Source organism: Lemur catta, chromosome 19 (genome assembly GCF_020740605.2).
Source record: "Lemur catta isolate mLemCat1 chromosome 19, mLemCat1.pri, whole genome shotgun sequence".
In the NCBI taxonomy this organism is placed as follows: domain Eukaryota; kingdom Metazoa; phylum Chordata; class Mammalia; order Primates; family Lemuridae; genus Lemur; species Lemur catta.
Window position 1 is genome coordinate 4,076,739 of NC_059146.1, and position 71,732 is coordinate 4,148,470.

The 71,732-nt window shown below is 41.1% G+C and overlaps 2 protein-coding genes across 6 annotated transcripts; one reads left to right on the forward strand and one right to left on the reverse strand.

Annotated features, from left to right (window-relative positions):
- Window positions 1-16,877: 16,877 nt before the first annotated feature.
- On the forward strand, window positions 16,878-37,979 carry OCIAD1 (OCIA domain containing 1). 4 transcript variants are annotated; one of them, XM_045532983.1, is made up of 10 exons: window positions 16,885-17,072; window positions 18,005-18,095; window positions 18,439-18,501; window positions 18,934-19,014; window positions 25,818-25,871; window positions 27,357-27,404; window positions 28,357-28,492; window positions 30,149-30,324; window positions 34,859-35,011; window positions 37,471-37,979. In XM_045532983.1, exons 3-10 carry the CDS (start codon window positions 18,444-18,446, stop codon window positions 37,506-37,508), a joined length of 744 nt encoding a protein of 247 aa, XP_045388939.1. In that variant the 5' UTR covers window positions 16,885-17,072; window positions 18,005-18,095; window positions 18,439-18,443; the 3' UTR covers window positions 37,509-37,979. The 4 variants fall into 4 exon arrangements, with proteins under 4 accessions (XP_045388941.1, XP_045388939.1, XP_045388938.1 ...); XM_045532982.1 differs by lacking the exon at window positions 18,005-18,095; XM_045532984.1 differs by lacking the exons at window positions 16,885-17,072; window positions 18,005-18,095 and adding an exon at window positions 17,110-17,248.
- A 2,206-nt stretch (window positions 37,980-40,185) lies between these two features.
- On the reverse strand, window positions 40,186-54,436 carry OCIAD2 (OCIA domain containing 2). 2 transcript variants are annotated; one of them, XM_045532988.1, is made up of 7 exons: window positions 54,278-54,436; window positions 51,637-51,764; window positions 47,057-47,153; window positions 45,475-45,528; window positions 43,131-43,178; window positions 42,038-42,155; window positions 40,186-40,367 (listed from the first exon to the last, which is right to left on the reverse strand). In XM_045532988.1, the coding sequence occupies exons 2-7, from the start codon at window positions 51,700-51,702 to the stop codon at window positions 40,286-40,288; spliced, it is 465 nt and encodes a 154-aa protein (XP_045388944.1). In that variant the 5' UTR covers window positions 51,703-51,764; window positions 54,278-54,436; the 3' UTR covers window positions 40,186-40,285. The 2 variants fall into 2 exon arrangements, with proteins under 2 accessions (XP_045388944.1, XP_045388942.1); XM_045532986.1 differs by lacking the exon at window positions 54,278-54,436 and adding an exon at window positions 54,094-54,197.
- Between the last annotated feature and the right edge of the window lie 17,296 nt (window positions 54,437-71,732).

Here is a 71,732-nt window from a genome sequence, read left to right on the forward strand (position 1 = left end):
TAATGCTATGGGCCGTATTAAGCACACGGAGGAATGTTTCTGTTATATAAAAGCAAAATGCTTTTGTAACACATAGTGCAAACCAATCAGATATAAATTCTTTATGATGGGATAGTTCATAATGGCTAAACATCTTATAGAAGAAATCTTCTGATGCCATGGTTAAGTTCTAGAAATACCAACTTCTAAACTGGATCAAATGGTTGATTTCTTACTCCATGGGTACATGATTAATGTACATGAGATAATCTTCCATTAATATTACATTTATTTTATCTTACTTCAATTTCTTACCTATTTTAGATCATTTGGGAACTATATATTTTAATACTATTAATTGGGATACCTTTGTTGATAAGATCTTAACTTTATCCAAATTATTTTACTTCTGGTATGTTAGTATTCTGCAATTTGTTTTTCCCTTTATTATTATAAGGAGACTTCCGTTCCAAATTGATCCTTTGTGTGAAAGTGTGAATTTAAAGAAGAAATAAATCAAGGGTTGAATACAGATTTTATAAGTGAACTGCCCTTAGGGAATTTTTAGAATATTATTCAACTTAGATATTTCTAGTCACCAATAGCTTTTCAGAAGTATAATAAAAGGCACCTATATTCAGTTTAACCCCCTTTGTCTACCTGTAACTAAAAATATCTTTGAATTCAGCATCCAAGAGCATAGGCAGTGTTTACTTTTCAGATTAGATTTTTTTTGGTTTCCTGACAAAGAATCAGATTAGAGCTTTAAGTTAAATTATTTAATTAAACTATTTAAAGGAATGAACTAATACTATAGTGAAATCGCTTTGAAACTGTCTTAAAAATCTTGTTAGGTTTTAACATGTAAAATGTTGATCTAGTAAGTATGAATTTGTAACTGGAAAGAGATATGATCCCTTTAAAAGAAAGCAGAAAGCAGTTTTAAATCTGTTTCCACTTTATGAGTTAAAGGAAAGTCAGTGGAAAAATGCAGATGCTCTACTTAAATTTATGGCCACTACCTATTAATTCGCTATCTTATTTTGGATAGGAATTCATGAATTATCCAAACAAATGAGAAATCTCCTAATTGGGGGGAAATCGGTTACATGATCATACCACTGGCAAAGAAGTAGACCACATGACTGCTCTCCTTTGGGGGCTTCTGTCTGTCGATAGAGAAGCAAAAAAACAAAGGACAAAGGAAACTCTCTTTAATTAATCCTACCAACTAAGCAAAATAAATAGATCACTTGTTTCAGCAACAGAAGCAAACTGTTGACAATTGAGAAAAGCCACCTGCAGATGTTTTTGAACACAAGCTGTCCCAGAGCCCCAAAATCCTATTGTCTAAGGCAGGGGTCAGCAAACTCTCTCTGTAAAGGGCCAGATAGTAAATATTTTTGGCATTGCAGGCCATATGGTCTCTGTTGCTACTACTCAACTCTGCTGCTACAGCCCAAAAATGGCCAAAGACAATATATAAACGAATATGTAGGGGTTTATGTTCCAATAAAACTTTATTTATGGACATTGAAATTGAATTTAATTTCATTTTCACATGTCAGGAAATATTGTTATTCTTTTGATGTTTTTTCAAACATGAAAAAAATGTGAAAACCATTCTTAGTTTGCCAGCCATAAAACAACAACAACAACAACAAAAAAAAAACAGATGGTGGGCTCGATTTGGCCCGTGAGCCATAGTGTGCTGCCCTCTAATCTAACAGAGATCTAATTCATTAGAAAACAACAATTGTTTTAGTTGAGCACCTAGTATGTGTCCGGCACTATGCTAGGCCTGGCACTATGATGGCTAACAAGATTGACATGGTCCCTGTTCTTGTGGAACTTACGGTAAAATAATCACACAAATATTTAATTAGAAACTATAATAAGTGGCTATGAAGGAAAAGTACAAGGTGTCTACACTACGAATTCTAATCTAGACCAGGTGGTCAGGACAGGTTTTCCATGGAAGGATTCTTTGACAAGAACTGAAAAATGAGAATTAGTTGACATGGTGACTCGGGGGGGGGGAAGGAGGAGAACATGTCAGGCATAAGGAACAGCATGTGCAGCACCACGATGGCATCAAAACAGGCTTGTGTACCTGGAAAATGCAAAGCAAAGGCGAGAGAGGCAAGCAAGCAGTGAAGCTGGAGAAATAGGTAAAAGCAAAAGCATGCAGCACCTGACAGGTCTTTATTCACCGCAACAGAATGCCGCTGAAGGCTTAAAATCAAGGCTGTGACATGGTCAGATCTGCATTTTTTTAAAGATCACTAGCTACAGTACGGAGAATGGATTAGCGAGGGACCAGAGTAGTGACTGCAATAGTCAAAGGCCTTTAGACTCTGGACCCTCAAGGCCACATGTGGCCCTCAGGATCCCCAAGTGCAGCCTCTTTATTAATCCTTTATTAAAAGGATTTGTTCTGTAAAATTTGGATTCAGTCAAAAGGCCACACTCAGGGATCCAGAAGGTCACATGCGACCCCAAGGCTGCAGGTTCCCCACCCCTGCTAGACTCTAGGCCCTAGAGCCAATGCTCCTATTTTACCTATGCCAGGTACTGCTCTTGATGCTTTACACGGACCAACTCATAGAACTTCCAGAAGCCCGTAGGTAGGCACTGTTACCCACCCCTTTACAGAGGAGGACACTTAACCACAGGCGGCCTCTCCATGTTTTCCCTCAGGACAGCCCTGGTTGCCTCCACTTTGCAGAATCACAGGAAGTAATTGCAGGAGAAGGATAAGAGTGTAGGAGAAAGAGGGGCGGAAAGAAATGAACTGATAAACCCACCATAAGTGTGAGAATATCTTATGTCAAAAATGCATTTAATACACCTAACCTTCAAACATTATAGCTCAGCCTAGCCTACCTTAAAACATGCTCAGAACACTAACAGCCTACAGTCGGGCAAAATCATCTAAAACAAAACCTGCCTTATAATAAAGTGTTGAATATCTCATGTAGTTTATTGAATACTTTACTGAAAATGAAGAACAGAATGGTTGTGTGGGTACTCTTAAGATACTGAATGCATAGCTCTTTCACATCATCATAAAGTCAAAAAATCGTGAGTGGAATCATGGCAAGTTGGAGACCATCTGTAGTCATTGCTGCAAAAATACACCCAATGACATGCTTGAAGCTCTGATTCAGGGTGGGGAGGGAGGTGGGGGCAAGGGCAATATACGTAACCTAAACATTTGTACCCCCATAATAAGCTGAAAAAAAAAAAAGATGGCAAAACTGTGTCAACAGTTTAGACGCATACTTTGACTACTTGTACTGCTTCTTGTTTGAGATATAATAAACTACACTTTTTATTTTAAAAATATATATATATACCCAATGCAACATTGGGGACATACTGACCCTTAAACAGTGCCATCTGTTTATCTAAAATTCAAATTTAACTGGGTGCCCTGTAGTTTATCGGACAACCCTAAGGAAACAAACACATTCCTTCCCACAAATCCTAGATGCCAGCTGGAGACACCTGGCCCCTTGAGATTTAGAAAATCAGCCTGAATACGTACCTTATACAAGTCTAAAAGCCCTCCAGAGGATTTTCGTGAATTACCAGGGCAGGAATGTGGGACGGGGGATTCTGTCCGCACCTTTGCCTCTCTCTCCCTTGGGACTCGCTTCTGAGACTCTTCCATGATGAAGAAAACCAACCAATCAAGGTACAGAAACACTGTGAGTGTGGGAGATTACACGGGAGGCCAAGGCATTGAAGGGAGCTGTTCCATTAGTCACAGCCTTGCAAACAACTTACAGTAGGATTCTTTTATGTACTTTCTTTTTTTGGAGATCTTGCTGCCACCTACCACCAATGGTTTCTCACGGCCCTTTGCCATGACCCCTGGGTCATGCTCACTCTGTTGACACACCCTTTTCCCTCCTCTGTCATCTTCTCCATATTCCCTCAGTAACCAAGAATTTCTCTCCTCCTAGAGAGCAGATTCCCAAACTAAGCAGTTTTGACTTCCTCTCTCAAGTTTTGTCAATCAGCTGATATCCAGGACCTCAGGCTCTCAATCACTTATTGAGGCCTTCTTCCAAACAAAAACAGTTCGAAATTCTCCCTAATAAGAATTCTGATGCCAGCAGTTAAAACAATAATTTTTCTTATTAAATTGTTGCAATGGTATTGTTTTGGGGGACGCAGGAAAAAGGATATCTCTGTCAGCTGCATCCAGTGGGGCCGATTTTTAGTAGTGATGTCATCATTCTCTTGGGGGAAGTTCAATTGCTGTTTTGCCCTGTGAATAAATACATTAAAAGTTCAGGAAAAAGAAAAAAAAAGTTGGGCTTTTGGGGATGAGAACTTTGGCTCAGAACATAGTTCATTATCTTTTACAAGATTTATCTTCTAAATTTAGCTTTACTGGCCAGACATTTTCCAGGTAGCTCCTACATACTGCAAAAGCCACGTGAAAGTACACAGAGAGAGTAATCTTTCCAGCCAATTACCATAATAATATACAACAAATATTTATGAACAAATATTTCCATGAGGTCATCTATAGTAAAGCGAAAAAGAGAATTTGGTCAGTCATTCAAATACTCTTAAAACAGCTTTGCCATGATTATCTCAAAATTATTTGTAATAGATTCATCTGTTGGATAGTGCTTGTTTTTTTTGTTGTTGTTGCTGTTGTTCGTTTGAACGATCCAAATACAAGCCTTAATGTTTTGCTTCCTTTCTGCAAGTGTAAATCTGGCCTGAATTTTAGTGTATTGATAACTAACATTGGGATAACATGTATGTATAATACTGATATATTAATTATGTAAATGATAAGCAGATTAGTAATATAGTAGCCACACTGGTAATATGATAATAGAGAAGCAGAGGCTCAAGTTCAAGTAGTAAAACAACATACAATTGACTTGTCATTGTTTTCCAGATGTTTGCCATACCAGAAATTGTTTGTCTGCTAAAATAATAAAGTACCAACATAGTAAATATTTTTACAAACCAACTGAAAATATAAAATCCTCTTCTAGTAAACTATCCCTTTAAGATAGAAAAAAGATCCACAATAACTGAACAATATTCTAACTTATCCTTCAAAGAGACACCTTGCCTTTAGAGAATTATGCTCTTTTACTCAATCAGTGAAGCAATGTAAATCTTTATCTGCGAGGGTTTTTTTCCTCTCAGGAAAATCCTCAGCTTTTGCCTGCCCCAATCCTTTAGCAGGCCACATCTTCCATAGACAAGTTTTACAAACCATATGTAGATATCTGATGGCTGTTGTGAAATCCCACTCAACATAATTTAGTATTTTGGTTCTATTTATAGAAGTTCTGCTATGTGAACATTTTTAGCTTGTACGATGTCAGCCTGGTAATTTTCATGCAAGTAGGAAAACAATTTGTTCTAGCCTCCAAAATGGTACTGACATCAAAAGTGTCCTTCATGCTGGAGAACTTGTGACTGCAAAACTGCCACACAATTGGTAAAAATGGTGGCACTAGCACGTAAGTGGCAGAGCTGGTGGGAGAGCAGTGACTCTCCATGGCAAGTGCAGTGGAGGCGGAAGTCACTACTGAGTGACTGTGAGGGAGAAAGTATCTGGGCTTCAAGTTCATCTCGCTCTCCTGACATGAAGTTCCTGCCAACGTCAGAGAACCTGGCTGGTAGTTGTGGTTATTTATTTTTTTAATGGCAATGACACTGCAGACCCCAACCTATTTTTCTAGCACCGTCTCCCACTATTCTCTGATGTTTTAACCAAATTGACTTACACTGTATTTCCAGATTCCTTCACTGCCCTTGCCTGCATCGTAGAGAAAGGTCTCAGAAGAGTGGTGTCCAAGAAGGTTAACAGAATTGCAGAGAGCAAGAGAGTAATATTTTATTGCGGTGCATTGAGAGCAGCTAGGGAGACAGAGCAGTCTGGCTGCAGCCCCTACAAATGGCCCTAAGAAACCGACAGATGAATCTGAGGAGGGTGAGACTAAGACAGGTAACAGAGTCCCCTCAGCTTATTCAGTATCCATGAATGGACAGGCTGAGAGTGAGAATAAACTGTCACCAATATCCAGGGACTACATTAAAGTGTCCTTAAGGAATTTGGAAATGAGAGATGTCTAAAAGTCATCTTGGAGTTCATCCTAAAGCCAACACATAATGCATCAGAGAGAAGTCCAAAGTCATCATGAAGAGACAGAATAGCTCCCAACCAGTCCAGCATTCCAGTTGGCATAATGTTGGAATGGAGTGAGTTAAAATGCTGGGTTGCTGAAAATGGAGTGAGTCAAGTTGAAAATGTGAGGTGACAAAGTGAAGACAGTAAAAATAGACATTTTTTAATGGACTCTTTCAACGATAGGAAGTAGAAAAATGTGGCATTAGTGGAAGGGAGATGAGGACACTAGAGAGAATTTATATCCTGCTGTATGCTGATGGGAATGATCAAGAAGAGAAAAAAAATTGTGGACGCAGGCGATATCGCTGGATTGAAATAGTTGATCTGAAAAGACAAGATGTAACGCACACGTGGAGATGCTGGCTGTAGATGGGAGCACTGATGGTTTTGCAAGGTAGCAGAGGGAAGGCCAAGGCCTAGTACAGGTGCTAGCAGGATGATAGATTTAATGAAGAAAAAATGAGGTGGTTTCTTCCAATTGCTTCTATTTTCTCAAATCTAAAGGGTGGTCATTATCTAGAAGTAAGAAATGGGGTAGGGATGTTTGAGGTTTGAAGAAAGAAGAGAAGGTGTGAAATAATTATCTAGGAAAGTGGGAAAGACCAGGGAAGTGTAGCAAGATTGTTAAACAGGGTGAGAACTGATTTGAAATGCATAGTTAAAACATTTTTGAAATAAGACTGGTCAACGTAGTTGCATATTTTTCTCCAGCAATGTTCAACTGCTCAGTGCTGACGTAAAGTGGATAGAGAATTATATTTAAGACAGGATTGGGTTTCTCTAATAAGGTGGGGTGTGAGAGGAATTGTCACTGAGAGTGTCTGTAAGGAGAAAGGACAGTAATGTAAGTGGACAGATGGACAGTGAAGAAGTGGTAGGTCACTGGGTTGGATTGCTCCAAAGGGATTGGTTGAGGGTGCTGATGAGGGTAGAACTAGAAAGAGATGATTGGTCATTAAGAAGATAGAATTCTAGAAATCAACATTTTTGAAGGTGATATAGTTATGTGCTAATAATAAGTTCTCATATATCAAGATACATGACCATGGTGGTGGTTTGCTGAGATGGAGTGGAAGAAAATAATATTGGAAGTGAGAAGATTAAGGAACTGATAGGTTAGGGTATTTATAAGGATAATTTTTGTGGACGCTAAAGTCACCAAACACAGGCATATAGAAAGCAGACTAGATGCTAAAATCTTTGTTGCATTAGGAAGAGTTAGCAAGAGGCTGGTAGATAGCCCAAGAAAAAAGGGTAATGGTCTGATGACGTGTGCTTCAAGGAAGCGGAGGGGTTTTGTTTGTTTATTTGCTTTATTTTGTTTTTAGGAAGGAAGAACAATAAAAATATCTAAAAGCAGCAACGAGAAACAAGGACATCATCTCCCGATGTAGAAACAAGGACATCACCTCGGGGTCCCGTGTAAGTGGTGTAGAAGAAAACACAAGCCACCGCTTGAGACAGCCGAGGAGAATGCAGTGTCTTCAAAGACTAGCCAAGCTTCGGTTAAAGAGACAGGAACCGGGAATTCCAAAGCGCACAGTGGAAAGGTTTGGTCGTGGAGGACGGGGAAATTGAGGCAGATCCACGGACATACTGAACTATACGAATGATGATGAATGACCCAGGGGGCCTGGACTTTTGTGTGCCCTGAAGTACATAAGGCCTTTGGCATAATGGGATTAAATTCTGGTGGCCACTTAAGGGAAGGTGGCTATCCATCTTTACAGCCTCTGTTTTGTATCTGATTTCTTAGTACTTAGCAAGAGAGAGCCAGGCAGCACTGCACTCATTGGCAAGTGGCAGGCTTGCCAGCTGTGGCCTTCCCGTCCCTCCTGCTGAAGATGGTAGGAGAGCAGGGAGAGGACTGATTTGATCAAGGCCAACAGAGTTCTCACGGCCTTTTTTAAATCTTTCTGAGCCTTTCTACAGATAATTCCATTTAGCCATCAAGAACACATTCCTCTGGAAAATTCCTTCCTTCAGTGTCCGAAGGCATTTGGTGTTAGCTCCCATGCACATCAACCGATGGCTCGAGGTGACTTTGGCCTTTCCTAGATTACACCAGTGAAAACTGAAGTGATGTACTGGCTCTGTTCCTAAGGACTTAAATCAAGTCGCTAAGAAAAAAAAAGTCTTGTAATCGATGTTTGTTAAACTCCTTAAATTCCACAATAAAAGATAGCATGTATGAAAATAATAACTGTTTGTAGCATGCTATTTTCCTTCTGGCAGTTGCAATCTTAATTCCCAGCATTACTATCAAACACATATTACATTCACCATTAATCTGGATATCGTTTAAAAATACAAAGCAGCTCAGTGCAAATGAAATTAGCAACAGTTTTGAAAAACAAAACGAAACAAAAACGAGAGAAAACTTACAGGCTGCTAAGTGTTTATCCAACAATGAACTGTGCTGGATAAACAGTAGGAGGACTCTAGTTCAAAGAATTAAAACTCATGTCCCAACAAGCTAAAAGCTATTAAAAGAGCCCGAGTATAACAGCCTTTTATCCCACCCCAACGCTCTTAACATAAATTCATGACACAGAATGACGTCTGAAACAATGGGTGTTCTATTTTAACATTTCAAGACCAAGCTGGTGATGCTTATTAATGTTTGGAATGCCCAGATGGTCACACCCACAAATGGATTAAACATGCTTGAGTCTTGTTGGGACGCAACATACAGTTAATGCAGGTGGTCAAAGCAGACAGTCAATTTTAAAATATACTGTTGTTAAATTGATTTTGAATGAGTCTCAACGAAAGCTAAGTTCAAAGTATAGTGGAGAGGTAGATGAAAAATAAGATTTGATTAGGACTTGAACTAGAGAGAGTCCATAAAAGTTTAAAATAGATGACTCTGGCAGGCTCAATCTTTGCCATTTTGACAATTCCACCTGTGGATATCGTACAGTCATTATTCCCCTGGAGAAAAGCCTCCTTTCTAGACTTTTTTCCTCCTCAAGTCCTTTCCCAAAGCTGCTGCCAAAATCAACTTCCTCTGTTGCCATTCTGACAATGTCTCTCCGTTCCTAACATTGCCTTTAATGGCCTCTGCTGGTTTTTGTGCGCAAGGCGGACTTCTTGCTCTGCCTTTAGGACAAACATGCTATTCCTGCCCAGATTTATTTAAGGCTCCTGCCTATTTTTACAAACCCACGTGTCATTTCCCTTTCTCTGCAGGCTGATTATCTTTCAGCTTCTTGACTTCTTTATGTTCATTAATGTTTAGATTGTAAACATTTTATTCAGTTTTGGTCAATAAGAGTTCCTCATTTTACCTCTAGCCACCTCCGCCCCCCCCAATTCTTCCCCCAACACAAATACATACACGATAAAAATCTCCGGAGCTATCTGCCTTATTCAGATGTCTCCTGGAATTTGATTATTTTTGAAGAACTACACGAGAAATCATCTACATCGTAAATTTTTGTCTAATTAAAAACTAGACAGCATCAAAAACAAAATACTTTTAAAGGGTAAAAATAATATTGTGGAATTTCCCTAAGGAGTGAAAAGATTTTTCAGAATGAGTCACAGGAAAAAATATCTAATATTATTATCACAGGCAACTTCTAGGAAAAGGTTCTCCAGATTCTCTGAAACAGCACCAATGCTATGTTCTTTTTCCTTTTTCATCTTTTTTTCTAAACCTAGAAGACTTGTATTCCTGTCCCAGCTTGGTTATTTGGAAATTCTGTGATTTTTGTTATTGAATCTCTTTGAACATCAGCTTTGGTTTGTAAAGTGGAAATAACAATATCTATATAAGCTTTTCTGACAAATCAATGGTATTTGTAAAGCAAAATGTGCTATTCAAATACAAGATATTATTATTAATATCACTTCCTTCACATGTTCCCTTTTGACTGAGAACTTTGCCTGGATTTTCCCTTTCCCATGCATTCTTACCTATCGTTATACACCTAAATAAATGGGAAATTGTGCTAAATCTCTCAGAGATACTGAATATTATTGCCAATAATTTCTGCCATCATTATTGTATTTTATAGGAAACCAGACATACTAATTTCATTTTTTTCTGATTATAGTTTTAAAAATATAGAAAGTCTAAAAAAGGAAGTGAAATCTATGAGTAACTTCACCACCTAAAAAAATAACTGTTAAAATTTTGGCGTATTTTTAAAATATTTTTTTAATGCAGATGTATAACCTTCATGAACTGTTTGCTATGTGCCAGGTGCTTTACATGAATTATTCAATTTATTATTCAAAACAACCTTGTGAGGTAGGTACTATTAATATCTTCTACCTTTCACAGAAGAAAAAATCAGTTCAGAGGGATTGACTTACTGAAGGTCGTGTAAGTTATGTGATCAAGTTAGGAGGCCCAAGTCCCTACTGTTAAGCGCTCTGTCATTCTGTCTGCAGTACTAGTGTCACACTGTGCCACTTGGGTCCCCCTTTTTTCATTTGCCATAAGATAGTGACGATTTTACTATGTTATTACATATTCACTTAAAACATGATTTTTAATAACCTTTGTATGAATGAGTCACGATTTCTTTAATTACTCCCCTCTTGGGAGATACTGAATTCAGAGATGTCCAAGGTCTGAGGCAAAGGGTACCCCAAAGTTTAGAAATCAGAGATAAAGAAGAACCAGCAAAGGAGACTGACAAAGAGTGATCAGTAAGATAGAAAGAGAAAAAAAGAGGAAAAGTGGGATATTTTGGAACCAAGTGAAGAAAATGTTTAAAGGAGTGATCGACTGTGCCTGATGCTTTTGAATAGGTCAAATAACAGAAGGACTGAGAATTAAAAGATTGATTTAGCAACACAGAGGTCATGGAGACTTACATGGAGACTTTTGCTGTGGAAGGGTGAGAGTCAAAGTGCGCTTGGAGTGGGCCCGAGAGAGGCTGGGAGAGGAGGAACGGGACACAGGAAAAATAGATAATTCTTCCAAGGAATTTTGCCATAAAAGAGCAAATAAATGAGGGTGTAGGGTTAAGAGAAGTTTGGGGTTTTTTGTTTTTGTTGTTAGAGGTGTGAGAATGATAGCTCATTTGTAAGGTCATGGGCAATTTCTACCAGTCAGGAGAAACCAAGGATGGGAGACAGAGTGAGTAGAACTGCTACAGAGTGGGTAGGATGTCCCTGGACAGGCGGGAGAGGGTAGGATGTGCGTCACACACGTGGGGCTGGTCTGGGCTAGGAGCACAGGCAGGAGAGCCGTAGTAACAGGAGGAAAAGATGCTGTAGAAGCACAGACGCAGGTAAGTAGGTAGATGTTCTGATAAGAGCCCGTGGCTTCTGATTGCACCTGCTAAAGGCCCTTCCAAGAAAGATCACAACAGTTTTTCTATTACATACTATGCTTTTTCATTTAATTAAACATTTAAAGAAGAGGCTGGTGTGCATGATACTGTTGATATAAACGTGGGGGGGGCGGGGAAATCCCTTTACTCCTAAGAATTGGTACTTTGGGCAAAACAGGTCTGTAAATAATTGTGGTGTGATAAGTGTTATCATAAAGGCATGTGAAAATGCTGCAAAAACTAATACTGAGAAAAACAGAATTTTCAGAGCATATAAGCATGTAGCCAGTATTAATTTCCTATGGTTTGATATTCCAGGTGAATAACCTCTTTAAATCCTATGATATAACATCGTAAGAATGTGAAAATCCTCATTACCCTCAAAGACAAGTAAATAGTATATTTGTCTTTTGGTGCATTTGGTACTGATATAGAGAAACTGTTAATATTTTAGATTTCTAGCCTGTAAAATTCTAGGATCTCTATAATGAACATCAAACTCGCTTCCATATCAGAAAGTATTTGGCTCTTGTGTCAAAATTTTAAAAACATTTTCTTCTTGTGATATTTTTTCTTAAGAGGAACTCATGAATAACTATTTAAATATTTACAGTTGGCTTGACTTTTAAATATTTGACGGGAGTTGTAAAAAAATGCATATTTTAAACTTTCAGAGAATAAGAATTTAAGACTCACTCTCTTAGAAGTTACATAAAATGAATTATTCACTTTGTGGTTCTAAACCACTTTGTGGTTCATAAAAAAAAAAATCAATTTCAAAACTGAGATTGATGTGTAGGACCCAGCTGCAGAAATTCAAAATCAGCTACATGCAGCTGCACTCTGGTTCCCCTAATTCATCTAACAGCTCTTAGTGGGTTCTATAAGTGACATTAGAAAAGGCACAGCAGATGTGCAAGATGGCTCCTGAAATCTAAAGTGGGACAGATGGTTCTCTGGTTGATTGACAGCACAAGCAGCACTTGTACCCAGGGTCACCTCCTGCAGAGGGTTTTTTCCCTTCCTGCTTCTGCCTGAAAATGAAACTGACAAACAAGAAAGAAAAGCAGGGGATGGCTATTCAGAAAGTCTTTCTTCAGATATTTGTAGTAGTGAAATGATTCTCTACAATAGAGTCACCTAGATGTGGAAAAAATTTTCCTTGTTTAACCTTTGACTCAGAGTTGACTCTTTGCATAGTTATAACAAAGCAGACAGATTCGTGTTGGAACACAACGCTCAGAATACTGCAGATAGAGCTGAGATTAAGGACAGAACAAGGAAATAATACAATCCACAAAACAGCATTGATTAGAACTGGAATATTTCATCATTAGAAGCCCTACATTGTCCTTAAAAACAAACTTTCTTGTTTTAAATTTTAATTAGGAAGCTGGACAAAGTATTTTCAGGGGTTCACCAGAAGTGGTTCTAGGCTATACCACTTGTATGCTTACTTCTCTTTCTCTCTCTCACTCTTTTTTTTTAAATCCCTTTCTAGTACTTTAAGTCTTTAACAAAAATAAAAAAGAACTCAACATTTACTGTATGAAAACTAAGTCCTCGACACTGTGCTAGATGCTTTCTTATAACTTTATATGATTTATGATCTCAGAGATATTAATCAATTTTCTTCTTAGGTTCATATTAATACTGACACACGAGCTCCATAATTTTATTGATGCTTCTCTTTATCTCTTCTGCTGAAAAAAGGAAACCAAGCACAAAATATACCCCAGAAGAATATGTCCGAGCCTAAGTTCAGCAGCATTTTGGGATTCCAGGATTTCTGAAGTCTCCTTAAATCCTCTCTAGAAGAAATTCACACAGTGGCTGATGCAAGATTTCTCTGTAGAGAAGACCTAGGAATGGCAAAATATTTGCCACGGAAGAGCTGGGGGTAATTGTCTTGAAACTTTATTTACATAAAACTATGCTCATTTGGAGTGTCTGCAAAATGTGCCAGAGAATTCACATCCTTTGGGAAGCCTGCTTTTTTGGAGGGTCTTCAGGAAGTGTTGCCCTTTGATAAAAGTCTGAAAACTATAGCAGACCTTACCTGTGACTAAATTTAGACTTTACTCCTGACACTTGTGAACTAAACCAGATTCTGACAATGTGAACAGAGCTGCTCCAGCTCTTGTAAGATCCTCAAATTCCACTCTAATGGCTAGGAGGAAAGCAAAGCATACTGCAGCTCAGAACCCTGAGGGCCCCAAGATTGTTATTTTCCTGTTCACTTCCAATCACCTCTGCTTTAATGATGACAAAGCCTCTTGTGACCAAGGCCCGCCTCGGCCTCCCAGAGTGCTCGGATTACAGGCGTGAGCCACCATGCCCGGCCATCACATTGATTTCACTTATATGAACGAAGGCGTATCCTAATCTACTCTTTATTATTAATATTTTTAAAATGTCTAACGAGTAGAAATTTCTTATCATGACACTTCATTAGATCTTAACTCAATGGAGGTATTTTGAAGAGTGTTAATTTAATTTAATTCAGGTAGATTGAGTTCTGGTTATCTCATAGTTCAAGATTAGAACACCAATGGTATGATTTGGCTAATAAATTCTGTGGCCTATCTCTAGCAAATGTGAATTAACTTCCAGAAAGACTTTGGATCTTACCCAAATGATGTTTGAATTATTTGATGGTTGCATTACTCAAATTACCAAAGGACTCAATAACCTCTAAACGCCAGCACAAATGCAAAATGACAATTTACCTTGAGTCTTATTTGTTCCTACAGAAAGAGCTCTCTTTTATCAACAGAAAGCCAATTTATAGGTTGACTAATTGCTGAGGAATTGGAGGGCAGCAGAAAATATACTGATCAATCTATCATGTGCTATATGTGAGGCCTGGCTCAGTAAATATAAAGAATATGATAAAACTGGATTCTGGAATCTTAAAATTTAGTCAGAAAGCAAAGAAAAAGCAGATTTTGCCTTAGTATGAAGCTTACCCAGAATGTCTTCTAATTTTCTTATTTTTGTTTCTTCTCTTATAAAAATACATTCTGGCAGGGCGAGGTGGCTCACGCCTGTAATCCTAGCACTCTGGGAGGCCGAGGTGGGTGGATCGCTCGGAGTTCGAGACCAGCAAGAGTGAGACACCGTCTCTACTAAAAATAGAAAGAAATTATCTGGCCAACTAAAATATATATAGAAAAAAAATTAGCCGGGCATGGTGGCACATGCCTGTAGTCCCAGCTACTCGGGAGGCTGAGGCAGTAGGATCACTTAAGCCCAGGAGTTTGAGGTTGCTGTGAGCAAGGCTAACACCACGGCACTCACTGTAGCCCGGGCAACAAAGCGAGACTCTGTCTCAAAAAAAAAAAAAAAATACATTCAACAAATTTATTTAAGAAATATGTATTGCAAGGTGGCTCACACCTGTAATCCTAGCACTCGGGGAGGCCGAGGCAGGAGGATCGCTCGAGGTCAGGAGTTCGAGACCAGCCTGAGCAAGAGTGAGACCCCATCTCTACTAAAAAGAGAAAGAAATGATCTGGACAGCTAAAAATATATATAGAAAAAATTAGCCGGGCATGGTGGTGCATGCCTGTAGTCCCAGCTACTCGGGAGACTGAGGTAGAAGGATCGCTTGAGCCCAGGAGTTTGAGGTTGCAGTGAGCTAGGCTGACGCCATGGCACTCTAGCCCGGGCAACAGAGCCAGACTCTGTCTCAAAAAAAAAAAAAAAGAAATATTTATTGATTTCATATGATGTGCCAATCATTTTGATGCTAAACAACTATGGCTTCTCCTCTCAAGGACCTTTTATTTTAGTGAGGAGAGAGAGTACATAATTGTTTTAGATCCTGATAAATGCCATGAAAACAATATACCAGGCAATATGGAGAGTGGCTAGGGTACCATTTTAATTGGGTGGTCAAGGAAGGCCTCTCTGATGTAGTGACATAAACTGAAATCTGAGACAAGAAACCAGGTGAACATCTGGAAGAACAGTGTTCTAGAAGAAGGGACAACATTTGTAAAGACTCTGAGCCTAGAAGGATCTTAGCTATCCCAGGAACAAAATGAATATTAATTATTAATATTAGGGACATATTTGGTCATATAAAGATCTATAAGCCAAGGTCTCTGTCCTAAAGGAGCTCTCCGAAAGAGACGGACATAAGTAAAAAGACCACAACTACATTGCAGTGACGTAAGTATGTACGGGCTAAAGACTAGCAAAGACGTGTAATCAGTTCTCTGGGGTGTGTCTCAGGGAAGGCTTCGCAAAGGAGGGGATGTAAAAGCAGGAATTTGAAATATGACTTGACAAGGCAGGGATTAAGGAGTGCGGTGTGTGGGGGGGGGGTGGCAACAGTGTACAGGCAACAGTTTGAGTACAAAGGCCCACAGGCTGTTTCTCACTGGTGAACACCACAGTACAAGCAAGTGAGGCACAGAGGCCAGGTCATGCTGGGCTTTCTACTAAGGGCATGATGGGAGCTGTCAAAGGCTTCCAAGGAAGGAATCAAAGGGTTAGATTTGTGTTTTAGATGGCTATCTCTCATATTAAAAATGTCAATGGGAGAATAAATTCGGGGCGTTCTAGAGGCAGTGAAAAGGATGAAATGAGGGGAGGGGCAAAGGGGCTCAGAAGGAGATGAAAAATCGGAGAGGTTTTTAGGAGCAGATAAAACGGGTAGGACTGTGCTTGTTCACTGTTTGACAGTAACTTCCAGTACCTGGCCCATAGCAGGCACTCAATAAATACTAGTGAAACGAATGACAATGAATAAATGGTTGTCGGCTGGGTGTGGCAGCGTGCTGTCCGATGAACAGAAGTACCGAGCACCAAATTAATGGATATTAATAGAGTGCTTAAGCCCCCTTTTAGGTGTTGTTTTAATGCTAACAACCCTATGAAGTAGGCATTATTTCCTTTTCTCACATGAGAAAAACCTGAGGCTCAGAGAGGCAATAAATTACCCTGCCGGAAGGTTCTAGAACTTAGTTACGAGTTAGACGCAAGGTCCGACAGCTAACCAAGTGCGCATGCTTAAAAATTACTTGGTACTACGTAGCCTAGAGGCTCAAAGAACGAAATAAATTTCTTATGTAAAGCCTAAAAACAAGTTATCTCAAAAAAAGTCAGTAAGTCTCAAGAAGGGGAATAAAAAGAGGGTCCAGAACGTGCCTGCCAGTCGGTCACAGGAAGAGCACAGAGGTCCGTCACAACAGCCGGAAGTCTGGCCTCCACGGCGATCTTGGGGGCACGGGGCGGAGCTCCCGGCCCGCAGGGGTCGCCAGCGCAGCCGCAGTACAGCTCGCGAGCGCCGCGGCCCGGGAGTGAAGGGAGGGTGGAGCCGGAGCGAGTGGGGCAGACAGCGCAGGCGCATGCTTGCATTCCCAGCTGCTTGCTCTGACACACCGCGGGGAGGTCTGACGTCATTTCCTGCCGAAGGTGGTGCTTCCGGGTTGTAGTGATTCTGGGCTCGCGTCTCGGTGACTTCTAGGCGGCCGAGCGGGTGTCCGCCCCCTCCCCCCACGGCGTTCTTGCGCGCTTTTTTTTTTTTCCCGTCCCTGCCCCATCTCGAGTCCCCTTCGGGCCTTCTGCCCCTGATCGCCTGGGCTGGCCGCGCCGTCCCCTGCCGCTGTCGTCGGGAGGTGGGTGAAGTGATGCAGAAAGCCCCGTTTTTGCCCCCTGCATTCCCACCTGCGCGGCCATCCGCTGCTTTTTCACCTTCCGCCATTTTCTTGCCGGAGGGCGGACAGATGGTGCTCTGGCTCTCGGGCGCCTGAGTGCGGGTGACCGGGAGAGGCGAGGGGGTGTTTCCAGGGGGGTGAGTGGGAGAAGCTCGTGGTGACGGGTTTGTATGGGGGTGTTGCCCAGCGATGGCCTGGGAGGTGGGTCTAGTGGGTGGAGGATGCAGGGCAGTAATCCACGGTCATAGGCCGGCGAGGGTTCGATCCAGTGTTTTCCTTGGGAATTAAGAGATTAAAATGGTATTGTCTAAAGGGGCCTGGACAGCCTCTTTCTGGTGTTTCTAGGAAGGATGCTTAGTTGGAAATAGGAGGATTTCCTTTTTTTTTTCTAATACAGTTTTAGGATAAAAGTAGTTAATTCAGCAGGCTCCATCCATCCATGAATTCGGCTTACCCTTTTTATTCCTTTTCTCTATCCGAAGCATTGGCACGGAGTAGGCCTCTGGGGATGGCGTATTGACTAAATGAATTATGGAAAGGCCCAGTTGTTACCCTCCTTGTGTATGCCATTTTGCAGGTTGTTTTTAAAATGAGAGTCATCATGATCCCATGTAAACGTGCTGTAAAATACGCAGTTATCTGATCTGTTGGTCTCTTAAGTCCCGAGATATGGGTAAAAACAAAAACTAAATAAAAAATATATTCTTGGAGTAACATGCTTTTTTCCTTTCATATTCCTGGGGAGGAGGCGAAGTTTGGAGGATGCCGAATATGCTGTTAGCTTTACACCACGGGAAGAAGGATATGACATCTTTGTTATTCCATTTTTTTGGAATACTGATTTGTGGGAGAGGTTGCATGTTTCCTGATGATTATTTCATTTTTTAAAATAGAAGCCCAGAAATACCTTGAGATTTTTCCTTTTCTATTTTGGGGAATTACCCTAATCATTGGGCATAGATTGCTGAAAGGAACAAAACACAGGTAATGTGGAATAAGCCAGCTTCAGGATGAAAAATATGTCGCTTTATTGGTATCTTTTTATATCTTGGTATTAATCAGCTGATAAATACTTATAAAACACCTATGCTTTTTCAGTTAAGGGACCTAACATGAATAATCAGTCCCAAGTTAATTAGTAGGTCTGTTACTTTTTCATTTAGCTGTTTTTATTTTATCGAGTACTTAAGATGTTAGTAATGTTTAGTAAATGTTTGTTGGTTGATTGCCATTAGACCAGTTTTAATATATCATGGGTTTTCTTGATTTACTTTGACCTGTGTCATATGATAGTTTCTAATACTTAATGTAAATGTTTTTGATACAGGAAAGATGAATGGGAGGGCTGACTTTCAAGAGCCGAATGCAGAAGTTCCAAGACCAATTCCTTGTAATTATCTATTATGTATTTATAATTAGAAGCACTTTCTATGTAAAGGAAATTTCACTGCCTTGAGTAGCAGGGGCAGCTGGGCTGGTTTCAAGCGCATGTCACCTGTGCAGTCCCACAGGGGCCCACACTTGGTTTAATGCTGTAATGCTGCCATCTTAAAATTCTTAATAATGTGAACAAGGGCTCTCACATTTTCATTTCATTAGTGGGCTTAGCACATTATGTAGCCAGTCTTCACTAGGAGATAGTATTAATAGCACTAACTTCTGTTTTAAGTCAAAGTTTGTTAGATGTTTACAAGCCTATTGTTTCATTACTTGATTAAAAAAAATACTAGATATATTTTGTTAATATTTAGACTAAGCTAATTTTTCAGACTTTGTTTTATTATGGATATTTTAATATTTTCTGATTTTCCTTGGTAAAAAGACATAGGGGCTGATTACATTCCAACAGAGGAAGAAAGAAGAGTCTTCGCAGAATGCAATGATGAAAGCTTTTGGTTCAGATGTGAGTTCAATTTTCTAATCAACATAATTTGATCCAAAATTTGTACCTGAAATTATAATGACATCATACAGAACAAACGGGCAAACTTTTGGCATAGTGATTGATTAAGGAGCTGGAAGGAATTGTATACATTTTAAAGTAATTATTTCTAGAATATTTTTTTTTAAATCATGAGGTATTTCGTCAGTAATAGTAATAGCTAGCATTTACTGACTGTATGTGGATTATATAAAAACAACCTAAAAAGGTTGATAACTATTACTTTGCAGATGAAGGAATTGGGGTTTAGAGATGTTAAATAAATTATGTAGCATTAACACAGGTGGTAAGTCATGGTGTTTGGGCTTGAAGCCAGTTCTGTCTGAAACAGAAGCTTGAGATTTAACTCTTATACTTTAACCATTACATAATAAAAACAATTTCCTATTTTATCAGTGTGAAATGTTATTACACGATCAGCTTTTGATTTCTGACAAGAGACCTTATATATCAAGATTTTATTTTTTAAATACAGAGAATGTTGGAAGCAATACATAAAATGTAATCTTATTTTTGAACAAAACTCTGGTAGTCCTTCACCTGGAAACTGTGAAGGTAATTCTAACCTTTCAGATAAGGTAATTCTAACAAAAAAGCAAGGAATGTTTTTTTAAAAAGCGGGGGAAGCAACTTAAACAATTAGGGGATGTACCTTTTCATCAGTCAGCCTGGTATGTATGCTTATAATGTGCAAGGTACTAGGCTTGAAAGAGAAGTTTTGTGAAACATAATCTTTGTCTTGAAGTAGTTTTAAGATGTATTTGAGACAAAGCTAACACATGAACCAGAGAAAGATTAAGTGTATAGCTGCAATAAGAATTTTAAAAAGATTCAGTTGGCAATTCAGAGTGGAAAAAAAGAAAAAAAAAAGTAAAAAATATTAAAATTCTTTAAATTAAAAAAAAGAATTTTAAAAAGAGATTAATCAGAATTGAATTGGCTAAAAAAGGCTTTATTAAGTAAATGAGACTTTAATAACTAATAGGACTGTAGGTAAATGAAGAGGAAAGGTGGAGAAGTTTTTAGATGAAAGGAATAGGCCAGGCACCATGGCTTATGCCTGTAATCCCAGTACATTGGGAGGTCAAGATGGGAGGATCACTCGAGGCCAGGAGTTCTCCACCAGCCTGAGCAATACAGTGAGACTCCGTCTCTACAAAAAAATTGAAAAATTAGCTGGGCATGGTGGTGTACACCTGTAGTCCAAGCTGCTTGGAAGGCTGAGGCAGGAGGATCTCTTGAGCCCAGGAGTTGGAGGTTGCAATGAGCTATCATGACGCCACTGTACTCTAGCCTGGGAAACAGAGCAAGACCCTGTCTCTAAAAACAAAAATAACAACAAAAAAGAAAGGAATAGTGAGCAAAGGCAGAGTCTGTAATAACTTGATCTCCGTTAGATCCTTGCAGTTGAACTGCAGAGGCCTATCATTGAGGGTGGAACATAAAACAGGATAGGAGTTAATGGTTTGGTTCATTATGTATTTTAGGTTGTGGGCCGAGGGGATGATTGGTAAGGTTTCTTAAAGGAAGATTACTTAGCAGTGGCAAGGTGGGTTAGAAGGATGAGAAATTGTACTTGGAGAAATCTGTTAGGAGCTTTTGGCAATAAGAGTCAAGTATTAGCTTCAAGATATCCAGCTTAGGAGACTGAATGGCGACATTACTGATTAAAAGCTTCAGTTAGAGTTCTTGTTTGAAGGGGGAAACAAGTTTAGCTTGGACATTTTGAGTTCATAGTGTAACATTCAATAGTGGAAGATCTGTAAGCAACTAGAGATAGAAACAAAGGTATACTTGAGAAATTAGGGTGGGTTGTATAGTTGTGTTGGTGAATTCACCTAGGAATTAATTTATAAAAACATAAAACTGATAGTAGTATCTGTGACATGATTAATGTTTAGGAATGATGGAATCAATGGTAAAAGTTTGGGTGGTACCCATGGATAAGGGATCAAGTGGTGGTAAAAGAATCAACAAAAACCAAGAGCAGTTAAGAAGATGATACATTTAATAGAATCTTTGCCGTTTTATCCTGTCTCTAATATTTAGAGACTTACAGATGTTTCAAGCTATTAATAGAAAGAACCTGAGTCAGAATTACGTAATAATGCACATCTCCAATTGAGAATAATTTAGTTGCTTAGTCATCACGAATCAAGGACTTCTAAATACTTTGGATGGCTCATAGAATGAGAATAATTTCTGAGAGAACTCAGCTATACTGTGGCAAAAGATTTTTTTTTAATCTTTTGAGTATTGGATAGAGTAGATAGGATAAAATGATCTATTTTCAAGTCTTGATGACACAGGATTAAAAGACAAGTCTGTTAGACAAGGTTTAGGATTGTTGTAATGTTAGGCTGATGTCTAAATAGAAACTAAGGTGTCCAGATTTATTTCTGGCTGATAAATTTATGCTGTTGTACATGTTTAACATTCTAAATTGCTGTAACAGCATTATGGTATAAGTATATACGTTAAAGGACAGCAATCAGTAGGCAGGATGCCTGTGTATACTTGAATGTTACCAGTGTAATATGTGGTTTACAAACAATAGAAGGCTAAGTAATTCCTGTGTGTTAAAATAGATTAATTACAAGTTGAAAAGACAAAAAACGTATAATAAGGTTAAGCTGAAAGCTTCTTAGTTGTATACCATATGGATATTACTGGGAAATTACAGCAGCTAAAATATTAATATATTAATAAGTATTGCTTGACTCTTAAATAACCTAGGTGTTGCATATTATAACATCACATATTGAAAATATATAAAAGCTTGGTTGTAACTATAGAAAATTCAACATAAAATTATTAGAAGGACTGATACAGTCATGCATTAGGAAATTTTCTGCTTTAATATTTTTATCTGCAAATAAGGTAGTAATTCTTACTACCTTAATTATTACCAAATAATTGTATATAGTATGTGGCATTTACGTATTTATGTAAATGAATAATAAAGTGTCAGCTTGTGACTGTTGATTAGAAAAAGGTGATGAAAACATTTAGCAACATGTAAAAAACTACTGAGGTAATTTGTATACTTTTTAAGGGTATGTTAAATATATTCATCCTGGTTTAAAATTAGACTTGTTGATCTAGGGACCATTCTCTTTCTTTAAGGTAGCTTTCTACAGTGATCTACTTTCTGTTATCTGTTAATCTTCAGGTATAACTCTGAAGGCATCTTATTTCCAGGTGCTTCAAATTGTGCCGTATGCACTATCCAAAAGCCAGTATGTCTGTGCCCGAACACACAGTGAAAGCATCTGTACATAAAGGGTCAGTTTATTGCATAATACATGTTACAATAGTTCTCAACCTCTGGAGTTATTGAAAAGGTGTATGAATTCATATTTGCATCAGGGATAGATTCTATGAATAATATTTCATACATGTGCATTACTGGTTTTCAAATGAGACAGTATGACAGTGATAAGAGCATAGTCTGGGGCCTGACTGGATTCAAATCTCAGCTCCACAGATGCCAGCTGTGAGATCTTGGGCAAGTTCCTGATGTCTGTGTGCCTCAGTTTCTTTATCCATAAGATGGGGATTGTAACTGTCTCATGAAATTGTTATGGGGATTAATTCAATTAATTAATTCAATTTAATTATATAAGTGTTGGCTATCTTTATTAAATGGCTATTAGTGGCTGTTAGTGTTATTAATAAAATAAAAGTTTCTATTGAAAACAATTATGAATTTAGAGTAGTGTTTTGCTGTTGTGAGGGGAGAAGAGTTCAGGGAGCTGTAGGAGTCTTTGTACATACTGAATATAGTTTGAGGCTGTGGTAATAATGCAGAATGGGTTTTCCTCAGCGGTATTATTGATTTGCCTAAAGAAACAGATTATTTAATAGACTCTGAAGTAGGAGTCGCATAACGCAGTGGAGAAGGCCACTGACCTTTGAGTCGGGAGACTTGGATTCTGATCCTGTCGCTGCCACAAACTAACCAGCTGTGTTGCTTGGAGCAAATGCCTTGTCCTTTCTGGCTGTCAGGTTACTCTGATTAGGATGAGGACTAGATAATCTCTGAAGCTCCTTTCAATTTTACTATTGTCTTCTATGACATAAAGTAGAATACGTGAGTAGAAAGCGATCCTGTTATAGCATGAGAATAAGTTAAGAAATTTATGCACAGACATTGTGATTAATGGTAGAACTCGTACTAGAATCTCTTGTGGTAATCATAATACACTGTTTTGGTTTCTTTTTTTTTCTTTTGAGACAGAGTCTCCCTCTGTTGCCCTCGGGTGTGCAGTGGCATCATCATAGCTCACTGCAGCCTCAAACTTCTGGGCTCAAGTGATCCTCCTGCCTTGGCCTCCCAAAGTACTAGATTACCCAGCCCAGACTGGTACTCATTGCATTAAATGGGGAAAACATTGTCCATTGTAGAGATGGCCAATTCACTCATTGCCTTTTATCCTTATGTGATTGTTCAGTGCTTCCTGTTGCAATTCTTGAACCAAGCTGAACAAGAAAAATGATTGCAAATTGTATTGATGCTGTAATTAAAAGGGGCTTGTCCTTTGAAAAACCTTAAATGATAGTATATGAAGGCATTCTAACCAACCAACATTAAAGAAACCACTTTTTCAGCAAAGGTAAAATTTGTTAGTAAGTAGAATACCATGAATTCATGGTTTGGGCAAATTGTATCTGATGGCAAAGCTAATGCCCTACTCTAAAGTTAGGGATTTTAATCATCAAAGTTCTCTAATAATTCAAATGTCTTAATTACTTTGGTTCTTAAAATGCCCATGTATAGTTTAGACCAGATTTGAGCTAACTATAGCCCATAAACCAAATGTTTATTTATTCATGAAGAATTGTTTTTACGTCTTAAAATGGTTGGAAAAAAATCAAAGGAGGAAGATTTTGTTACTTGTGAAAATGACATGAAATTCATATTTTTGTGTGCATAAGTAAAGTTTTATTGGAACACAGCTATGTTCATTTGTTTTTGTATTGTTTCTGGGTGCTTTCATTTTAAAACAACAGTTGAGTAATTGGGACAAGAACTGAGTGGCCCAGAGAACCCAAAATATTTACCATCTTGCTCCTGATAGAACATGTGTGCCCTGGTCTGGAATGGCACTGTCCAGCGTAGCAGCCACCAGCCACATGTAGCTGTTTGTATTTAAAATAATTTACAGTGAAAGGATACAAAGCAAAATCAGGAAAAGGAAAGGGAGCATGGAGTGACATCTAGAGGAAAACAGGCACAGGCTTCCAAGAGTCTTCTCAGTGGACACACTGAGTCACACACAAAGGATGTGTTTAATTTCTTCAACAGGTAGTTACAACATGTGTGAAGTGTTACCTACCAGGGAAGCTCATTAGAGACTCAGCGCCCATGTTTTTTACTGGGGGCTGGTCACACAGGCACTCTAAGCCTAGCAGGTACCAAAATTGCAGACTCCCAGAAGGAAAGAATGAACTGTAGTATGTACAGATAGTCCAGGAGCAGTGAGCCACTTATACCAATGTAGGGAACTGTTTACCAGTCAAGTTCCCGCACCAAGTTGCTTGCAAGATTGCTCAGCCAAAGACCGACTCCCATCATTGTAGATTCTGTTAGTACTGGTGTAGAGGACAGTGATTCATACTGTTTTTAAGTTATACTCTCCTTTGAGATTATGATGAGAGTTTTATGTTCTTCTCTGTGGATTATAGGCATATATATAGATGTAATATTATATCGTTTTAAGGACTTAACTGGTTTAGAAGAAAGAACGTTAGTATTTAAAATGCATGCTTTTTTATTCTTGTCCTGGCTACCATTTGATTAGAGTCAAATACATTTTGTATTTTGATTCACGGTGTAATACGGAGCTTAAAGGCTTCAGATCTGGGCCGGGCGCGGTGGCTCACGCCCGTAATCCTAGCACTCTGGGAGGCCGAGGCGGGAGGATTGTTTGAGCTCAGGAGTTCGAGACCAGCCTGAGCAAGAGCAAGACCTCGTCTCTACTAAAAATAGAAAGAAATGATCTGGGCGGCTAAAAATATAGAAAAAAATTAGCTGGGCATGGTGGCACATGCCTGTAGTCCCAGCCACTCGGGAGGCTGAGGCAGAAGGATCGCTTGAACCTAGGAGTTTGAGGTTGCTGTGAGCTAGGCTGACGCCATGGCACTGTAGCCCGGGTAACAGTGAGACTGTCTCAAAAAAAAGCTTGAGATCTGGTGTCAGATTTCGTTAGAATATGGGACCTGCTGTCAAACTAGCTGTATGGCTTTGAGCAAGTTACTTAGCATCTCTAAGCTTCGGTTTCCTTATCTTTAAAAGAGTGGTGGTAATACTATCTACTCTAGAGAAATGTGGTAAAAAGCAAATGAGATAATGTGGAATTCAGTCATTGCTCGTAGTAGTGGCTCTTATTGGTAATTTACTTCTTGCCCCTCCCTCATTGATTTTTTTGCCTAACTTGAGAAGTAACTTTGAGGTACTTTTATTGTGTTGTCGTACTTAATGATATTAATGAATGGCCGGCTATTTTGGAGCAGAAATCTAGATGGTTCTTGAATTACATTGTTTAATATTTTGTGATGTTTTCCTAAATTTAAAATACTTCTTTAATTTTTCCGCGGTGTATATACAGTACAGCTTTTAAAAATGGAACAATCTCTTAAAAGTCTTAGTTGTGTAATATACTTCCTAGATGGTTTTACTGATATTCATTTGTCTCCTAATGAACTTAAGACAAAAATCTTTTCCTTTTGTTGATGTTGACAAGTTCTTGTTTCTCCTTTAGCTGTGCCTTTGGCTGCAACAAGTATGTTGATCACTCAAGGATTAATTAGTAAAGGTAAATATTTAAACTTTGAATTCATTTAACATTTTGTATACCATGTTATTTTCCTGATTTTTAGATAAAACAAAGACAATATAATAAACATTATCATTGATGAATTTCTACAATATTAAAAGAGTTTTGTCTCCGTGAATCCACTGACTCAAATATGATTTGAGAATTTGATGCCCTCCTGCACTAATAGCACCATTAACAATCTGTAAGAGCAAGAAAGTAATTAAAAACCTGGGAGATGGTTTGTTGGGAGGTAGAGAGGCAAACCTGTTCTAGGTGGGCCAGCAGTAACACCATCACTTAGGAGCTTATTAGAAATGGAAATTCATGGGACCCATCCCAGACCTTCTGAGTCCGAATCTCTGAGGTGGAGCCCTGGAATCCGTATTTTAACAAACTCTAAGTGATTCTTATGTACTGCTTTAAAGATGAATAGCTCCCTAAACTAGCTTTGTCTTATCACCTGGGGAGCTGTCATTGTGCCACTATACTCCAGCCTGGGTGACAGAGTGAGACTCTGTCTCTGAAGAAAATAAAGAAAAATAAATCACCTGGGGGGATGAGTACAGATGAGTTAGCATTTTTTAAAAAATTAGAATGTCAGGGGTCTGGCAGGTAGGTAATCTATTTTTTACAAGCACCTAAGGAAACTTTTCTTGTCCCACATTGTTTTGGCTCAGTTAGTGCGGTGTGTTCATGTAGAGTTGGGTTTAGATGAAGTATTCAGTTTATCAGTCTCTGCATTTTAAAATTCAGTAGTGTAAGCAGTGGAGTTGCTCATTACATTTGCTTCGTGAACTGTGTGCCTGGTAATGGGAAGATGTCCGAGCAGAGGGTGGTTGACCTCAAGGATGGCCTGGAATCCTGTCTTTTAATGAACTAGCTCCTCTAAAAATGTGACCGTGATAGGAAGTTTTACCCTTTTCACATTAGCAGTATGAAGTACAGAACTCAGTCTTCACACAACCAATTGATAAAAGTAGTTTTGGAGGTAAACGGGAGGATTTCGGGGGGTAAAAACTTGTTTACTTAAGAAACATCCAAAGAACCTCATTACAATGTGCTACACCATGACAGAAATCTTAAATGAGATACGTATGTGCAGATATTTGTATATAGAGCTATAGACATACACTTATATGTCATTTAAGTTATTTTATAGAGTGAGATTGCTTCTGTATTGTGGAAAAAAAAAACCACTTTAATCACATTACCTTGTAGGAAAAACTGGCACAGGGAGCTATGAAAGGAGAAATTATGGTGCCTATTATTCTGCCTGAACTGAATAATAGTTTGTAGAGTCTTTTGGATTTTTTTCATATTTCTGTTGGTACTATATTCTGTTGGTCCTCTCTTTTAAATAGCATAGAGTTCTCCAGGTCTTGGAAAGACCTAATGTTGTCAGGTAATATTTAAAGGTAGTCTGTACTGATTTTTCCTTTTCCAACAATGTTACTCAGAAATACTTAACTTTTTTTTCTTTAGGAATACTTTCAAGTCATCCCAAATATGGTTCCATCCCTAAACTTATATGTAAGTATGAATAGTACTGTAGTTTTCTTAGCTTTTTTACTTAAAGTCATTAATTTTATCAAATACTTTTGTCATATCTTATATTAGTTATGTGATTATTTTTTCTGACAAATCTGAAAAGTTTAAGCTTTTCATTAAATGAACTATGGGTATTTTATTGTTAGCATCAAAAATCATTAGTTCAAAGAGGCATTTTTTTCTCTTTATAATGTAATAGAGCTATTAATTTGAAATTATTGTAAAGATTTGTATTTGAAAATAAATTTTTGGTCTATGTGCAGATACTCTGATTAATCAAAAATATATTTAAAACTAAGCTTAATAGTTAAAAAGAAATCTCTTTAGTTTACATTTTGCAATATGGCTAATAAAAAAAGAAGCTAAATCACTCTTTAAAAAGAAGTGAAATCTTTCAGGTTAGCCTGTCTTTTGTGTTGGAAACAAATACATGATGCAGTAATTTCCACATTTAGGTTATACTCCATAATTTATTATTTTAAGGGATTTCTTGCATCTAATTTATTTTTAAAACAATTTGGTGAAATTGGCTGGGTGATTGATTTCCCATTTTACAGGAAAATAAATGGCCTAAAGCCCTGTGATTAGGCTAGAATTAGAACTCTGATGTTATGATTCCTCATCTATTCCTCTTTTCATTATACCTTTACCACATCTTTCCTATATACATTAATAAGGTAGTTAGTAAATTAGACTTGATTTATTTATAACAACTTAATCTTGGTTTATTTTAGGAAAGTGAATTATATCCATAGACTCTTTCTGTGAACTGAGTCTGATTTAGTTTTAGTACTTTTGCCATTATTTCAGGAAATCTCAGTCTTTCTAAACCAAAGTCATATTTAGAATCACTTTTTAAAAAATGTTCTTCTAGAAAATATTTTTGTCTAAAAGGCATGTTCAGTCACACTTTTTGTTTACTTTTACAAATAAGTTGCTTGTATCATGGGATACTTTGCTGGAAAGCTTTCTTACGTGAAAACTTGCCAAGAGAAGTTCAAGAATCTTGAAAATTCCCCTCTTGGAGAAGCTTTACGATCTGGACAAGCACGGCAGTCTTCACCACCTGGGTACGCCAGACTCTGATCTTTACTTAAGGTTTTTAATTTTTAAGAAACAGTTAGATACTGCTATAATTCAAGGCTTGAAACATTCCTGAATTGCCATTGGAAATTTGCCATTTGCTGTAGGGTAAAGGGAATTTACTTTAAAAAGTAACACAAGACTTGCTACCATGGTTTTAGAAACAGAATTACATCTTATTGGAAGTACATATCCTAGAATAAAGGATCTTATCTTGATTCTGTTGAGCAAACAACCTTTCATTACTGTATTTTGGACTTTCTTTGAATTTAAAAATTTTATCAATTCCACCTCTTAACAGTTTCCAACTTTTCATTTTAATGCTTCTATAAATAAATAGTAGGGAATATGAATTGAAATAGTAGAGCAATGAATTGAAGAAAATACTTGCTTAATTTTCTTGAAGATAAATAGTACATTGATAATGTTCTGATAATCTGGCCTCATATTAGGAATAATAGTTAATTCTTGATTAAATAATTTCAAAAGTGAACTGGTACCTGAATACATTTCTAGTATAAATTGTTATAAGTATTTCAGATAGTATTTTGTCAACATATGTTGGGATTTTTAACATTTGGAATCCTTTGAGTTTTCCTATTAAGTTCTATAAATCTAGCCAAAATGAAAACCAAAAACTGGAGGCACAAGTTGTTGTTTATAACTTTACTCTTAATAGAGAAAATTTACTTTTAATAAAGAAGAACTATGATCAACCTTAAACTGTGAAGGGGAGTGAATAGTTAACTAAGTTATATCTGTTAAGGGAACATTGTGAAGTTACTTAAAAATTTGATTATGAAGTTGATGAAGCAACATGAAGAAATACTTCTGATAAACTGAAATTGGTAGCATATGAAATTATACATAAAATTGACTCTTTTGAGAAAAGTATATACTTGTAAAAATATTAGATTTATAGGGTTTTCCCTCCCCTTATTCCAAATTTTCTGTAATGTGGTCATATTGCTTGTAATTGAAAGAAAAAAACGCCTTTAGAAACTTTGAAATGTTAAACATCTCGGACTTCTAAGTCCAATAAATAAAACAATGTTTAAGCTCTTTCTGGTTTTCTTCAGATTGTGATTTGTTTGGTTCTTGTAAGTATAGATAAATGAATCTGTCTGGATAGGTAGCTAAATAAATAATAAGGTAATTAAGTAGACTGGTAGATAAATGATCATGTCATAAAATGGCAAGCAATGTAAAACCTCATGAGAGATAGTATTACTGATATCTGTTTTAGTAAATTAGTTCTTATGTAGACTCCTACCTGTGGAAGTAACTTCACAACTGATAAGGGAAATGGACATGTTTATTGAAATTAGACCTGATCTGAAGGAACTTTAAAACACATTAAAATAGTCTCTAGACTATTTAGACTCTAGACTTTCTAGATAAAGTCAGATGTGCGTTTTCTATTTCTCTATATTAAGAGTAATAATTTTTAAGTTGTATAGGGGGGTCAGGACATTTTTTAAATGTTTCTGTGCCATAAAGAAACAGACTTCATTTTATTGCTTACAAATAACTGTTAAAAGTTACAGTTGTTTTAGAAATTGGATAATTTGTTGTCACACCCTAGCACTTTAAGGTATAGGCCATGACTCATATTTCTTATACAATATGATTTTCTTTTACAGGCATTATTCCCGAAAGTCAAAATATGACTCAAATGTGAGTGGTCAGTCATCTTTTGTGACATCCCCAGCAGCAGACAACATGGAAAGAGAAATGCTTCCTCGTTATGAGCCAATTCCATTCAGTGCTTCTGTGAATGAATCTGCTCCCTCTGGTATTACTGATCATATTGCCCAAGGTAGAAACTTCTCTTGAAATGAATTTCAGCATTTTATGGTCCAGAGTATGTATAAACTTTATTTGGCGACCTTTTCTGCTGGATATCACCTGTATGTCCACCAGCAGCTGTCAGCCTAAACTGAGCATGTTTGTTCATTCTGTTCATTTATTTCTTCCTTCATTCATTCAGCTTTTCTTGAGGACAAATGGGTGTCAGGCACTCTTGCTAGGTATGGAAGACATAAAGATAAATTAGACTTGGTTCTTGTCCCTGAAAAACTCTCAGTCTGTTAGCAGATACAGAAATATAAGGACAAATTACTAATATGTCCCAGTAATTGAAAATACTAACACAAGTGGAATTAGTGAAAAAGTGATAAATTATACCTCAGGGAGTAGAGGCTTCAAGATGGCTTTTTTAAAAGGTTACATTTGATAGTCTGGTTTTAAAGGCTCTCAGCTTCGTTGTCTGTAATGTAAGAAAAATAATACTTACCTGCCTTACAGAACTGTTGTCAAGTGAGAAAGTTCCTGTGATAACGCTTTGTAAAATGTGTGTAAATACTAGCTTTGAAGATCGTACATGTAAGTGAAACAACGTCAATTTTGGATTAAGGCCTGGATTTGAATCATGATTGGCATTTGCTAACTGTGGGACCTTGGGCAAGTAACTGTACTTTATAATCTTTTTAGTTTCTTGATCTCTTCAATGGGAATGATAATCTCTATCTTAAAGAACTGTTGGAATTAGATGAAATAATCAGTGGCAAAGCCCAGCAAGTAATAAGACTTTTTCAACAAACATTAGTCTCTTTCCTTCTTCAGTCTAGGTTGCAGTGAAAGTTGAGGAATTAGAAATAGGAGATACAAGTCTACAATTCCTTATTTAAAATCCTAAAATCCAGAAGGCTTTGAAAACCAAAAGCTTTGTTCTGTTTTTAACAATTAAACTAGTAATAAAATCTGACCTGAACTTGTTTGGCAGCAAACCGTGACCTAAACTGACATAAATTGTATAAATATAGTCTTTATTTACTTTACCTAATATGACTTTTCCTTTATTTCATTATAGAAATATTAATGGATTTGCTTACTCATTGCTGCCCAAAACCTCTGAATTGATGGATATTAAGTAACATAAGGGATATATACTATGGTCTTTTTCTAAAATCCAAGAAACTCTGAATTGTGAAACATACCTGACCCCAAGGGTTTGAATAAGGGATTGTGGACCTCTGTAGAGCACACTCTGTAAATCTTAAAAATTAAATGAAATTAAATGAAATTCAGTTCCTCAGTTGCTTTGGTAGCATCTCAGTTGCTCAACAGCCACATGTCCTAGGGCCACCATGTTGGACAGTGCCACATAGGACAGTCTCATCATTGCTGGCAGTTATGTTGGACAGCACTACTTTAGAGCAAAGTGGGGTCAAGAGGGTCGACAGTACCTTGCAGAAAGTAAAAGACAGGAGAGAGTGGAAGTTCGGATGATTAAAGAGTTCGGTTGAAAGTTATGGAGACTCTTAATTCTCAACTCCTTTTTTTTTTTCTAGATAGTTGGAAACAAAGACAACATCAGATTAGTCAGAAAGGGAAGCGTGTGGCAGTGGGCAGATTAGGGAGAGAGTGGTTAAAGTCACCATCTTATCTCCATAGGCAGCTGTCCTTGTCTCTCACTGTGTCTCATTTTCCCAGTGTCACATTCAGTCCATTCTTGTACAGTAGTCCCCCCTTTAAGGGGGTACATTCCACGACCGCCATTGGATGCTTGACCCCGCAGATATTACCAAACCCCGTATATACTATGTTTTCTCGATCTGGTAACCTAGATTGCTATTAGGTGACTAACAGGCATGTAGTGTAAACAGTGTGGACGAAGGGGTGATTCACATCCTGGGCAGATGGAGCAGAGCTGAGTGAGATGTCATCGTGCCACTCAGAGCCGTGTGCGATTTAAAACTTAGGAATTGCTCATTTCTGGAATTTTTCACATAATATTTTCGGACTATTGTTGACCTCGGGTAACTGAAACCGAGGAAATTGAAACCACGGGTAAAAGGCGAGGACTACTGTTTTCTAGACTTGCACCAACTCTTCCCTTGTAATGACTTTCATCCTTCCTGCCATTTGCATTAGAAAATTCCGTGTTATATAATTTCTTTTCCACACAAAAGCAAACAAACAAAAAGCCCCTTGGTATCTACCCAGAGACTACAGCAAGGCCCAGGTTTTATAATATTTCATGCCCTCCACAGCAGCCGTCCGCCCGTCCGCTGCTCTACTTTCTGTCCCCTCTCCAAATCCCGCCTGCCACTTTCTCACTGCTCTCCGCGTGGCCAGCAGTGGCCTCCTTTTGCTGTGCCCCAGAGACTGTCCTCGCCTACCAGGGCACGTCTCCTTTTGTTTAAGTCCCACTTGCCCTCCTTAGTTCCGCTTGCTTTTACCAGGAATTCAAAGAGATATTAATCTTTGAAAGTAGAAAGCACTCTTTTGTAGCTACTGTGAGACTTAAGAGTTTATTACAGTTAGATTTAAATCAGTGGTGTTTTACATTTTTTTATTCCTTCCAGTTCTTTTTAACCTTCCCCAAGTGGTAAATCGTGTTCTCTGTACGGTTGTAGGATATCGTCATTGGCTTTTTTAAGTGAAAAAAATTCTCCCCAATCTTCTCTCTAATTTTTATTTTCATTAATTTATCACAGAATTTTAGAACAATAAAATACTGTTCTTTTGGATAAGAAAAAGTATTAGACCTGGAAGGAACTTCAGTTCAGAGATCGTCTAGTCAAACTCTCATATTTCACAATTGAGAAAACCAAGATTCCAAGAAGCTTAGTGATTTGCCCAAGGACATTCACTGATTGTCAGGACAGTGGGGATAAAGCCCAGGGCTCCCTGGCACTGTCTCCCTCGGATAGTGGGATGCACACTGTCTCCTTCAGAACGTTTAAAATGCCATGTATGGAGAAGGGAAATGAGTTCAGTAATTACTTATTACTAATGGAATGTAAAGTGTTTTAAGCCCAATAGAAGGTTATAGTATTTTTCTTTGCATTCTTCTTTTCTCAGCAAGAAAAATCTGGTTTTCAACCATGGTATAGTGGTAGAACTAATAGGAGAAATTTAAATCCTCTTTGCTTTGTATCAGTACATTTAGTACAATAAAAGATTATAGTTGAAAACATGTATAGTTATTTTGCTTAGAAAATTCTGATTATTCACTGGGATTTTACATTTGAGTTCCAAATTAGGGCCAGTTAACAAAAATTGTTTTTTAAAAAATTAATTAATGTGATTGTATTATTAGAATGATCTGCCCAATTTGTATGTCTCATTGAAAACCTCTTTGAAAAATAATTACTTTTGGTGTGTTGTATAAGACTTTGTAAATTAAGTAGTAGTTCACTGAGTATTTCGTTAGCATAAGTTTATTTCTTTTAAAATGTTTATATGGGCTGGGTGGGGTGGCTCATGCCTCTAATCTCAGCACTTTGGGAGGCTGAGGTGGAAGGATCTCTTGAGGCCAGGAATTTGAGAACAACCTGGGCAACAAAGTGAGACCCCCATCTTTACAAAAAAATTAAAAAATCAACTGGGTGTTTGGCATGCACCTATAGTCATAGCTGCGTGGGAGTTCGAGGTTACAGTGAACTACGATTGCACCGCTGCACGCAGCCTAGGCAACAAAGTGAGACCCTGTCTCAAAAATTAAAAAAAAAAAAAATTTATATGGACTTTTTTGCTGTTTATATGTTTTATAAGCTGTTCAATATTTGATCCTGTCAACCAGTGTTAAGAGTAACCACTTCACTATTTTTACATCGGTATTTGACTCTGATAATACATAAAATGTTCACACTTTGGCACTGTTTGTGAGAGATAAATGCTAATTCTCAGGCCAAAATTATATTAATAGCTGGTACTTCTGCCTCAGTATGGCATCCATTCGACTAAATTGAAAATGATCCATACTCTGATTAAAGACTATTTTGTACTTTTCAGTAGTTATTTTAAGTATTTTTGTTTAAATTCCATAAATAGGTAAAATCAATGATTTTTTAAAATAGCTGGTAGTATTTGCTTGCATGTAGAGTCTGTGGTTATAGGAAAATTTAACTATGGAAATATTACTAAATAAAATCTACACTGTGTCAAGTTATATTCAGTTGTCACCATTAGAATATATTTCTCTTTAATTCCATACACAGTATGAAAAACTTTCTACTTTAAGATACTAGCATCTTAATGAGTTTAAATGCTACTATTATATAATATATTATGATACCCATTCTTCTACCCATTTTAGTTTTTAAAATTTTGGATGTTAATTTCTATGTTTAGAAATAAAAGCTTTTAAAAGTGTAAGCGGAAGTAGATTTTAGTTTTATAATTACAGAAAAGTATAGTACCTTTGGAATAGTAGTAATAATTTGATCCTTTATTTCACTTTATTCTATTTTGATTGTAGGATAAAGAACATTTGTAAAATTTAGTTGCTTTGGATTTATCCAAATCTTTTTTTATCACCATTTATTAACTGTTTGTTGTTTTAGGACCTGATCCCAACCTTGAAGAAAGTCCTAAAAGAAAGAGTATTACATATGAGGAATTAAGGAATAAGAACAGAGAGTCATATGAAGTAACTTTAACACAAAAGACTGACCCCTCAGTCAGGCCTATGCAGGAAACAGTGCCAAAAAAACAAGGTATGATAGTTTAGTCTGAATCACTAAACAATTAGTTTATAGCGTTAATTATATTAATGTGTGGTTTAATTCTTTAAGCAATTAACCAAAGTAAAAATTTTTTAAAAGAACAGTTATTTCACAGTTACCAGTTCTTACATTTGTAAGATGTTCCAAAGGCTATTTTGTGTTAGAAAATAGTGAAGTCCAAATAGTAAGGTTTAAGTCAGTGAGACTAGTTTTGTAATACAAGGTAGAAATTATATACCCATTCGACTGTTTTTCCCTTGTAACAAATTACCTTGGGAATTGATAGCCTTTCTCTACTGATGCCTCTGCTGTGTAACCGGATCGGGAGACGGAGCTTGGTAACAGGCGGTAATGCCACTTCTGGCAGAACCACAGAATCCTGAGTAATGAGATGGATTTTCTTGTACATTTGTGAAATTGAAAGAGTTACATGCCTTACAAACCAGCTTTAAAAGCATTTCCAAAAGAGAAATTTGACTTTTTAAAAAAAAAATAGTACCTTTATAAGTAATTGTAAATTTTGAAATCATGGCTTTTAAGTTCTTTTGGCACTGCTGTACATTACCCAAAGTAAATTTTCTGACACAGAAGTTTACCTCTAAAGAAAGAGGGCGTTTTTTGAATATGGTTTTGTAGCTATTTCAGTATAGAATTTTATGATTTGTCTCTTAAGGAATTTCAGAGGATGTGTCATTGTTTCAAGGTTTTCTGTTTACTACTTTAAAAATCAAAGGAAGGAAAAGATCTTTGGTACCTTCCTGAAAGTCGTATACCACAAGGAATACAAAAATGCAAAAATACTTAAAAATCCTTAGTATTTGTTATTATAATCATTTTTTAGTGCTAATTTTATTTCTAATTGTTTCATTTAGAATTCTGTTTTTGTAACAATGATAGCTAGTATCTATGTCATATTACTGATGTAAAAAAATCTAGCTTTGAAATAGATTTGTAATCTACCATACTTGTTAATGTTTGTTGTTTAAAAACACTTAGCATAAACTGTGTACATCCAGTGGCTGTCACTCTGTGATATGTAAAGACTTATTGGTACTTTGTTCTGCTGATTAATTTCAGGACTTAGACTGTGAGCTCTGTGAGAGCAGAAAGCGGTATTTTTCTCATTTGTGTAATCTTTCTGTGTCTGCACAGCATAGTACGTCGCACTGTATCTGAGATGGAATAGTTTGATTTGGGCTTCTGTAGTAATAGATTGAGAAAAGGAAATGGGTTAACTTTTTAGCATTTGCTGGATTTTGACATTTGTGGTTTCCACTGTGAACAATCTCGAAGTTCTGTTGCGTGACACAGTAATGTGAAACTAATTTTTTTTTGTAGAGGAAAGCTATTTTTTTGTGCTTTATATAATTTAAAGAAAAGACCTGTAATGAAATAGTTCAGTGATTTTCTAGAATGTTCTTGAATCTAGACAGAAAATTTGATGTGAGTACCGTGTCAATTCAGAGTCAGAAAATGTTGCTTAAAGTTTTCAACTTTAGTTTATGGTTGATATTTGTGTAATTATAAATTAAGACTGAGAAATTTTTAAAACCCAAGCACATATTCCATTAGCTGTCAGAGCAATGTCACCACACATCATGTAGCTTCTAGAAAACTCTACCCATATACACATGAGGGCACAAGAGCAGGGGAAAAGGCAAAATGTATGGGAAAAGGATATATAATGTCTTGTGTAATAATGAAATAGTTTTGCCTTAATGAATTCCCAAAAAGGGTCCATACTGTGACAAGCTTCTTTACATTGTTATGTTTACTTGGGTCTTCTGAAGAATTTTAATTCCCAGATGGAGGCCATGTGGAAGAGAAGCCGAAAATTGAAAGCCTAGACAAGACAGTGAAGCATGTTTCACATCAGGAATATTGGAAACTATTTCCTTCTCATAGTAGCATTACAGCTCCTGGGAGAAAAGATCAAATTCACGACAACCTGAAGACTTGACCATTTCTCTTACTGTATTTTTTGTGAAAAACAAAATTCAAGTGTTTGTTGTTTTTATTTCCTAGTAATTGTTTTTTGTGTATGCTATATTATATACCACACTTACTTAGGTAGTATGGTTAAGTTGTAAAGACACTAAAGCTTTGGACCTAAGCAGACCTGTGTTCAAATCACAGTTCTACTTGTTAGGGCTTATACCTTGGGCAAGTTACTAATCTGTTTTCTCACCCTTAAAATGAGAATTATGTTTACTTTATAAGGTTGTGATGAGGATCAAGTATTTATGTTAAGTTCTTGATGCAGAGCATTTGTAGTTATGCCCAACCCCCAATTCACAAAGTCTAGCCAGCCACTTTTTATAATTACAATTTGACTCTCCTGTGCTTTTTATTCGAATGAGAGAGAAACATAACTTTCATCATAACAACAAACTTAATGTCTTTTACTTATCACTATTTGGAATCATCAATTATTTGTGCTTTTTTCCTAGTCAAAGTAAACAAATATGGAGATACTTGGGATGAGTGAAAAATTACATCATTGGACCTACTGAAGGAGTTTCAATATCCAGCTTCATCCAGGTGGTCACAAATACCTGCATGCTTTGAGCTCAGCAGTCTTCATAAACACATTTAAAATGAGATCCTGGGTTTTGTGCTTTGACTTACTATGATGTTTTTAAAAACACAGATTTGGTGTTAATATTGTGTAAATGTACTCACCTTGGGGACTATATGAATGATGGATAATACCATGATTGTATACAGTTTGTGAAATCATTTTAAGTTACAGGTCAGAGATACTCTTGTAAAACTTAAAAGATTGTAATACTCTAGAATCAGCATATATGAAAATAAATACTGTCTGCATGTTGAATTGGGGTGAGTGGGGGGAGCAAGCATAATTTTAATTGTTAAGCTTTACATCAAAAAGTTATTTAAAAGCCTTCGTATTTGCTGTATTGATGTTTATGACAAATAAAATGTAAAGGAACACGCATTAGCTCTCATCTTCATTGATTTTATGGTTTTATTGTTTGCAAGTTGTTGATAAATATTTTTAAGTACAGTTATAAGTAAGTGGTGTTTTGTAGGGATAGGAAAAGTCATCTATATATGAGTATTTAATCATGATATGGTAAATGTGATTTCATGTAGATAAATTGATATAAAGTGCAGTTAGCCTTTTAAAAAGTGATGATGTTAAGAAAATTTGCAGATTTAAAGCACTAGAAATTTGGTATACAGTTGGCCCTTCATGGCTCCCACGTGTGGATTCAACCAATCAACTTCAAAGAATGTGGATGTTTGCCTCTACTGAATGCCAAAAAGGTTGGGGACCGCTGCTTTCTGCACAAGACTGCCTATCAAAAGGTGGCAACAGAGACTCCCCACCTTCAGTGAATAACTTTCAGGGAGAGCAGAAAGCTTAAGCAATAAACCCAGTTTGACTGAGGAGAACTATGAAGATGTCAGCAATAGAAACAATGCTCCTTTCAACAGTAATAAATGCATATGTTCCCAGCAACCCAAGACAGATGTCAACATTGACTCGCTGTGCTCAGCAATGTGAAAATGTTCTGGTCCCTGGGAAATCATTCTCTGGGATGCAGGAAATAAACGCACCCAATTCTGAATTTTTGCCAATAGCTAACTGAGATAAAAAAAAAAAAGTCACCAATTTACTAGTTGTCAGAGCCAAGAGTTAAACTGCATCCAAGAAGCTAGGATATTGGCTTTGCATTCTGATTTATAGAAATAGAACTTTAGTGGCAGAAAAAACAGGATATGTAATATAAGAAGAGGCTTCGTCAAAATCACTCTTTCATACACTTAATGTTCATGTAAGAATGAAAACTTCCAAATATTTCTGATACTTAACATATTTCATGTCAAATATTAACTTTTAGTGAGGTTTCCCTTTTCACCTCCATGGTACAGGCTTCAAAATGTATTAAGTATATTAAGTAAAACACAAATGTGGACACACACCCCCTTTATATATAAATGGTGACATATATAAACCATTCTCCTGAGAAGATGCAAAGATGCAAGAGACGTTTTTGTGTAGGGTTCAGACAACCTGCCAGGAAACAAGAGGTTCCCAAATGGAAGGGTGTTTTTTTTTTTTTTTTTTTCATGCAACAAACCTGGCAAGAGAATAGGAGTCGGATAGTTGGAGTTGCATTGGCTGCATCTGAACTCCCTAAAGTTCTAAGAGTTTCTCATTCTATGAACAATTCTCCCAGTGTTTCCTCCCATAAGTAAGCTGCTCCTTGGGAGAAGGAGGGACAGTTTGGGAAGTTGTGTTTATTCTTTCAGGTCATTGGTAGTATATGAAGAACCCCATTATATGCACTAGTAGTATAGAAAGAACCCCATTCTTGTGAGCATGTACCCACTGGCTAAGCAGGTAACCTAAAGGTGATGGGCATTTCCAAAACTCCACCATACTGATGAGCCATAAAGTCACCTAGAGCAGCAGTCCCCAACCTTTATTGGCACCAAGGACCCGTTTCATGGAAGACAATGTTTTCCATGGATGAGGGAGTGGGGGGAGGCGGAGCTCTGGCGGTGATGTGAGCAACGGAGCAGCTCTAAACACAGAGGACGCTTCGCTGGCTCCCCACCCCCTTCCTAAGTTTCATGGGAGACAATTTTTCCACGGGGGTGGGGGCGGTAGGATGGGGGGCCCCCGGAGCTCTGCAGCCAGGTCCCTAACAGGCCACAGACCAGGGGTTGGGGACTGCAGACCTGGAGCACCGAAAGGACAGGTGATTCATACTGTGACCCTTTCCAGTGAAATATTTTTCACTGAGTTAAAAATCTCGGCCCCTACATTTGAGGAAGCACTTTTACCTATGAGATGCAGTCTTGCCCTGTATTTCTGTCTCCATACACATTCATTTTCTTTGGGTCATGACTTCCTAACTTCCTTAACATCTATTCCTGTCCTCTATCAGAGAACTTAAAACCCCTGGGGGGGGGCGGGAGGGGGGAAGGAGAGTAAAGAATGAATAGCAGCTGATTAGAGAAGACTCTAAATTCGTTCACTTAGCTGTAAGCAAGGAAGGGTGAAACATCATTGCTTTTTCACGTGTAAGGGCTCCCAACCTGTACTTAAAAGAGCAGAAAACATGGAACATTCAATTCAATCGACAGCCTTCCACAGAAAGCATTTCCATACAGTGAGAGAATCACAATGGTTTTGTTCCACTAGGAGTATTTTATTTTAAAGTACACTTAAAATTTTAAATGTGTACAAACCAGAAGTTTAAAAACCTTCAAAAGCCACAGGCACAGAGTTTAGGAAGCTGAAGGCTGTGAATCCTGCTTCTCACTTAATCCGTGCTTTATTTTGCATTCCTCGCAGGTCAGCAGGCAATGCCTAGAAGAGAAGCAAAAACAGTGGTTTGTGCTTTGACACTGGAAGCTCCAGTCTTAACACAGTATCATTTAGAGACATTTTCTAGGCTCAAGTTCAATGTCCTAATTTTTTCAGAAATAATAGTTATTTCTTGGTTTAAGACCCTCAGAATTTCATCCAATAACGGGCAGTCACGGTGGCTCACACCTGTAATCACAGCACTTTGGGAAGCTGAGACAGGAGGATGGCTGGAGGCCAGGAGTTCAAGCCCAGACTGAGCAACATAGCAAGACCCCATCACTACAAAAAATAAAAATAAAAATACCCAGGTGTGGTGGTGTGCACCTGTAACAGCTCCTAGGGAGGCTGAGGCAGGAGGATTGCTTGAGCCTAAGACTTTGAGGTTGCTGTGAGCTATGATTGTGCCACTGCACTCTAGCCTGGGCAACAGAGCAAGACCCTGTCTCAGAAAAACAAACAAAAAGCCAATAACGATCTTTATGTTGAAACAGACGGTTGTATTTGTGGTCAGGGTCACACAGGGGTTGAACATCTTGAACATCTCTCCTTTGCCTTTTGCTACGTTCCCTGCACAGGCCAGAACCACGTGGCCGGCTGCTCCTCAGCAAGCTCAGGCTGACGCACAGCTGCGCAGGGATGGACAGAAGGTGGTGGTGTCTGTAAATATGGACTTAACGACTCTCTTACCGGCCCTGCTGCTGTGGGGGGAAGAGTAAGGGCGTGGGAACACGGGAGCTGAGGCGAGAGACCCCTTTTGCTGACCGCCAACCACGGAACCTTCAGAAAGTCCCTGCACCCCGCTGGGCCTCAGGCAGCTCATTGGGAAGAGACAACGTTTAAGGCCCCATCCACCCCTACAGGACTAGGGAACGTGGCTTTCCCAGGTCACACAAGTAGAAAAAAGAACTCGGGTGCTCTGACTTCGAGTCCAATTTGTGTTCACCATCCTGTGCTGCTTCTCAAATAGAATCCGACGTGCCAAGTGAGGGGGCTTTAGAGAAATGTGTTCCCAACACTAGTCCCGCCGTACCACAGTCGAAATCACTGATATTTACTCAGCACTCACTGAGGGTCAGGAAAAATCGTTTCTATTCCTTGCAAATCCCATGGAAGCTATTCTGATCACCGTTTTATACAGATGAAAAAACTGAAGATCAGGGAGTTTAAGAAACTTGTCCAAGGCCACACAGCTTAGTAAGCAGTAGAACTGATTTTCAACTCAAATACTGTAACAGCAGTGGTTGTGTCATTAACTCCAAAATCTTACTGCCTATACCTCCTATGGAGAATCACTATATATACAGTTACTGTTAATGACATATTAAGGGCTCTGAGAAGCCCTGCAGTGAAGAGGCTTGTTTAAATTTTGTGTATCCCCATGACAGCAGAAGCCATATCTGCTCCTTAAGGTATTCTTTAAAGACTTGCACGATGCCTTGAACACAGTGAGAATTCGTTAAATATTTATTGAGCAAATTAAATAGGTAACTAAGTTAAATAACAAATAATTATTATTGAAGTTAGATAGCAACAACTTGAAACTTGAGGGTTAAAAACTTTTTTTAACATGAACTTAAAAATGTGTTTAATATTACAAATAATGAGCAATCTTTCATTTAATCTCTAATAATTATCTTCCTTACAATCCCTTGAGCAAACCGATCACAAACCTGTTATGCTGTGGGCCGAAGCCAGCCCCACGGAGCTGATCTTCGAAGTGGTGGAATTTACGCTGGCAAACTCCTATGTACGACACCTTCCCAAGGCCAAATCCCAAGATACCAGCAACTGTAAACGCAGGTTAGGAAACACAGATAATTTAAAGGTTCAGAATCTTTTCCATTAATTATCTTCTAGAACTTTCTTTATTAACACTTAATTTTTATATTAAAAGTACCATGATAAATCAATGAACAAAAATTCTGACAGTGAAGCCTCTACGAAAGAGCAGGATTGAAAACCGGAGGCTTTCTGATCTCCCCATCCTTGAACGGGCGGTAGGAGGGCCAGGGGAGTCACGGGGCTGTCCCAGAGACAGCAGCGGGTGAGTGGCCCAGCTGTCAACCATGGCTGAGACCACCAGGGGAGGTTAAGGTGGGGCCTGGGCTGTGGCTATGGGGAGCCTCCAAATCACTGGGCAGAAAAGCCCCTCAATTTTCTTTACGGCCTTGGAATAGTGGAGACTGCAGTCCACCTTGCCGTAGGAGAGAGGTCCCCAGGGAGAGGGACCCTCCTATGGAAGAGATCTCGAAACTCTTCCTCCTGCTGGGAACGAGGTTTCAGACCGTAAACCGGAATGCATCCTCTTGGCATATCAAAGGTCTGTGTATACCAGTGAAAGATGATGAAGCCCCAAGTTTGCGGTTAGTTTATTATTAGAAATTCCCTGATTTTAAAAAATCATTCATGTTTATGTCTATTATAGAAAATATTTTGAAAAGACCGGCCAGACCAGAAGAAGAAGATAAAAATCTCTAACAGTTCTATCATTCAGGGGCTCTGCTCTTGACAACCTTGTTATATATCCTGCCAGTTCCTCTTGGTCCCTGCTTTAAAGAGCCCTGGGTGAGAAGTCCCTTCTGCTAAGCTGTACGTCAGAAAGTGTTCAATGAATCAAGACATACAAAGTGGCAGAAGATGGAGACTGATTTTTCACAGTCAGTACAGGCAATTGGTTTAAGCTGGACATTCATATCTCCAGTTGCTACAAATATCTTTTTTTTTTTTCAAAATGAATCTGCTTTTTTAATTTCTATGACTTACGTGCAACTTTAGGCAATGATCCAAACCTAGGATTAGCTGCTAAGTAACCTATGGAGTAATACATAAAAACATTATTATTTCATTTCGTAACTTATTTAAACTTATAAAGTACAAGGAAATCTTCAAAATTTAAGATACATGATTTCTTAAACATATACATATTCTGAATCCAAAGAGATGATCTTAAAATAAACATATACATATTCTGAATCCAAAGAGATGATCTTAAAAGAGTCATGATTCAATTCTTGGTTGAATTTCATTCCCATTTGCCTTACTAGCCATTTTAGGCAAATAGCAAATATTAGCTCTAATGTATAGAAAAAGAAAATGAAACAGACGATTCAAGACTGATTTAGAGATACCAAGCAAAGGTGGAGCTGACAACCGAGTTCAAAGACATTAGTCACCACTCATCCCTCTCTCCTCTTTAAGTATAATAACTCAACAACGAAAGTTTCAAGTTAGAGATTTACAGTATATATCATGATTTGAAATGAAAACATTACAACTTGTGGTAGGCAGAATAATGGCCTCTTAAAGATGTCCGCATCCTAATTCCTGGACAATGTGAATATATTATGTCACATAAAGGGGAGTTAAAGTAGAAAATGGAATTAAGGTTGCTAATTGGATAATTTTAAAATAGGGAAAGTGTCTCGGATGATCCAGGTGGGCCTGATGTAATCACAATCCTTGAGTGTGGAGAGGGAATTAGAGACTAGGGAGAGGCGCATGAGAAGCACCTGTCTCAATGTCGCTAACTCTGAAGACAGAGGAAGGGGCCAGGGAAGGTGGGTGCCCTCTAGAAGTTGGAAAGGGAGAGCAAGTCCGAGAGGATTTAGAAGAAACGCAGCCAGGCTGATGCTTTGATTTTAAGCTCAGTGAGACCCATTTCAGACTTCTGGCTCCAGAATTCTAAGATAATAAATTTGCGTTGTTTTAAGCCACTATGTTTGTAGCAATTGGTTACAGCAGCTTTAGATAATGAATATAGAACCCTGAAAAAAATACATCTGCACAGATGCAAGAGATGGTAGATGTCTTAGTCCGTTTTCTGCTGCTATACCAGAATACCACAGACTGCGTCGTTTATAAAGAACAGATGTTCTTTGCCTCGCCATTCTGGAGGCTGGGAAGTACAAGAGCATGGTGCTGGCATCTGGCATGGATCACCCCATGGCACCCCGGCACAAGACAGAGAGCAAGAGAGGGAGGGGCCGAACTCGTCCTTCTATCAGGAACCCACTCCCGTGATAATGTCATTAATCCATCTTCCCTGACGTTTACTGCATGCAAATGTTTCTCTTATCAGTAGAATCCTGAGGATTGAGCGTTCAATAAAATAGGCTTAAACAGGCTAAGGTGGCTGCTTGTTACCTGGGGACTGAGCAACGTCTGTGGGTTCTCTGGTCAGGTGGAGAAAGGAAGAAAGAAGAGGCTGAGGAAGGAAGAACAGAGAGGAAAACAGGAAACTCTAGCAGGTAGGCAGGTCTATGTGGAGAGATGCAAGGCGGGTGCTCGTCCTAAGGGTCCCTTGTATGAAGCATACAGGCTGCCCTTCCTCAGGCAGCCTCTTGCCAGGACAGATGGCTTGGTGGATACAGCTTGGGGCAGATGTCAGCCCCCCTCACCTCCTGCCTGGAGCAGTGAACAGTCTGTCTAACCACATGCAGAGGGGCCTGCAGACACAGGGCTCCAGTGCTGTATTAGTTTTCTGTGACTGCTATAAAAAATGATCACAAACTTAGTGGCATAAAAACAACACAAACTGATTATCTTATAGTTCTTGAGGTCAGGAGTCCAGAATAGATCTCACTGGGTGAAACCCACTATTTTAACTGCATTCCTTAAATGGCCGCATTCCTTTCTGGAGGTCTAGTGTTTCTTGCCTTTCCAACGTCTAGAGACCGCTCGCATCCCTTAGCTCACGGCCCCTTCTCCATCTTCAAAGCCAGCAAGGTTGAGCTGAGTCCTCACACCGCCACCTCTCTCATTCCGTCTCCTGGTCCCGTCTTTCACTTTTAAGAGTCCTATCTTTGATTACACTGGGCCCACCTGGGTCACCTAGCACACTCTCCGTGCTTTCAAGGCCAGCTGATTAACAACCTTAATTCCATCTGCAACTTTAATTTCCCTTTGCCAAGCAACCTAATATATTCACCCATTCTGGGGATTAGGGCCTCTTCTGGGGAGGCAGAAACGTAGGCTGAAAATAGGCAAAAGCGTGCATAAACAAATCCTTCACCAAAAAAATAAATGCTAAGTGCCAAAAAGCTGCCAGGAGGGTTACAGAAAACTGGGCTCTGTGAAGTTAAATCATTTAACAAATATTGAATCTTACCTTGGTAGACTAGTCCCTGGGTGACGAGCATGCTTACAAGCGAAGCTGGCAGAGCTGCAAAAAAAGCCACCCTTCAATATCGGCATTTTAAAACTGGGCACCTCACCTAGAAGTCAGGGATAATTACTCTGAGCTTGTTTTTCTCTCACCTTCCTTGGCAGTGAGTTTTTATTCATTTGTTACTTTACTTATTCAACAAATATTTATTAAGTACAGCATGGATACTTTTCTTGGGATCTGCCCCGGTCACTCAACCTGATACACAGCATTACTATGACCAAGTCTAAACCCCATCCTCCTCCACCCCGACATCCACGTGTGCTGAATGCTAACATGCACGGGATTCTAATAGTTACACACAGCACAGGCATCTTGGTGTATTTACACAATTAGATAAGAATTTGGGAGTTGCCTTTAGCTATGCTTATATTTTGAAATTTTCAATCCTACTTTTATTTATTTATTTATTTATTTATTTATTTATTTATTTATTTATTTATTTGAGACAGAGTCTCCCTCTGTTGCCCGGGCTAGAGTGCTGTGGCATCAGCCTAGCTCACAGCAACCTCAAACTCCTGGGCTTAAGAGAACTTACTATCCTACTGCCTCAGCCTCCCGAGTAGCTGGGACTACAGGCATGCATCACCATGCCCAGCTAATTTTTTCTATATATGTTTTTAGTTGGCCAGATAATTTCTTTCTATTTTTAGTAGAGACGGGGTCTCACTCTTGCTCAGGCTGGTCTCGAACTCCTGACCTTGAGCGATCCACCCACCTCGGCCTCCCAGAGTGCTAGGATTACAGGCGTGAGCCACCGCGCCCGGTCAACAATCAGTAATTCTATAGTGCATAATGAACACCAATAGTTACTTCTAAAACAGGTGATACTGAATTTGAATGACTTAAGAAATCAAAATGAGTATTTCAAAGTATAAAATATCCTTACATCAGCAATATTGCAAAATATTGGGACTAAATCTATAGGCTCTATTATGCCATTTTCAAATGATGAGTCATGAATTTTTTTAATTGTAAGGGACCTTAACACACAGAAAGAGGAAGGGACTCAGCAGAAAAGGTTATTTCAGGGACAGTGTACGAGAAATATTTATGGAACACTGCCGTTTTTCATTCATTGAACAAATATCTAGTAGGTATTTTCTATGTGTCAGGCACTGCGCTAGGCTCTGGGATAAAGTTCCAGATGAATCTGACATTATTTATGAACTCTATGAAGTGTATAGCCTAGTGGATTTTTGGAAGTTCTACTCTTTGGGAGTCAAGAAATCCTAAATAATACTCTCAGCACCCGTTCTTGGTCACATAAAGGAAAGAGTTATAGGTGCCTCACTTGTTGCCAAGTGAGATAAAATGCTCCTTAATCGGTTATTATCTCTGCCCTGAAAAAGGTCTTAACATGGATTTAAACTCTAAACATCCTCAATCATCAATGTTCTTCAGGGATTTATGCAAAGTCCCTGCTTTTAAAAAAAAAAAATCATCCCCACAATTCTAATATGACAATTAGGCACTTTATTGCAGCAAGTATAGCGTCAACTAAGATTAAGAGGGGTGCAATTACCTCTCTTCCAGAAACTTTCTTCTTGACATTCTCGCATGATCTTTCCAATCTCTCCTCTGTGAATGTGCAGTTTCGATTTGGGGCAAAACAGCAGGCTCTGTGAGGAAGTTACACGGTGAGTTAGCTGAGGTCACCAGAAAAGCATCCGCTTTGTGTTCTCTGGAGGAGGAGGAGGAGGTCCCCTCACTTGTCACCCCAGGCGGGCATTCTGTGCCAGGGGCCAGCCCACAGCAATGAGCAGTTGATGGGATGAATCGCTTTCCAGCCGGGAATGCTGGTGGATTTAGGCAAGGAGAGAATCCCAGCTGGAGGGTCGGAGTGATTCACCCATTAGTGTGCCCGGAGCGGGTGTCTGGCCAGGCTGATGGACTACAGAGGCCACGGTTCCTTTCTCACCTCCGTGCTTCTGACCATGTGCTTCACTGTGTCTGGAATGCTAGTCACTCCCTTCCTACCTGGGCTTAAGATCCAACTCAATGTTGCCTCCTGGGTGGAGAGAGAAATTCCCCCTACAGCACAATATTTAAGACATCAGGCATCACACTCAAAGCATGGTAATAAAAGTTTTCCATTTCTATGTGTTTCTGCATGCATTTTTAGACTGTGATCTCACCAAGGGACTGCTTACTATTATTCTGTAATACATAGTTTAGTTTCAATCTTGACAGGCTTTCTTTTACATATTTATAAGTGTTATGCACATAATTTCTGATGCAACTATGAACATGGTTGACAATTATTTTTACTAGTTGTACAGTATTTTATTATCATGTTGATATGCTATAATCTGGACCAACTCCCATCTTTCATGATCCCTCCTCCTTTGTAGGTAGGTGTGTCTGTATTATTCACTCATCTCATTTACCTTCCACTCTCATTCCTCTCTGCCCATCACAACCACGCTGGGTGTCTACTGTGGATCTTGTGTTTCTATGCATCCTTGCAAAATGCTCACTGTTTTTGGGTGCATACATTGTTTTTATGTAAATGGTGCTGTTTTATATATTTATTTTATTCTTTTTTTTTTTTTTTTTTTTTGAGACAGAGTCTTGCTGTGTTGCCCGGGCTAGAGTGAGTGCCGTGGCATCAGCCTAGCTCACAGCAACCTCAAACTCCTGGGCTCAAGCGATCCTCCTGCCTCAGCCTCCTGAGTAGCTGGGACTACAGGCACGCACCACCACGCCCAGCTAATTTTTTCTCTATATGTTTTTAGTTGGCCAGATAATTTCTTTCTATTTTTAGTAGAGACGGGGTCTTGCTCTTGCTCAGGCTCCTGACCTCGAGCGATCCACCCGCCTTGGCCTCCCAGAGTGCTAGGATTACAGGTGTGAGCCACTGCGCCCGGCCCTTATTTTATTCTTAAAATATTTTCAACTCAGCTCTATGCTTCTAAGATCCATCCACACTGCCAGTCCACTGCTTCTACCTGCTGCATAATTCTCCACGGTGCCTCAGTCCACATCGTTCCCCTACAGACCCGTGTGAGAGCATTTTTCAGGTGTGTCTCTAGAAGTCAAATTTACGGCCTGAATATTGTCAGTGTGACAAGTCTTGCTAGACTGCTGTCCTCAGTGGCTGCACCAGTCTCCACTCCCACCGGCAGGGCCTGAATGTTCCTTTGTGGCTACAAGTTATGAGCAGAGAAGATTCCAAGCAAGTTAAAGAAAAGATTTTGTAACACTGGAATTTTCCAGTTTTCTAAGCTAATAGGTATGAGGTAATATTTTGTTGTCTGGTTTGCATTTCTTTGATAGCTAATGTGTTTGAGTATCTCTGCATGTGCTTCAGCCAGACAGCCTTTCTCCTGCAGTGTTGAGGCAATCCCTGCAACTGGATCTGGGTTGGAATCTTCTTTTTTTTTTTTTTTTTTGAGACAGTCTCACTCTGTTGCCCGGGCTAGAGTGAGTGCCGTGGCGTCAGCCCAGCTCACAGCAACCTCAAACTCCTGGGCTCAAGCGATCCTCCTGCCTCAGCTTTCCAAGTAGCTGGGACTACAGGCATGTGCCAGCATGCCCGGCTAATTTTTCTATATATATTTTTAGCTGTCCAGATAATTTCTTTCTATTTTTAGTAGAGACAGGATCTCACTCTTGCTCAGGCTGGTCTCAAACTCCTGAGTTCAAACAATCCACCTGCCTCGGCCTCCCAGAGTGCTAGGATTACAGGCGTGAGCCACTGCGCCCGGCCGGAATCTTTTGTTATATATTGGGTCATTCAATATTTCGTGGTAAAATACATATAACATAATATTTATCATTTTGATCATTTTAAAGCATAGAATTCAGAAGCATTGAGTACATCCACAGTGTTGGGTAACCATTGCCACTACCTAGTTCCAGAACTTTTTCATCAGCCCAAAAAGAAAGCCCAACCCACTAAGCAGTCTCTCCTCATTCCCTCCTCCCTCTGGCCCCCTGGAAACCACTAATCTTTCTGTCTCTATGGATCTGCCTAGTCTGGATATTTCATATAAGTGGAATCATACGATGTGTGACATTTTGTGGCTGGCTTCTTTCCCTTTGCATAATGTTTTCAAGGGTCACCCATGTGGTAGCATATATTAGTGTTTCATTCCTTTTAATGTCTCAATAACATTCCATCGCATGGATATACCACATTTTGTTAATCCATTCACCTACTGGTGGATATTTTTGGGTTGTTTCCACCTTTTGGCTATTGGGAATAGAGCTGTTATGAACATTCTTGCACAAGTTTTTGTTTGAACACCTGTTTTTAATTCTGCTGGGCCTTATGGTAATTCTATGTTTAACTAATTGCCAAACTATTTCTCACAAAGTGGGCACCATTTTACAACCTCACCAGTAATACACGAGGGTTTCAATTTCTCCACATCCTTGCTAACATTTGTTATTTTCTTTTTTCTTTTTTTTTAATTATGGCCATCCTAGTGGGTATGAAGTGGGTATCTCGTGGTGGTTTTGACCCATATGTCCCTAATGACTGCTAACATCGAACATCTTTCCATTTACTTGTCGGCCATGGGTATAGCTTCTTTGAAGAGGTACTATTCAAGACCTTTGCCCATTTTTAACTGAGTTGTTTGTCTTTTTGTTGTTGAGTTGTAAAGGTTCTTTACATATTCTGGATCCTAGACCCTTATCAGATACATATAATTTGCAAATAACTTCCCCAATTCTGTAGCGGTTCCTTCAATTTTGAAAAAGTAAACTTTATCTAATTTGTTTCTTATTACAAAAGTCATACTTGTATTTCCTTGTTTGTGCATTATTTAGGCAGGCCCTTTGCCATTTATTTGTCAGAATTTTAGTGTTTTTCTTTTTGAGTACAGCTCTTCAGCTTTTGGAGTTTACTTTTCCCTTGCTGATTTTCTACCGTTCTTTTTCAGACTCTTTGTTTGTAGTAGATGTCGACTGGATGATGACCACCATTTCTTGAGCACGTTCCATGGGCTGGGCACTGTGCCAAGCTTTACACGCATGATATCAATGAACAGGGTGGAGTAAACCTGCAGCACCTGTGCCCGTGGAGCTCTACAAGCCACACAAGCAGGCAACCTCCCTTTTCTCTTTGTAACTCCCCAGGGCAGGGAGCAAAAGCTCAGTGATTCACAGGGTGAGTCATAGCAGCAGCAGAAGGAGCTGTTTTCACTCTTCACTTCCTTTAGTTCCTTAGCACAGGCGTGTTCCTCAGCAAGCATGCCTCAAATGCCCACTGCTGACATTTGCTCTTGCTCCTGGCTGTGGCTGTCACAGAATATGGAAGACGCCCACCCCCCACCCCCCGCCCCCCATATACATACATATTTACACAACCAACTATCACAGTTGCTGGGAGTCCTGCAATCAAGATTAAAGATCCAGCAGAGTCTCCCAAAAGCAGCTCTAGTGATCCTTTTCTTATAGCCATAAATGTTTGATGGCCCTCCGTTTCACAGACACAACTCGGGTGTCCAAATTCTTCTCCTTGTGACTTGATATCATTCGTCTGTTTGCCTCCCCTAAACTTTGCTCCTTAACCATTACCTCCTCCACGCACTCTTTCTTAGCTGGAACATGAACTCCACTTACCCATCAAACACTTTCTCTTGTCTTCATTTACATGTTCCTGAAACACATAATATTCATGCCTAACAAGCTGAAATATTGTGTCAACGTGAACACGTGCGTTCTCAATCTGGTGGCCAACTAGTAATTAGGGACTCTGCTATCCTGAACAGGAACATCTGTCAGCAGCATGGGATTAGTATAATCACCCCCGGTAACAAAAATGTAAAAATAAACAAAATGGATCATTCTGCTAGATTCAATTAAGAGTTTTGCTCTGTGACAGGAAACCACTTTAGTCGCTGACAGTTTACATAAGAGTTACTTAGGCTGGATTTTAAACAGGAAAGAGTAAAGGATTTTGTAAATAAAATTTTTAAAAATACTTCTTTTCAAGGCAGCCAAAAAGACACCTTCCTTCCCCACTCCATTTTCCTACCCAGCAAAGGGACAGACTGAAAAGTGTAAGTAAGACGGCTGGTCAAGGACGAGGTTTAACGAAAGTCCCGTTTGATGCTTCTCTTCGGATGGCAGGCCCCCCAGTTACAAACATACCTGTTTGCTTGGAGGTGGCAAATGGGGACCTTTATCTTGGTTTTCAAGAGTGGACATTGAAGCCATGACGACTTTGTGCTTGTTCTTCTTCTAGTTCAGTGTACTCTGCTGACTCCTGGACCCAGTGTCTAAGGAAAGTAGAGATAATCACTACGCCAGGACGGAATGTTTACACCAAACTTAAAAACACCCTCAGTGTCAACTGCACTTCTTTGGAAAACTTATTTTCATTTTGTCATTAGTCCATCTGCAAACTCGATTTCTAATGCTCCTCTTCTACCAGCACACGCACATTAACTCCCTAAGGGGGACAGATCAGATTTAGAGTCAAGTGAAATGTCACACTGTGCACAGTGAAATGTTTCATTGTCTATAAATTGTGTCCTTAAAAAAAAAGTCGCAATTCATTCCAAGACCATTAACTACACAAATCCTTACTGAGTACCTATTATGAGCCAGGCCAGAGGGTACGAAGCAGGATAAGACAAAATCACTGCTGAAAGAACTCTCAGTTGAAAAGGGAAGACAGATTAGTCAAGAGTTGCACAACATGGAAAGGGTTCCCTGCTAGAGGTACGTTCAGGGTGCTAAGGGAGGAGAGGAAGAAAGGTCCATTCCATCTAGTCAGGTCACCAAAAGGACTAAGAGTCCAGAGCTTTCCATGGGATCTGTAGAGGGTGGGTGGACTGCAAGGGCAGGAGGACCAGGGCGGAAGGTAATGCAATAGTCCAGGCAAGGAGCTACAGAGACCTGAACAAAGACCCTCGTGGGAAGGACAGAGATGATAAATTCAGGATTGGAAATGTTGGATTTGGTGCCTGTGGAGGCAAACAGTGGAATTAGCCAGTACAGATGAGAATATGTGAGGATTCGGGTCTGGAGTTCCAGATCAGGGGCAGGCTGGAAAGATGAATTGGGGAGTTGCTATCATAGAGATGAGAGTTAAATCAGGAAATGTGAATAAATTTGTTTCATAACAATGTTGGAGAATGTGAACATTGAGCCCAGGGGAATATCAACAACAGAAGGAGAAACAAAACAGGCTAAACAAATGACTGAGAGGAAACACTTGATACAGAGGACAGAAGGAAGTGAATCATTAGTGGTGTCACATGGCCCAGAAAAGTGGACCCTGGATTTGGCAATGATGGACGTACTCCAAGTGGATTCTGAGCCTCCTCCTATCCTCCCACCCACAATGGCCGCTGCATCCAGCAGCCCTAGACTCCACGACTATCACCGATTTCTCTGCAAAATGAGCATCTTGTGGAACACAATTCTGTTTCCCACATTAGTTACTAAACTGCCAGGCATATGAGCCAAGGGGACCCCTGTTTCCACCACGTTTCACCTTAGCTGCCTAATGTAATTGCAGAGGCAGCATGGTGCCCTGCAGTGGAAAGTGCTGCAGTCAGAAAAAACAGAGTTCAAATCCCGACTTGACTCCTTACTAATCCTGTGCTTTGGTGCAAATGACTTGATGTATCTGTGCCTTGGTTTTCTCACCTGTTAAGTGTGTGTAACGGACACAGGAATCTTGAGGGGCTGTTGCAAGGATGAGGGTGAGGGTGAGGGATGAGGGTGAGGGATGAGGGTGAGAGATGAGGATGAGGGTGAGGGATGAGGATGAGGGATGAGGGACGAGGGTGAGGGATGAGGATGAGGGATGAGGGTGAGGGATGAGGGTGAGGGTGAGGGATGAGGGTGAGGGATGAGGGATGAGGCCCACACAGCCTCAGCTCAGCTCCCAGCACACAACGCACGTGTGAGCAGGAAGGGGCAGCTCTCAAAGTGGCCCTGGGCACCTTATTTCCTGAGCACCCCCAGGAAGTCTCTGCTGACTTAATTATTAATAGGTTATTTGTGCTTAGTCAGGCATTAGGCCACTGCCCCAGATCAGGAAGCGAAGATAGGGCACCGCCTCCACTTTGGCGGTGAGGTTCGCTTGCACCCACTTCATCCTCAGCGCACATCGAGCAAGCCCTCGGGGGACTTGCCTTGTGGGTGCAGCGCCCCCCACCCGCGTCCGGGTCTGGTCCCTCTGCTGCTTGGGTGGAAGGAAGTGGGGACAGGGTGCGGACAGGGGGGCAGTGGGGACGAAAGTGCGCGCAGGATGGGGGGGCTTTAGGATGGGCGGGAAGGGGCGCGCGCTAGGACGGACCGCGGGAGGGGGCTTCTGGTGGGGAGGGGGGACGCCAGGAATTGCTCCCGGGAACCGGCGCCCCCCCAGCCGGAGGCAGCTTGCGCCTCGCACGGCGCCCGCTCCGCCTGGGCCGCAGGCCTCGCGGGCCCCGGGAGCCCGAGCCAGGGCAGGGCTGGAGGCGGCCACCGCCGCGCTGCGCAGTCTCCAAAGGGCTGTCCTGCCCGTGCCCGTGTCCCCAGGGCCCCGGAAGCAAAGCAGGCAGGGAGGCCACCCCCTCCCGCTGTCTCCATTCCCTTATCCGGGTCGGGGCTCACCTGGGGGGTGCTGATCGCTCCAAGGCCTCGTCCCTGGCGCCCACCGGGCCGAACTGGCTTCCCTGGACGCTGCAACCGCCTGGCTCCTCCCCGCCGCCCGCCCCTCCCCCTGTCCCCTCCCCCTGCCCCTCCCCGCCGCACCCCTCCCTCGCCTCTTTTTTACCCTCTCGCTCCGCCCGCTCACCTCGCGAAGTCAGCAACAGGTGCACCCCCAGCCCCGCCTCGCAGTCCCTTTCTCTGGGGGTGGCACCGAGAACGGCTGAACCCCTTCTAGCTCTCGCTAGGACCCCCCACCGCACCTTCCAGCCTCGTCCCGACGCCTGGTGGAGTCTACCTCCTCCAGCAAGGACAGCGGCGACAGCCACTTCCCGAACACCCTCCCTGGGCCGGGCCGGTCACGTGCAACCCCTTTTACAGCCCTTCGTGCGAGCGCCGCCGGCCTCGTCCCCAGATGCGTCAGCGGACTCGGGCCAGGCCGCGCGGGCGGGCACCCTGGAGTCGACCCAGGGCCTTGGCTGCCAGGCCTTCTCCCTCCACGGCCTCTGCCCATCCCTCCTCCCCCCACCCCCAGCCTCTGACCTCTGGGGGTGCCTCCCCCACCCACATCATCCACCCCGACCTCGGGCTCCTGGGACTCACGTGGGTGTAACGAGTTGGAGAGAGCGGGTGACCAGTTGGAGGCCCTTGTCACTTTTCACCTTCCCTGCTGTGCTAATGGGTCCCCTTTCTGCTGCTCACATCCTTAAACCCCCCCCCCCCCACCGTGGAGCCCTCCACCCGCCTGGGACCCTCTCCCCAATGCCAGTGCTGTGGCTTCTACTCGTATTCCTGCTGGTTCCTCCACCCTGGGCCAATGCAGCCTTCTTTTTCATAGCACCAGATGCTAGTTTCATTTCACAGCACTTATCACAAGTTGTTACATACTTACTAGTGTATTGATTTGATTAAAGCCTATTTATCTCCCCTGCTTCAGTGCAGTCGTCACTGGGTACAAAACACGATAGTGTCTGTTTTGCTCCCTCTGGTGCACTTAGCATCTCTGATCTAGAAAGGGCTCAGTAGATATTTGTTGAACAAACAAACGGATAAATGACCTGGCATCAAAGACTGTCCAGAAACTGTTGTTTTGGAGGGAGTGTGTTCCCTAGTAGGGTCCCCAGAGCACGTTCCTCCATGTCATTCACTGGTTCCTCACCCTGGTTCTCCAGGGAGTTTTTATTTTCTTTTCACCCCATTTTCCCCACCAAATTAAAGGGGATATAGTTCTATTGCTAATTTCACATTGGGTTATGAGAAGTCAGAAACAAGCTTCTGCCATTTTGTGGTCTGAACGGAACAGCTTTCTGGTTGGTTTTGTGATATAAATGAATAGCTCTCAGTTACGCTGAAGTCTAACTTCAACATCTTGCTGTGGTATAATTCGTGTCCCCACCCTCATCTCTACTTTCCACCAGAATGGTCCAGTTCACTTCCTTAAATAGCTAGAAGTTATCATATGTAATGTGCGTGGATTACGTCCACTTGGTATTTGTTGGGCAAATCTGATGTGTCCATATGTTGCTCTTTTGCACTTTCAGAAATAAAAGAGAAAAGACATGAGTCTTTCCCACAAAGGATTTATCACTTCCCAAAGAGCTGGAATAAAACAAAATATACTTGGCTCTAGAAGTCTCTAACACCAAACAGAGCCTTTCTTGGGCTTTGCTTCAGCATCCAGCAGGGCCTCGGGATCATGACCGCAAAGTTAATTATCACTGGCTGATGCTATGAAAAATGTGGTTGATTTAGAGCGTGCCAAACTGTTCACGGCAGGCTCCAGCTTGGACTCTTTCCGTAGCCCCGCATTGCCCTGGGGCGAGGTCCAAATTCATTAGCAGGGCCTGCTGGTTCAGCTCCTGCCTGCCTCTCCAACACATCTATGTTATCTTAGGCCCTCCATGGGCCCTGTGGAGTGACTAATATTCTCTTCTCTCTTGCTTTTGCCTGTGCCGTAGCTTCAGGAGAATCAACCTTCCTCTGCTTCTCCACCACCTCTCACTCATTTTTAAAGACTGGGCCCTGGGGTCACGTCCCCTTGGAAGCCCAGCTGGACTCAAGTTTAGTTTCCCATACGTGTTGTATGTATATGTACGTGTACTTATATATGTATCTATTATGCATGTACATAACATAATGTTCATAACTAATATGTATTAAACACTATGTACTAGGTGCTCTTCTGTCTTCTGGTCTTTTGTTACTTTATTTTTTTTTTTTAGAAATGAGATCTCCTATGTTGACCAGGCTGGAATGCAGTGGCTGTTCACAGTTGTGACGAGAGCGACCACTGCCCCTGGCTTCTCTGGTCACCTTTTAACTCCAGCCCCACAGCAGTCCCACAAGCGGTGCCATTGCTTACTCAGTCACACAGCCAGGAAGTGGCAAAAGTAGACTTTGAACCTGGGCTCCAGAGCCATGAGCTTCAGAGAAGTGCCACCTTGCTGTCCCTCTGCTGCCATGACTGTTACAGCCACTGATGTCATTCATTTGTCATCCACCCTTGACTGTGAGCTCCTTGAGGACAGGAACTGATCTTTTTCAGTAACTGGCACATTGTGTGAACTCATGAATGGCGACGGGGACGAATGATTTAATAAGGCACAATAAAAAGTGAATAAGGCGTGGTCTTTTATTCCAAGAGGCTCATCATCTTTCTTTCTCCTCCCTTCCGTCCTTCTTTCCTTTCTTAACAAACTAGTTGCAGGCCTTTTAAACAACCCTAGAAATACATACTATTATCCCAACTTTACAGGTAGGAAAAATGAGGCTCAGAAAAGTTAAGTAACATGGCCAAGGGCCTAGCTGGCAAGGGGCACAGCCAGGACCCTGACCGCTGTGGCCCGGCTCCAGAGCTCATGCTCTTAGCCTCTACGACATGCCATGTCCCCAGTAGCCTCACTGGGTAGAGGAGCACCAGACTGAGGCACAAGAAAAGACAGGCACAAGGCATGGGGGCCTGGGCAGCAGGGGACGGGGAGGGTCCCAGACAAGCAGCTGGGAGAGGCAAGAGGGGGATCTCTGCAGTGCGGCTGGCTAAAGAGCAGGCCCTAGTTGGGGAGGGTTAGGGATTGGGTTAAAAACAAAATGCAGGAGAAATCTGGATCAGGGCCACCGGGAGCCCGGCCTCACCCACCCCACCTCTTCCTGCTCTGTAAAAGGGGCTGGTTTCCCGCTGGGGGGAGGAGGCACCTGGGATTCCCAGAGATGCCAAGAGCAGCCCTCACCCTCCTGCCACCCTTGTCCTTGTCCTAGCTCTGCACTTGCCCTCTGCCTACCTCTGTGACAGGCTCTGTGAATCACAGGATCTTGTGAGTCACTCATCCCCTCTCTGAGGAATAAATAACGTCAAGTCCCACAAAATCCGAGCAACCGGGTTTAAACGAGCTGTCACACGGAGATTGAGTGCGGGTTCTGCTTTCCTTTATGAACTGGCACTGCTGTCAGGCAGGGCACGGCGCCAGCTCTCGGCTGGAGCTATTGGGCCATCGACCCAGAGCTGTGCTGCTCCAGTCTCATCTGGATTTGATGTTCAGAATGCCAGACTCTGCAAGAGGCGAAGCGGGCCCCAAAGATCGTAAGTTTGGCCCACGTGGGAAAAAGTCTGCAATATGAAGATGAGCAAGCGTCGATTTGCTCGTGTTTCCAGTCTTCCTTGAGGCCGGCCTGTCCTTCATTGCACTCGCAAATGCTGAGAAGACATGTCCCAGGACTACTTTCTATAGCCTATGACATGCAAAGCCTCTGAATGCAAGAAACAGAATCTCCTGGTGTTGTCAGTCACATCTTGTGGCAGATTTTGGGCCTCATGGCAAGTGCTATCTTCATGCCCTGGTAGCTGTCCCACGCCTCTCTCTAGAGCGGCCTCCCCACCTGGCCATGGTGAGGGTGGGAGAAAAGCGCCTTGATTTTCTGGTGAAAGTTACTCACAACAGCGTGTAAGTGCAAGTCGCAGATGTGGCTCCTTGCAGGGCACAATTCCATTTTATTTTATTTATTTTAGAGAAGGAGTCTCACTCTGTCTCCCAGGTTGGAGCGCAGTGGCATGATCATAGCGTTTTAGAAGAGAGGCTTATTAATCAAAATCTAATTGATAGACGGTTGGGGGAAGACTTCCTTTTGGAGAGGCATTTTCTAGAATACCTTCATAACTCTAGTCAGTCCTCTTTGTCTGATTCACTTGCCTCTGCATTAGTGCAGCAAGCGTCAGGTCCTGGCAGTCCGCTGGCGAAGGCTGCTGGGCCCCAGCCGTACCAGCTGCAGGTGGTTCAACTCCAGCTTCCGTCTCCATAGCCCCTCCCGGGGCATCATCACGCCGTGTCCACCCTCCCGCCACCAGCAGACACCTGTGCGCTCTGCTGTGGCAACCCCATACTTGCTCTTTGGGTCTCACTGAACATACCCACAGAGCCTAGTGATTTAGGGCACGGACCAGGGGCCAGACTGCCTGGCTCCGATTACAGCCCCACTCTGTGTATTAAGGATGGTTGGCATGGTTCCTGGCACACACGTAGGGCGCGCTGTTCAAGTGTCCATAACCACTTCCTCCAGGGAAACCCTCCCTCCCTGGCCTCTGGGGCAGGGGTCCTTCCTCTGTGCTACATTTTAATGAACTCTTCATTTGCCTCTCTTCTAGGATGTGAGATACCTGAAGGCAGGAACTGTCTTTTTCACCTTCACCTCTGTGGCTGGAAAACTGCATTGAGATACCACTTTAAGCTTTGCACACTTGCAGCAGCCTGCAGGGAAGCCAGGTATTCTCCCTTCTCTATTCTAAGGAAGGCGCCAAGGGTCCTCTTGCCTCCAGGATTGCTAATGACCTTGGCATCGTGTTACCATGTGCCTAGAGAGCTGCATCGTTTGTCAGCGGCCCCAGGGGACAGATGCATAGCAAGAGCAGAACTGGAAAGAATAGGATTTAGGGCACCAGAAGTGTGACTCAGCTTAGGAAAGCTCAGTAGGTCACAGAGTGCCCAGAATCAGGCTTAGAAAAGTGAATAAATTAATAAAACAGTTTAAAATCTCTCACAAGTAGATTTGGGATGGGCACTGGTGAACAGGGCAGTGGCTACCAACACTTCACCTGGACTCCAAAGACAGGGAGATTTCACCTCCCCTGGACTCCGTGGAGAGGGAAAAGACAGCCCAGCTCCACCAGGAGGAGAAGGGACCCTGCCGGCCAGGAGCAGGGCACTCAAACTGCTTTTGACCGGCTGCAGTTCCACGTTCCCTTGGTAGCTGGTTTCGGCTGCGTTTGGTCAATGGTGGGAAATCAACTGGGGGAGAAGCCAGGACAGGACCTGAGTCTCTTCTTGCCTCCTGCCTCTGCTGGACCTGCCTGTTTTCAAGTTCCAGCTTCTGCCAGGTGACCCCCAGCCCTGAGCTCCAGTAGCTCTACCTCTTCCTTTGTCCCTCCAGCCTGCAGACAGGAATAACGTTACACTTTTGCTAATCTTTTAATTGCTTCCTTGTTTCCTGACTGGTTTTGAAGCCTCTTCCATCACCTACATTAAAATTCCGCTTGGTCTCTGGTTTCCTGGTTGGACAGAAACACGGAGAAATGCAGAATCTGACAAGCGCGCAGCCCACAAGGGCAACTCTGGACAAGGGAATGTCCTTGTGGTTTTAAGAAGCAGGCAGAGAAAGACTCTAGTGAAAACTCTGCAAGTCAGCAGGACTTAAGGCGGAGTGGACAGAGATACAGGGTTGCCAGATAAAAGGCAGTAAGTCTCGTGCGATATACGAACTGCATTGCTTTTTGTTGCTGGGGCTGTCTTGTGCACTGCAGCATGTTTAGCCATATCTGGGACATAAAGATTGTTCATTGTTTATCTGAAATTCAAGTTTAACCAGGTTTTCAGCATTTTTACTTGCTAAATCTGGCATCTTTCACAGAGAATGAGCTCATGCTGAGAGCTGGCTTCAGCGCTGCACAGTGCAGGAATAATTACGGGAGCAGACAGAGCCAATTTCGGGGAAAAATTGGGCACTGGAATCAGATCTTGATTGAGATCTTTGTTATAGGCTACAGTTATTGATTGGGACCAAGGCAATTATGAAACACGGATTATTCCAATCAGTGGAATTGTGGGAGTGAAGGCTCAAAAAGAGCCTCAATTATTTGGGAGTCTAAAGATGGTGAACTAGTATGTTTTTATTTGAGGACAATGGGGAAGACAAAAAGTATCTCCCAAAGACGAAATGTCCAAACTTGTTGATCTGTCTAAACCAGTGGTTCTCCACCATAGGCAACTGTGTCCCCCCACAGAATATTTGTCAACGCCTAGAGACATTTTTGATTGTCTCAATGGAGGGAGGTGTTATTGGCAACCAGTGGGTGAAGACAAGCCCCCAAACAAAGCATAATCCGGCCCAAAAGGTCAGTAGTGCCACTGTTGAGAAACTTTTGTGTGAATGCATCTGGGAAGTCAGTAGTCCGTGCACGTTCTGTAAAGACGTTTACAAAATGTGCCATCTCAGAGTGAAACCAGATAATAAGGCTGAAATCCCCTGAGGACAGATCCCAGCTAACATGGAAGCAACTGGGACCACGCAGGCCCCTCGTTTGTCATCCATACGTGGGACTTAGCAAGCTATGCAGATAGACAATAAATCACTGCATGTGGCATGTGCCTGGCACTGCTATCCCTGTGTGCATTTAATCAGCATCCCTAAATGTTCCAACAAGAGCATTGTTTCCTCAGAATGATTTATTTCTTCATGATTCAGGAGGTGAGTATATGCATGGCAATATGGTTACATTTCAAGGAGGTCATCGTGGGACGTTGTGAGCTAAACCAACCCAAGGAGACACCAGAGACATGGTTGAAAACCAGGGGAACTCTCAGTTCCTGGCAAAGGTAACCACATGTTGTAAAACATGATTCTTAAATGCTTTTTATAATGGACAAAGGAACCCACGAAGGCAGAAGGGGCTGAGGCCCATGGAAGTCACAATGCAGCCCTGCATTTATTCAATCCCTTCATCCTACATCCTAGTCCCTCACCCCCAATCAGCAACCCTTTTCATGCATATACTCATCTCTGTTTGACTTCGTCTTTGAAAAATGTCTGTCGTTGATTTGTGTAATGTGTTTTACATTTAAGTAATATTGTATTCTATATTGTTCTGTTTCTTGCTTTTTTCCACTAAGCGCCATATTTTAAAATCAATTTATGCTGCATAAGTACGCCCAACTCATTGCTTCTATCTGCTGCAAAATCCTCGGGGTGTGCCTGCACCAGGTGTTACCTGCCCACTCTCCCAGTGGTGCACGACCAGGACACCAACTCCCTGCCGCAATGACCCGCCGTGTACATTTCCCTCCTGGGCCTGTCTGGGAATGTGTCCAGGATATGTGCTCAGCAGTGGAATTTCTGAGTCACAAGGCACCTACATACTTTATTCAACTAAGTCACACCAAAAGGCTCTCCAGAATAAATGCTGTGTTCATAGTTTTCTTTTTTGCGCCGATCATGTCAGCATTTGCTATCGGTTATGTTAACTTCATGAAATAAATTGGGCAGCTCTTTTTTACATTCTGGAACATTTTATATTGCACTAGAATTAATTGTTCCTTGAAAGTGTGAGACTACAGGCAGTGTGACTGCTTGGTGCCAAAGCCCATATATAGAGGCAATTCTCTGAAAATGTTTTCAATTTCTTCCTTGGCTATCGGTTCTAATAAATTTTGATGGTTGTCAATCTGATTTTGGCATCTGGATAGGAATAACTAGGTCCATGAGTCACAAAGATGTGCACTTTTGTCATTTATTACTTTGTGACGTTATTACTTTATGATACCTTGGGAGGATTCTCTGTGCACATAGATGCTTAACAACACTATTGATGGGCTTGAAATTTTTGGCCTCCAAATGTATACAGTAGGCGTTCATTCTCTGTATATCACATAAGTCTGTCTTGCTCCATGAATAGGCTTTTTTTTTTAATGATCTCAGATTTTTTGCTTTTAATTTGACAATGATGTCATGCATCTTCTTGGCATTTAAAAAATATATATATAATTTCTCAAAGGTTTTTCATCTCCGAAGAAGACAAGGCTGGCAAATTACTACTTATAAATCATGTGATGCCGTTGGAGCCGAAATTATTCTGACTACTTGGAGAACATTTCTTTTCTTCCGTAATAATAGTCATTACAAAATTTCACTGCCCTTTCCTGAATCCTGTTTCAGAAACACCCAGCTCCGTGAGCGTGTACCCTGGTCCTCTCTAATCACTGCAGCTAAGATTAGCACGCTCGCCAAGAGGAAGCTATTAGTAAAAATGATTTACGTGTTTTTCATTTCTCAAATTCACTTGGCAAGCAACATTTCTACAGATATCCTCCGTTTTAAATAAACCCACTCCACCTATGTTAGAACTTACAGAATTACATAGAAGGAGGGTCATGTGTCTTCTTCGGAGTTTTCAGTTGGATCTATCCAGATATTACTCTCCCCTTCCCACTCAGAAAATGTACCAGTAATTTTATTAGTTGTTGACAGAGTAACATTTACTCTTCAGATATTCATGTTATACCTCATTGCTGGAATAACAGCTGTTATGTAACAGAAAAGATGACAGTTGGATTCTAGGATCTAAGATGACTCAGAGGCCAGTTTCTTCCATTCCCTGACATTTTTCAAAAGTCACCTAAAATCGTAGATATTTAAGGAAAGTTTCCAGAAGAAAATCCTGATATGAAAGCAACCGTGTGGACTTCCTAGACCTAATTTGGGGGTAAAAAGCACAGGGCCATTTTCTAATCTTAATTTACTTGTACCTGTCTGGTGGTCTCTTCTCATATCAGTGGGAGTTGGGTGCTTTAATCTCTTAATTTATTCAACAAGCGTTTATTGGCGTTTACTTTGTGCTAGGGATACAGTGGAGCACAACTGCAAGCACAAAAAACAGTCCCTGCCCTCCTCCAGCTCACACCTGATGGAGGGAGTAGACAGCAAGCAAAGCCTCAGGGCCTGCCAGGGCTCCCTCAGTTGCTGTGCAGAGAACCCAACGAATGCGGGAGGGGAGGGAAGAGCAGTGCAGGGACAGCCTTGGGAGGCCACTGCAGGTGGCCAAGGCAGAGAAAGGGTGGCCTGGATGAGGTAGCAGTAGATGGAGAGAAATGAACAGGTTGGGGATAGCATTGAGCTAGACCGACAAAGACAGATCTCAAACAAACTGTGTGTGGCTTAGGTCAGACCCCCTGGAAAGAGTGTGAGATAGAGACTGGGGTGCGGACGTTTCTTGAGGCGTGCTCTGGGAACACCTGTACAGGAGGGCGGGCAGCAGGGCGGGGCAGATGGAGAAGGAGAGGTCTCAGGCCACCACAGAGGGAGGGCAGAGGCTGCCCTTCAGACACGCCCCACATGGAAGCAAGGAGGGGCCGGGTCTTGGTACCAACATGGACCAGTCATTGGAAACTCCTGGCACAAGGCAGCTCACTTCACAGGGAGCTGGTTAATTATTTGTTCAAGGTTTCTTATGTTTTTCAACCTAAAATTAGAAGTCAAACCCAATTACCTTTCAAACTGAAGTCACAAGGCTAGTTCATCAGATTTTCTAATCTGCTACATTCTTAAACCCTTTCATTAAACCTGCAGATTGTCCTAAGGATTACAAAACTGATTCCCAAAGCAAATATAAAGCTACTGGTTTTTTGGCTTTGGTTTGCTTCTTCATTTCTATTCAATTCTAATCTTTTCCAGAGTTGAAAAGGCACTTACCCAATTACAGAGAGCAACTGTGCCCCCTTGAGTGGGTCTAGAGTATAGGGTTAACCATTCCTAATGGTGACATCTTTGGGATTTAGAACAGGGCCCAGACCTGTGGTCTCCATTCTCCCTACACCACGGATGATCGTGTTGGACCATTTTGATAGCATTGCTGAAGATGGAATTTTGCACCTCCCTGCTGGGTTACTGTTAACAAATGTATTTGCTGGCAGATTCAGTTCTATATTCCCTCATTTTCTCCTCTTATCTGACATTTTAATGTCTTCTCTTGTGTGACTCTGGTCATAATTTAAAGACATTTTAATTTCTTCTGATCTCTTTCAGCAGAGCATTATACTCTTGTTAGCAGCTGTGGAAGTTGGTTATACAAACTGGATCATTCTTTTCATACACAACTAAATCGAGGGGTTGGGGGGAAATGTACTAAGGCACAGAGCACCTGCTCCAAGAAATAAATTCTCCACGAGCCTGCCTTCTGGAATGTGCTGCTGTAACCCTAAGAACAACTTCTCCTAGTAGCTGCTGAATGACCTGCTGTGACTCCAAGACTAGTTTTACCTACCACTGTCACTCACCAATCAGAGATTGCCAGCTCCCAAAAGCTTCTCTAGTGCCCATGGGCTTTTTTTCCCAAAACAATACCTAACATCTCTCTTTCTAATAAAACTCCCAACTTTCTCTTTGTTGTTTGGACATACTGAAGACAACCCGGTCTGTGTGTATGCCCTGAATTGCAATTTTTGCTTCCCAAATAAAATGCTTTAAATTTAGGGATTTGTCTCTATATTTTATTTGACTTCGACATAGTGGATAACAGATGTGAGTCCATGTGGGAGAAGGCTTCCGATCCCTCCCTCTGGATACAATCTGGGGTACAAATAATAAATTCTTCCTCCATGCAAATAAACCAATGCCTTTGCTGAGACAGCGTGGAGAAGCATGAGTCAGCATGTCTCTCCCACTCTCACTTTCCTTCCTGTCTTTGCCACCCAGGAAGGGATGTAAAATTTGTGCTAATCATATGAGGGCAGGAGAGAATATGGGGCTTGGGCTTTAAAAATGTCCCTTGACAGATTCCCAGGAGGGAAAAAACAGATTTGGAATTGAATCTTGCCTCTACAACTTAAGCATGGGAAAGTTATCTAACCTCTCAACCCTAATTTCTCAACTTTAAAGTACCTTGCTCATGGGATAATTGTGATCCTCATCTGCGATTATGTACATAAAGCAGATAGCATCGTGCCTGGCACATAGTACATTACAATTGCCAGTTTATGGATTCACTGGTGTGGTCCATGTCTATCTCGCTCCGTGTGCTTGTACCAGGATTTACTAAATGACTGACTGTTCCCATCCATGACAATATTTGGGCCACTGTCCTTCAGCTGCTAGAACTGTTGATGTTGGATGCTACTTGTACCTGAATGACCTGCCTGAGGCTGTATATGGAGCCTTGGTGTTAAGTGCATGCGATGCTAATTGTTTTGCATAATGTTTGTTTATGCCCTTGGATAGAACGGTAAAACCACAGTCATGTGTGTAAGGAGTGAGCTCCTACCTGAAGGGTGAGATAATTCACTGTGTCATCACCTAGACAAGGGGCCTCTCTCCCAGCACTGGGTGGGAAAAGTGGAGGCGGGTGACAGTAGGAGGCTGTTCTTTCCCCTGGACTTTATTACAGAGAGACGAAGATGACTGGGGAGAGATTGTGAGGAGGAGGTCTTTACATGACACACTCCATGTGGGGACGGGTGAAAGCCAAGAAAGAAGAGGTCCCAGGCCCTTGGGCCAGACTGCAGCTGTCTCAGACGGCAGATAGAATAAGATAGAGCTGCGACTCAGAGAGGAAGTAGCCACCTAGAGTGAGGAATCACAGGAGCTCACCAGGGATTCTCAACTTCATCACTGCTGACATTTTGGACCAGATAATTCCTTGTTGCAGGGGCTGTCCTGGGCCCTGTGGGAGGGTTAGCAGGCCCTGCACTATGGGTGCTATTGCAGGGAGGAATGGAACGTGCCACTTACTGGGGACTGGTAGCACCTCCCTAGTTGTGACAGCTAAAAATGACTCCAGACATTGCCAAACACCCCTGAGAGGGGCCCTGGTTGAGAACCACTAAACTATTGCCCACCAGAGATTCTATGAAGAGTTTGACATTGTAAGAAGAGATGGCCATTTTGCTTATGTTCTTCTCATGAGTTTTGGGATTTTTTTCCCCCCACTATAAGGCAGGTACTCATCTAAGAAGTTCTGAATAAATGCCATACCAATTTATCGAGGCCTGATTAGAGCTGGATTTTATATTTTTTTTAACTAGGAAAGAAAATACAAAGGATAAAAAGTTTGACTGGGGCCGAGTGCGGTGGCTCACGCCTGTAATCCTAGCACTCTGGGAGGCTGAGGCAGGTGGATCGTTTGAGCTCAGGAGTTCGAGACCAGCCTGAGCAAGAGTGAGACCCTGTCTCTACTGAACAAATAGAAAGACATTAGCAGGACAACTAAACTATATATATAAAAAATTATCCAGGCATGGTGGCACATGTCTGTAGTCCCAGCTACTCAGGAGGCTGAGGCAGGAGGATCGCTTGAGCCCAGGAGTTTGAGGTTGCTGTGAGCTAGGCTGACGCCATGGCACTCTAGCCCAGGCAACAGAGTGAAACTCTGTCTCAAAAAAAAAAAAAAAAAAAGTTTAACTGGGAAAGAAATACAAAGAATAAAATACAAAGGGTAAAGGGTAAAAATCCAAGCCCAAGATAAATATGCAAAGTGTTTTATGCCCTTTCCAGCTATACTGGAAATTAAGAGAGAATGACACTGCAGTTTCCTGGTGGCCAAGTATCTGGAAATGTTTTCCCCTTGTTTTCTTGGGCACTATGGTTGACTCATAAGGAACTCTCCCTCTTGGCATCTTCTACATGGAGTGCTAATTGCAACTTGTTAGAACAGATAAGATTTAGGGAACCTTCAATTCCCCATACTTTCCTTTCAATGGCTTTTGAAATAATCTATCCAGGCTCTAAAGTACAACTCAATGGAACAACAACACAATAGGGTGGCGTGCAAAGCAAGTGTAAAGTTTTGGAAAACTTCCAATACAGGTAATCCCTGGACAAATAACAGCCCAATAAACGTATGTTCCTGGGGCTAATTTGCATTTGTTAAGTATGAGCTATTGTAGGATAGGTAGGGCTGTTGCTAAGGGACAGTTTTTACTGAGTTCAAGAAACATTATGAAACGCTGCAAGGGAGTAGGTCAGACACTGGCCGGGGAGGGGAGGTTGGTCAGGCAAGATCACTGTTAGGAACACACCCATTTTGTAAGGGAGTGAAATCAGCATGAATGTAACTAGGATACACCTTCATACTCTCTACAAGGCCAAAGGCTATGGGGGGGAGAAGCAGAGGGAGAGACCATTTCTGGTGAAGAAGGATGTGGGATGGTTTCGTGGAGGAGAAGGCATTTGAGCCGGGTCCCGAAGCATGTGCAGGATTTTGGCGGATGGAGACGGCTGGATGTGGAAGGGGGATAGAGCAGGGAGGACTAGAATAGTATGAGCAAAGGAACAGAGATGGGAAGGAGTAAGGCATGCTCTGGGATTTAAGCGAGGCTTGAGTTTAAGACACGTGAAAGGCAGTAGTAGAAGAGAAAGCTGGAAAGACACATAATAGGTGTTCTATAAATAAATATCCACTAAGTAAATAAAAGAAAGGAAGGCTGTAGTTGTATTACAGAAGCTTTGAATGCCGAGTTAAGGAGTTGGGACCCCCCGCTGCAAGCAATGTGGGGTAGTGGGCATTGAAATTTTTTGATCGGGAAAGTGACATCAGATTTGTATTTTAGGGAGATTAATTTAGCAGAAAAAGGTAGTGTGGATTCCAGCAGCGTCTCTGAACGCTGCAAGCGCAGCTCGGGGCGCACGGGGCGGCCTTAGCGGGCAGTGGGGGCGACGCCGGGGAGGGAGGAACCAACAGAGAACTGGCGCCCGGCCCGGTGCCTCTGCCAGGCGGGTCCCGGCCAGGCTGCGGGTCCCACAGCGCCACCCTCGCACTCACTTTCTAACTGAGCGGGGACACTCCAGCCCCTCCCGGGCAGCGCTGCCCAGAGGCCAAGGACAGACCTTCGACCCCGGCTAACAGCGTTCTTGGAGCTTGAGGGCAGGTGCTCGCCCCGCCCAGCCCCGCCCAGTCTCACTCCCCACCTGCCCCACTGAGGCGCGGAGTAAGGACACACCTGGAGGCCCCAGGGCTCCCCCCCATCCCTGGGGCACTAGAGTGTCTCTCCAGGGGAACGAGAGCCGGTTGCAAGACCCAAAAACAGCACTGCAGCCTGCTCCTGCCGGCAAGCGCCACCTACTGACAGGGAGGTCACTCTGCAACCCTTTTCCTGCATCTGCTGACCCATCACACAGGGTGAGGTCGAATCTCACCCACAGGCGCCACCTACTGACAGGGAGGCCACTCTGCAACCCTCTTACTGCATCTGCTGACCCATCACACAGGGTGAGGTTGAATCTCACCCACAAGCACCACCTCTGGCTCAGAGACTAAACTGGGCATGTCATTACTAAACGAAAATCCAGACAGCTGCTCCCGATGGGAAGCTATCAGTGGAAGAACTCTGAAAGTATGAAGAATCAAACTGAAAGGACACCTCCAAAGGGGAACACCAGCTCTCTAGCAATGGATATCAAACAAATTGGGAACACTAAAATGACAGAAGAATTTCAAACATGGATTGTAAGAAAACTCAAAGACATGCAAGAGAAAATGGAAATCCGACACAAAGAAATCACAAGAAAGACCCAGGACTTGGAAGAAAAATTCACTAAAGAAATTGAAATATTAAAGAAAAAATCAAACAGAACTTCTGGAAATGAAGAATTTATTCAAGGAATTACAAAACACAGTGGAAAGCCTCAAGAATAGGGTAGATCAAACAGAAGAAAGAATCTCAGGGATTAAAGATAACACCTTTCAATTAAACAAGTCAATTGCAGAGATAGAGCAGAGAAATAAGAGAAAAGAGCAAAGCCTACAAGACACATGGGATTATGTGAAGAGGCCTAACACGAGAATCATTGGCATCCCTGAGGGTGAAGAAGAAAATACACAAGGGTTGGATAAACCATTTGAGGATATAATGGAGGAAAATTTCCCAGACCTTGCTAAAAATCTAAATATCCAGGTACAAAAAGCTCAAAGGACTTCTGGGAGATTCATTGCAAACAGAAAGACACCACAACATATAGTCATCAGATTGGCCAAAATAAACATGAAAGAGGCCCTCCTCTATGAGCTGTAAGGTGAAAGAAGCAGGTAACCTACAAAGGAAAACCCATCAGACTAACTGCAGACTTCTCAATTGAGACCTTACAAGCCAGAAGAGACTGGGGCTCCATCTTCACTCTTCTCAAACATAATAATGCCCAGCCTAGAATCTTGTGTCCTGCAAAAATAAGTTTCTTATATGAAGAAGAAATAAAGACCTCCTGAGACAAGCAAAGACTGAGAGAATTCATCAAGACAAGACCTGCCCTCCAGGAAGTACTCAGAACAGCATTTCACACAGATCAGCACAGTAAACACTCACCAGTGCAAAATCATCCAAAAGCTAAAGGTCAAAGGCCAGACACCAGAATGGCTCAAGAAAGAAAGCAAAGCAACAAAGTTTAACTCAACAGGATGAACAGAAATCTTCCCCACTTACCAATTCTTTCAATAAACGTGAATGGCTTGAACTGCCCACTAAAGAAACATAGGCTGGCCGAATGGATAAATATACACAAGCCAAGTATCTTCTGTCTTCAGGAAACACATCTAATCCATAAGGGTGCATTCAGACTCGAGGTGAAGGGATGGAAAACAATATTCCACGCAGGAAGCCAAAAGAAAGTTGGCGTAGCTGTTCTGATTTCAGATAACTTAGTCTTTTTAGCCTTGTATCTTCATTGATGCATACAAAGCTTTATTCCAGTGAAAGGGATTTTAGGTATCAGGGAGAAAAGTGGAGAAAACCTGTAGGACCAAAGGAATCCCAAAATTTCAGGCCTTTTTACTATGGGAAGGCAAATGTTATGATCCTTTTAGAGTGGATTTGTGGGGATGGAAGGTAGCTAGAAGGAATGGTCTTTCGCCTCTTCTGTCCACCACTCACCCAGGGAATAGTCCTAGTCCAGCTACAGCTGGAGGTCACACACGCCTGTGTACATGTAGACTACCTCTACACACACACACAAAAAGCCCTTAACTGTGGCTGCCTCTGGGTAGGGAAACTAAGAACCAAGGGACAAGTCATGGAAAAGAGAGTTTAAAACAAATACCACTTGTACCTTTTAAATTCTTTATGATATGCTTGTTTTTTTCTGTTTGAAATATAAATTTTTAAAAATGTAAGTTAAAGTACTACAGGCTCATATCCAAATGTTTGCTAAAGCCTGTAATTCTACTTCTGTTAATATTTTGAGTGTTTGCTTCTAGTCTTTTCTCTACTCGTGAATGTGTATATTTGATAAAGTGGAGATCATACTCGTAAATGGTTTTGTACCTTCTTTGACCATTTATGGTAATTTCAGGAACAATTTTCACACGTTACATGTATTCCATATTCCCTCAAAAATATTTTTTCCATTTGGAGGGACGTGCCATGATTTAATCATTCCTAATATTGGATTTTAGGGTGTACCCAACTTTTTGGACAGATAATAAACTTGTTAGTAATAGCCTCTCCATTAATAGAGGCATTTCTGTGGTGACTTTTGCCATCTTTTGTAAAGTTTAACTCTTATACTATTTACCATTTGACCTGAGAATGAATTATTCATTATCTAATTCGATTGTAAACTCTTTGAGAAAAGAGGTTATACCTATACACATTTTCGTTTTCTTAAAGATCACCTAACAGATCACTAAAGGGCACCTAACAGTTCAATTAAAAACAAGCAATCAACAATCAAACAAAGTGAATGAATCTCCACAGACTTTAAGCATGGTTTCTCCAGCAAAAAGGAAAAAAATTTTCCCTAATTTAAGCTTGAAGTATTAGCATTGCAATTGGCCAAATAATTCCTGCTGTTTGGGGTTTTAATAAAGTGAAGGCTGGCAAGAGACTTAGTGAGTTGGAGAGATACCTCTTTCTGATGTTAAAGTTCTTTTTTATTTTGGAGACAGTCTCACTCTGTTGCCCCTGCTAGAGTGCCGTGGCATCAGCCTAGCTCACAGCAACCTCAAACTCCCAGGCTCAAGCGATCCTCCTGCCTCAGCCTCCCGAGTAGCTGGGACTACAGGCGCTTGTCACCATATCTGGCTAATTTTGTGTTTCTATTTTAGTTGCCCAGCTAAGTTTTTCTATTTTTAGTAGAGACGGGGTCTCGCTCTTGCTCTGGCTGGTCTCGAACTGCTGAGCTTAAGTGATCCTCCTGCCTTGGCCTCCCAGAGTGCTAGGATTACAGGCGTGAGCCACTGCACCCGGCCTGGATGTTAAAGTTCTTATTGTCAGAAATAGCTTTTGAAAAGCACAGCTTTATTGAGATATAATTTACATACCATAAATTTTACCTTAACATACAATTCAGTGCTCCTTTTTTTAGTATATTCACAAAGTAGCACAACCATCAACACTGACTCCAGAACATTTTCATCACCCTCAAAAGGAGTCACATGCCATTAGCAGACACTTCCCATTTCCTCACCCCTTGGCCCTTGGCAGTCACCAATATACTTGCTGTCTCTGTGGACTTGCATATTCTGGTCATTTCTATAAATAGAATCAGACACTATGTGGCTGTTTGTGACGGGCTTCTTTCACTCAGTGTGACGTTTCCTAGACTTGTTCATACTGTAGCATATATTAGGAAAGTATTTTTAT

Excerpts from the sequence above, each read along its gene's own strand:
- OCIAD1 (XM_045532983.1), top strand. The coding sequence starts at position 18,444 with ATGAATGGGAGGGCTGACTTTCAAGAGCCGAATGCAGAAGTTCCAAGA. Across the intron at positions 18,502-18,933 it reads AGTTCCAAGACCAATTCCTT|ACATAGGGGCTGATTACATT; the intron begins GTAATTATCTAT and ends CTTGGTAAAAAG. Across the intron at positions 35,012-37,470 it reads AACAGTGCCAAAAAAACAAG|TCAAAGTAAACAAATATGGA; the intron begins GTATGATAGTTT and ends CTTTTTTCCTAG.
- OCIAD2 (XM_045532988.1), bottom strand. The coding sequence starts at position 51,702 with ATGGCTTCAATGTCCACTCTTGAAAACCAAGATAAAGGTCCCCATTTG. Across the intron at positions 43,179-45,474 it reads CCAGGGACTAGTCTACCAAG|GTTACTTAGCAGCTAATCCT; the intron begins GTAAGATTCAAT and ends ATTACTCCATAG. Across the intron at positions 42,156-43,130 it reads ATCATTGCCTAAAGTTGCAC|TTGCTGGTATCTTGGGATTT; the intron begins GTAAGTCATAGA and ends CTGCGTTTACAG.